Source organism: Schistocerca serialis, chromosome 1 (assembly GCF_023864345.2).
Source record: "Schistocerca serialis cubense isolate TAMUIC-IGC-003099 chromosome 1, iqSchSeri2.2, whole genome shotgun sequence".
In the NCBI taxonomy this organism is placed as follows: Eukaryota; Metazoa; Arthropoda; class Insecta; order Orthoptera; family Acrididae; genus Schistocerca; species Schistocerca serialis.
Window position 1 is genome coordinate 309294047 of NC_064638.1, and position 72089 is coordinate 309366135.

The window sequence follows — 72089 nt, forward strand, 5'->3', positions numbered from 1 at the left end:
TTTTCAAACCAAATTTGCAGCCACAAACTGAGCATTTCACACGCGCTCTGTTTATCATACAGCACAAAAACATGACGCTTCAAATCAAATCTAATATCGATATACGACAAACGATGCTTTTGTACCTACAAGAAGTTTCGTAAATCCATTTAATTTATGCGATGCATGTATTTGAAAATTTGCGAAACTGTCCAACACCTCGCTAAATCCATTTCGAACATTACCGCTACAAAGGAACACATTACCTTCACAGTCTACACTGCAGTATAATGAGCAAATTGGGAAGTTTTCGGAAGCAGCTGTCGGCTCGTACTAAGCCATCTAGCTGCATTGTTTATGACATTTGCAAACTGATGAAAATTTAGACTGGAAAGCCTACATTCTCTACCTCATTAACAAGTTAAGCTTTACTTGCTTTTCATTGCGCATAATTAGCATTGTGTGTAGTAGAGAGTGTAGCAGAACTGTCTACACTCCTTATCGATTCTGATATCACCTATGGTTTAACCCTCTGGGGTCATATAAAGGCAAACATGAAAATTATCTTCATCTTATGAAAGCGAGCTGTTAGAATAATTTCAAACAGCACATGGCTGACACCTTCCAAACAGTTATTTCAGGGCATAAATATTCTGTCCTTACCATGTCTCTACATAAAAAAGTGTTGTTAATATAAAAATGCACATTGATAATTATAAAACCAACTCAGATCTTCATTCCTACAATACAAGAATGTGCAATGGCATCCACATAAAAAGAGTAAACAAGGCTTTAACGCAAAAACAAACCAACATTCATGGTACTATTTTGTTCAACAAACTTCCAATTCAGCTAAAATAAATAAAAACATTGTCTACATTCAAGGAAGCAATATTTAAATTCTTAATGAGCGACTGCTATTACAGTATAAATGAATATCTGCAGTAACCTTGTAGCAAGTAACTACATTAATTTGCTATATGTTAACAGTAGCGTAAATCAAATGCTTGCCACAGCCTAAATGTTAATTTTTCTGAACAAAAGTGTTAAATCAACTATTTACTTGCAACGTATTTCATGTAAAAGGCCCCGAACAAAAGTGTTAAATAAATTACTTACTTGTTATTATTTCATGCATAATATCCTTCTCATACTTTGTGTTATTACAGTAATCAAAGTTGTATTACCCAAAAATTTTGTGATGGGTACAATGAACCATTGCATTATGCAGGAAACAGTACACCCTTATCTTAATTTTGTTATACTATGTTCTTTGACGAAATCCATACAATATACATTGTCACTGGATGAATAAACTGCTACTACAACTACATGAAGAACCAGAGGATCCGACACCCTGTCGTCTGCGAGCGGTGGGTGTGTTTATGGTCTGTGACTGCTTCTGCAATCGTCTATGGGCAAACGTTGTACAGTTGGACACCAATGTGCGAGAGTATATACTTGTTGTTATTTATAGATAGAGAAACAACTTTTGTGTTGTTTTACTGTTGTGATGTTTAAGCCAGTGTCTTGCGTGCAATAAGACAAGAACTTGAAAGTCTTCGTTTCCATGACCTAACTGTAGCGCCCGATATACTTTCCCAGTCAACATTTCATGAAAGTAATGAGCTCGAGAAAGTTTGACGCGGGTGGATGAGAAACCTAGCTGTCAATGCGAGTAACCACGAGAAAACGCCGGAAGAATACATGTTACGACTTCGCAAATCAATATTCCAGATGTCAAAACCAATACTAGTTGCTTTTGATTTCGATCACACTATAGCTGATCAAAACACCGATATAGTAGTGCGAGATTTGCTTCCAAGAGAGAAAATAACAGATGATGTTACAAAGCTCTATAGATCAGATGGTTGGACAGCTTACATGCAAAAAATCTTCTTTTTGTTGCATGAGAACGGAATTAAACCGGAAACTATTGAAGAAGCGGTTAAAAAGATACCCGTAACGGCCGGTGTTGATAAACTCCTAAAGTTTTTGCACCAAACTAATAACGAAGTTGTTATAATTTCCGACTCAAATTCTGTTTTCATTCGAAAATGGTTAGAAGCGACATGCTTGAACTATACAGTGCAGAAGGTGTTCACGAATCCAGCACACTACGATGATAATGGGTGTTTGAGGATACAAATGTACCATATTCAAGTAAGTGAGTGTTTTACGGAGTTAGTATTTCCTTTTGTTAATACTCAGAATTAGAAATACCGTACGAGAAAATAGTTTCTGCCATCCTTAAGGTGTGGTAATGAGACACATCTCTTCAGTCCACTAGAATGAAATGTCTGTAACTTGCATTTAAATGTGGAAATTCCACGATTTGTCGCCAAAACTGCACTTACGACATCGTAGCCTCGTTCTGTGCAGTATTTTTTTTAGATATATTTTCTGTGTCCGCTAGTTCCTAATGACTATGTCCATTTGACAAGCAGGTGCAGTGGGCGTTTTGTGAACTCACCATATCCAACTTCTGAGGCTTGAATCCAAGTCCATTTACAAATTTAGAGGGAATTTTATTCCTGTAAAAAAATATACTTTATTCGTAAGAAAATCACAACTTCAAAATAATAAATAATTGTATTCATCTAACGTGGAAGAACTGCCAATGCAAGTTTTGTGTTATGTTTCTGCAGATTTTATGAAAAATGTACCTGAACACTTGCAAAAAGCTAAATGTAAACTTAAAATTACGTTAGCACTACTGAGTAATGCAGTTTAGGTCCAATTCATGATCTGATCAGTGTCACAAATCTAAAATTCTGCCCTGTGGAAATACTATAGCAACCAGCTTTTAGCAGAAGCCAGGGACAGTGTGATTCTGAGGAGTTTTCTCAGCTTAACTACATAGATTACTAATTGTGTTAAGATTCCTGGGACACCCAGGGATCTGCATGAGTGACTGTTTTGTTCTTTAGGGTTTTGTGTGACCTTGATTGAACATACAAATAAATATAAAGTTTGAAACTCCTGTTTTGTTGCCAAGCATGCCTACAGTTAATAGTTCTTAAAATATATTTTCTTGGTAGTGTCAGCTACGGGACACTAAGTAGCCAAGCTTCTTAATAGCAATATTCTGAGAGTGTACCCAGTTGCAGTTGCATGATATAATTCTTGCAACTTCAGCAGTAAAAGAACAGCAGTTTTCATTTTAAAACATTATTCACAAGATCCTGAAGAGCACATTAACACAGGATGTAACCACTAGAAGGTGCACCATTACATTTCTAACCCTGTGGAGTGCTATAACTGTCAGCAATAAGGTCATGCCAGTTTGGAATGGAAGGGTCAAGCTGCATGTTGATGATTCAGCAAGGGTTCTTGCAAACCAGGAACATCGTTAGTCTCCTCCATGCTACATCAGTCGCACCACATGGATTAGACTGTCCACCGTACCGTGAAGTGAATAAGATACGAAAAATAATTAAGTGAATGCAAAGTAGCAAAGAAAGGTTTAAGACCTTAGAACCCCAGCATAAGTGTAGTAGTTGCCATTAGTAAATTGGGACTCATAATATGTTTTCAAAAAGAGTGGTAATGCTCAATAGTGCAGTTGTCGAGCTACTCGACATAATATGTAAATAGGTCTATACAAGTCAAGTCATTTGTCACTGGTTTTCACTTTGTGAAGGCCTTCTCTCACAAATTTACATTTTGAATGTTCTTAATCATTTATTTGCTTCGTGCATAGTCAATTGTGCCCATGTCCAACCATCAGTGCATAGATACCTTTACATTGCGAGTGCCTATTCAGCTACATGTGGTTGTGTGTAAAAGTTTTAGTTGTATTTGTAATTTAGTACCCTAGTAGTTCACTTTGTGTCCTTTTCTTTCTTTGTAAATTGATAACCTGATGACAACTTGATAGTATGTTGAAAAAGGTAATTCTACAACTTGTGTGATCTACAGGTTATTATCGTTCCTTAAAATTTGCCATATTTCTGTGCAAAGAATTCAGATGTGTGGTTAATACCAAAAGCAAGGCAAGGAAGTAGTATTCAAACTTCACAGCTTTTGAGACGTGACAATGATGAGATCACTACGGAAGTCAGAATTAATCTTAGGGAGTCGAGCAGTCCAACATCATCTCCATGAATTATTGTGGGATCTGTTCCTCCCTGGTAGAAACAAATGATATGGAATAAAGAAAAGCCAGCTAAATGACACTGTTTTCAACCAACAGTGGAACGTTAATATCTTCATAGCTTTCTTCAAGAAATTAAACCTTGTGTGATAGTTTACATTTGGTATACAGAGTGCTTAAATGACATCCACTTCGAAATTTCTGACATGTATAACAAGGACTACAACTTTCATAAGAAGAATAATCTTGCTACTAGAGAAACATCTATTGGTTGCAGGTCTGTTGGTACACCTCATATACATTTATATGCAGATTAACACAGCTAAATGACAAGTAACAACTATTTAAGGGACAAAATAAATTTTTGCTTTATTCGCACAACATGTATTAATACATTTTGCTATGCAAATATATTACATTGCCCATCAACAAACGTGGAACATGTATATTCCACAGAGTCTAATGCACTCTGCACATCATATCTTGTTGGAAAATGTTCGTTCACATATCCCCAACAAACCAGTACAATATTTCATACTGAAGTCAGTGACAGTTTGTGGCCAAACATTTGCAGTTTATCACAAATGACTCATTTGCTTACCCCCATGTATACTGGAATGCTTTCGCTTCTCTTATTCGGTACATTCATAAGTATCACTTTTCAGTAATAAAATTTGGGATCCATGCAGTATAAATAATAATAATAATAATAATTTCTAAATATAATGCTTATTAAGAAATATATAGTAAATCTTGTGTGACTCATAGCTTGGCGCAAATGTTTTCATCTGCTGCCATTTCTTGAAGGGTGTGTCAGTTTAAATTGGTAATGCCACCTGTAATTGTAACCAGTTGCGCAATACGAAAAGTGTCTATGATGCCTTTCAGCTACTGCGGGGGATAATTTTATGAAAAGGATATAAAATAGAGGAGGCCCTGAGACACATATGGGCTTGATGAAAAGACTTCTAAACCTTTAAGCCTTTGGACAGAAAAGAGTCCTCCTTAGGAAATAGAAAACACACACATTCATGGAAGCACAACTCTCATACACAAGACTGCTGTGGCTTAACTGATGCTAAGAGGGGGATACGTTAGTAAAATGACTAAAAGCACAAGAAAGCAGTTATTGTACGAGAGACAGATGGAGATGGGAGACATTATTTGCTTGAGTGGAAAGTGTTCTTGAACTGGCGCTGGTGCAGGCCGCTGAAATAAGTAAAAAAAAAAGGGGTGATGAATTGTATAAATCAGCATTGGCAAGAGCCAGTAACAGGTTGTTTGTGCTTTGTTTATTGTAATATTACCCATAACTGTTATGTCAGTTACTATAACTGTTATGTCAGTTACTATACAGGTATTACAAGTTTTTGTACTTTACAAAGGATAATGAAGAGCTGCTTCCTAGCATATTGAACTTTACAATTATCAGAGGAGTGCCCATGATTCAGGCCCATGTGGCTGGAATGTTTCATTTATTAATCCATTTTTCACCCAGTTTGTTCCAATTTTTCTTTCGCAAAGTATATGAGTGTGTAGTGTACAAATCGCCATAATATTCCCCCTACTATTGTCTATACTAACTTCTTCTCAATGATGAAAACGAGGTTTAAATTCCAAAAATGTACTACAATAAAATGCTGCACTGTATAACACACTTTAAATGAGACACAGTTGCTGTTATTGAAATCCATCACCTTTGGCCTGTAGAACATAGGTCGCAGCCTTTGTTCTGTGGATAAATCACAGAAATGTGCTGATTTTCAGCACACATCTAGGGACTCTGCCTTTACGCAACTCTGGGAGACAAGGTCCATTGGTGGAGCCTACATATTTGCCTGAGATGGGCCAGCATTTCTGGCCTGTTGCTGATGTCTGCTTCTGTGTAACCAGCTATTGCGAATACAAGCGTGTTAACGGCTACACAAGCATATAAATGAGGAAATGGTGTTTCTTTTAGTTTTAACATTGCTTTTTTTTCCCCTGTGGTTTGCTGCTGTGGATTCTCAAACAATGTCAGATTTTTTGTTGGCAGCGGGCACTGTCGGTTTGGGGGTGGGCAATTGTTCCTGCTTGGAATGTTCTCCGCAAGTAGTCTGTCTGTAAGCCCATCCACATGGGTGACCAGCTGAAAACTGTCCTGTGTTACATGTAGCTTGTAATTTCCTAGAATTCATTGCCTTTTCTGAGAGTTTTAGTTTTCAAATTACTTTATTTTCCAAAAGTTGATAGAAAAATTTGGAGACTGTTATATGTAAAAATATAATTTTTTTTATGCCCCACACCTGTATGTAGTTGGTTTATCTCCAAGACCATACACCATGTTCCTTAAAACAGTTATCTAATTCCTCTAGGCCAAAAAGCAGTGGGAGATGATTTTTAGGAGTACAGCGTAGAAACTGGTAGAAGCCAGTTGAAGGTCCCACCTACCTGTGGCAATACTGAATAGCATGGCAGCTTCCTTTAAAAAACACTGAAGCTTGCAAGAGACTGTATGGAAGTTAATATAAACAGTTTGGGACTTATTGGACAGTACAATACAATAAAATTTATATTCTGGTCTGTGTGTATTTTGCTGCAGTGTTTTCATTCTAAGTTAATTGACTGTGATTGTTACTCTAAGTTATATTAATAAAAGCATTTTGGAACTGTGCATTTCATTAACACAATCATAATTCACATCTGATTTCTGATTACCAACCAACATAAAAGACTCCTAGTTACAATCAGGACATCATAAGCTTCTCTGTCCATTTCAGCCGGCACAGGATCGTACTTCTACTTCCACCACCAGTTGGATTATTGGCTCAGCAATCTGCAAATTCTGTTACAGACCATTTGTCTTTAACCCAGTGCAAGTTACAGAATTTTGAGGTTTGTAGTGCAATGACCATATAACGGAGTGGACTCATTTGAAAGAAATTGGTCAGGTGTGAGTAGTACTCAAGCACTGAGGGTTCCATACAAATTCAATTATGTACACAGGGTGCTGAAATTCCCATTCCAAACTTCTAGGACTTGTAAGGGGGAGTGAGTTCATATTATTTTGAATAGGAACCCATGTTGGGAAATGTACAATTTCTGTTCTATGATGGTTTCAATTAAGATGTTTTAACTCATCCACTTCTGGTTGGTTGGGTAACAATTCAAAAGAAAATATAACGAAACATCCATTTATCACTTAGCCACTTTTTTTGTATTTACACCTAAACGTTATGTATTTACATTATTCCAAAACAAACAAAAACCCAGCATACAGCACGTACAGAAAAGTACTAATGCATCACAACAGTGGCTTGATGTGGCAACCACCAACATTGTTACAGATGTTGTACCTACGAAGCATGTTCTGGTGCACAGTCTCCATACCATCTGTTGTCTGTTCATTTTCTAGCGCAGAACTTGTGTGAGCAGATCTTCCCCTGCCTCTCCAGGGGTCTCGCAGCAAGGCAGACATTGACAGCAGGTGATCGTCTGACATAGTACATGTCATCCTGTCTACCCTACTGCATACCGAAACAAGCACTTCTGAGACTTTTCTCTTTCCCTCAGCGGATGTGGACATATTACACATTTGAAATGAAACCATTGTAGAACAGAAATGGTAAATTTCCAAACATGTGTTCCTGTTCATAATAGTGAGAAGCACAGTAGGTTGCGTTTGCAGTCAAGCTGAGAAATGGTGTCCTAAAACTCTAGCAATGGCCATCCGTAGAACCAGGGAAGCTGGAAAGTTAAAACTACTTCATCAACAAGAAGGGAAAGTACCAAGAGCTGAGGGATGGAATCCATCTAGTCTGGCTTGAAAGACGGTTCCAAGACCAGGCAAAATTGACTGTTGCTCAATGATTCCTTATTATTTTAATAAATTCAGGTCTGTATGCCTCACACTAATGATTGCTCATATTGCAATCCACCAAGGACTGTGCCAGTCTGTCATAATGTTGCTCTCACAGATACAAGGGTAGGTTTCCCCAAGAGGTACGTAGCATAAAAAGCAAGATATTGAGTTAACATACCGCGTGCTCTCTCTCTCTCTCTCTCTCTCTCTCTCTCACTCACTCACTCACTCACTCACTCACTCACTCACTCACACACACACACACACACACACACACACACACACACACACACACACACTTTACATAGTTTTTTTTAAAACAGGTAACAAAAGAAAATATATCCAATATCCCAGTTCTCACCAATCTCCTTCCCTCCTCTCTTTGCTCAGTGCCACCATCCCTGGTTCTGGAGTTCCAGCTGAAAAATCGTAATTGTGCAGTGGACCAAGATTTAAAGCAGCATCCTCTGCCCAATTGGATAGAGAATGGAAAAAAATAATAGACCTTGAGAAGTACTCCTGAAAGCATGTTGAACTTATATTGGTAGGGCAGAGAGATATATGTAGCAATTATTGTTGAGCCACACCAAAAATAGTCTGGGCAGCAACACACGCAGGCATAGATCCATATGTTAAGAACATTGAGGCAATTCTAAAACACGGAATTCATATTCATTGTTTTTTAGTTTAGTGTGTGTCTTAGTAATTTGCCTTTTGTCCCCAGTGATGTACAGCAATGCCATCATGGCTGCAGCAGCTGTTCTCTCTTCCTGTTGACTTCTTTGCCCAAGAGCTGAATTTTAAAATGCAAGTCCTCATAAAATTGGGAGAAGGAAATTAGAATGTAGCTCGGCAGTAGAATGAAAACTTGCAACTTCCACATATTGGAACTTTTACTTTACAAAGTACTGAGACAACTTAATTACATGCATCTTCTTTGCATCAGCTCAGAAGACCAACAGACATCGGGATCAGTGAAAAAACATAAATGAGGCACCTAAAATAATTGTTATTTTTGTTCTTCAATTTTCTGTCAGCGTAGATATAATCATACATCTGTACGATCTCTCTGCTGTACAGAGGAGACAGCACGAATATTTATTTATATGTGTAAGCCATTTAAAGAACATACACAAGCATAAATGAGCCACCTAAAATAATTGTTATTTTTGTTCTTCAATTTTCTGTCCGTGTAGATTTAATCATACATCCATACGATATCTCTGCTGTACAGAGGAGACAGCGCGAATATTTATTTATATGTGTAAGCCATTTAAAGAACATACACAAACTGCCCTCTCATATAAGTTTTCAAATCTCAGAATTTAAGAGTTGCTTCCAGTGGTAGTTAACAGTTTTACTACATCTTTGATAAGCTAGATCTAGCTAAAGGAGACTGTGCATGTGTAGGCCTATTTTCTGTGAGAAAATAATTAATTTAATAGTCACAATTTGACCTACAACAACATACAACTACTGTACTTGAATATACAGCATCATCCACAAACTTAACACATGAAGCTAACAAATATTTCCATTAATTTATATTGAGGAATATAACCTCTGTTTTTGTCCCAACATTGGATATGATGCTTAATTTATGAAAATGCTGTCCCCAAAGTCAGTGTCACAAACTTCAGGATACTCAGACAAATTATTGCCGTTGTTGGATAATTTTGCTCTTTCTGCTTTTCATATTGTCTTCAGCAGCATATTGGTATAGTTGATCATAAAAGATTGGAACGATGGTAAAAATAGACTGATTTTTTATTACTGTCTGAGGAAAGTTATGTGTCGATTTTAATTGTTCAGCACCAAACAGCATACATATACCAGCAGAAAATTGCTCCTATCGGAGCACAAAAAATGTGAATATGTTTCTGTTTGTTTAAAAGACTGAGGGAAAAGTTGGGTACCAGATACCTCATTCTATCTTCCTTAGGACCTTTAAAAATTTTCCTAAAAATTTTGGTATTCGAACATATTCACATTTTTTGTTAAAATGCAGCTCATCTCAAACTCCCACAAACTCCCCTAACTGTAACTCCCTCACACCCACTAGTCCACTGCTGTAAGCCATTCATGCCCATCCACTCGCAGTCACCCTTTCTCACCTACTCATTCAGCCTAACTCATTGTCATAATCACTCTGTTAGTGTCTTCTGTGTCACTGCCACAGTCCCGTTCAATTTTCTATAATACAAGGGTCTCCTCCCACTGTTAGTGTTTCCTTCTTGCTCTCTTTTACTGCTAATTATCTCATACCTTCCTACTACTGCTGCCGCTTCTCACTGTCGCTACCTCTCTCTTCTTCATTGTGATATACTCTGACTCTCATTACCACTGGCCCTCAACCACGTCCACTTTCTCTTTTTATTTATTCCTCGTGCTCTGGTAATGTCTCCTTCACTCTTTTTCCCAGCACAGTTCCGTTACTGTCAACTATGTTCAAATATCACAGTGTCCTTCTCTTTCTCTCACACTGCCACTGGCTCCTTCACTCTTTCTATAACACGACAACTGTCTACTATCTTCCAATATTTATTAAATTTTTTCTCTGTGCTACTCTCTCTGCCTTCTTTTCTCTTAGCATAAAAAAAAGTGAATGTTTGCAAGCAAAAATTTTTGAGAAAAATTTTAAAGATGTTGAGGAAAGTAGAATGAGACAGGCGGTACTCCACATTTCAGTCAACAGTCTTTTAAATAAACAGGTATATTTTCGCCGTTTTTGTGCTCCTGTAGAAGCATTTTTCTGCTGGTTACCTTCTTTCCCCTGCTGCAGCAGGGCACGTAACTCATATGAAAAGGAATATATTCATCGGTAAAATTTAGACACTTTACTTACGGGAAACTGAAATAACACAAAACTAATTTTGCACCGCAGACCGGATTTTATGTGCAAAAATATTTTGCATATGCTTAAGAATTACAACATAAGGTTCCCAGGTGATAATGAAGACACTTTACAGCATGTGTGTCTGTGCTGCGTCACTTTATAAACTATGTTTTTGCCTCACACCGTATTTTACAGATACAAGTACAGTAACTTTGAACTTCTGTGCTATGGCATGCCTACTATGGAGTGCCATCAGCCAGATATCTGGTAGCTGCATTATTCAAATGCCCATGGCTCCACTCATACCGCAGCAGGGTAAGGGAGGCCAGCAGAGGGTGACTCCAGCAGTCACGCTGACACCGCAGCAGGGTGGGGGAAGCCAACAGAGGGCGACTCTAGCAGTCACACTGAACCGCGGTTGTCACACGCAGCTGGAGTCAGTGTGCGCTGTTCGGCACTGTGTTCTGCTTCTGTGGCTCCACTCTGCAACCAATCGAAACAAAGTAATCCTCCATGAAGCAAGGATTTTTTCTCTCGCTGAAGTATCAAAAAGAGTGATGTCGCCTGCCTGGATCTAATCATCATCATCATCAGGTCCGCTGCCACTGGACCATAGGCGGGTCTGGACTAGGACATTATTTCGGGGATTGTAGTGTGGAAATTTCACTTGACATCACTTGTATTCATAAAGGAACTTAGCATTCAAGAGGAGTGGATTAGTAGCATTTCAGAGCTTAACTTTTGTTTCCATTATACAGTTTAGCAGGTGACATTATTCTAGGCAATAGCAAGAATAGCCTTTTATGCCATCTAAGAATTATGGAAGATGTGTTTGTTTGTTTGGTGTTTAATCTGGAAGACCTTTCAAATACGCTTAAGTTGTTTGTTCAAATAATCAGAACTTTGCGAATAGACAATTAGTCAATTCAGGTGAGCTTGTGTGTCTTGTGTTGGACATAAAACAGTATATCGGAAATTGGGTAAAGGTATGAAGAAAATTTTCAACGTTGTTTGAGATCAGCGTCTTAGGAGTACATCATAAAAATTACAGCCATTTACTGCGTGTAGCCACCTCGGAATCCGTGGCTGGGTTTTGGTACCCAAAACAGATTTTTTTGGGGTATTTCTTGATAATGGATAAAGATTTTTGAAAATGTGGAGATATCTCTTCTAGATAAATGCGAGATTAAACATACTGTCAAAATGTGAACAATTTGCTGTGGTTATTTATTATTTTGCTTTCACCTCATACATGATTTTACATGTAGAAGTGGGATAAACCGGAACCTCTGTATCTTGGAAACGGATAAAGATATCAAGAAAATTTTCAAGGTTGTTTGAGATCGGGATCTTAGGAATGTACTATAAAAGTTTCAGCCATTTGCTGTGCTGCATAGCTGTCTTCGAATCCTCAGCTGAGTTTTGGTCTGCTAGTGCCGGGGAAAAAAATGCACTTTTTGCACTTTTTCAAGGAACCACCCATCAGGCCCACTGTAGACAATATCAAATGCAAAAAGAACCAATCAGTTTGCTGAATTTGCATAAGCAGGAGGAAATATGTAATATTCATATTTTGACCCTGTATTGTAGGATAGTGACAGCAAGATAATTCTTCTTTGGGTATACAAATGGTCCCCAGCCTGAGGGCTATCCAAGACACTTGACCCTACCTTTTTATCACCAATGGAACCTGAGGTATGAGCACCAGAAAATCCCATTTTTATGTATGGTTTTTTGGAACATATTAGGTATGCAAGCCCTCATGTGCATATTGATAAAATTGAAGGACCTCATCAGATGTATGTGGGGAAGTGATGAATCTTGTACACTGCATTTTTGTAAAGCATTCACAACGTAATGAAACTCAACATTGTCGCAATGGAGGGTGGCATAAGGCCAAGAATTTTTGAAAATGTCCAAAATGAAGTATGGCATTGTTATTTATGGCTCAAGTAGTGACACTTATTTCAATATTCTAGACACAATCTGCCAAGAGGATACAATTCTCCAGTAGATTCCTTTCGGATATCAATTTTGAGTCGGCAGCTTTATGATATCAGTATATGCATTGAAATAATGACTGGTATTCAATGTTGTTACACATTAAAACTTAAAGAAGTTGTACAGTGGCAATGGAGTGAATGAGAACTTATCACAGCAGAAAAGCCCTGTCTATTCTGACTTGTCCAATGCCCTGCAAGTATAGTACCACAACTGATCAAAAAAGCTTAAAATGTGAAACAGCATGTATAAATTAGCTGAATGAGAGATCATCTGGCTGGGTGTGTGGCACATCAGCAATAGAGAATTGAAGCTTGTTCTGCAGGCACGGTGATTGTTTGTGTCATCCTCTGGCATCTTATCACCTTGCTGTTGATGTTTTTGACTTCAATAGCTAATTCAGAACCATCACAGCTGCATTCCACCCCAGAAAGCTCCATCTTTCCTGAATTACATAGCAGAAAATGAACCCTGCAACTCATTCCTCAATACCCCAATTCCAAGGGCCTCAATTTTTGCTGCCTCATGTCCCGCACTCCCTGTTCCTAATTTTACCCCACTCAATGACTTCCATCACTAAATTTGATTCATCTATATATTAAATTACGATCACTGTTGTACCACTGATCTCCCCCTTACTTCTTCCTATCCTGTTCCCTCCTTTCTTTATTTTTGAATCTTGCACTACTGTAATTGCTTCAAAGCAGATAAATTGTATTGTTGTACAAAGTCAATAAGTGTTGCTTTGCGATAATGTTATTACTGTGGACTAAAACGTATATATTGCCACATCTTAATCACACTCAAGTTCTAATCCAAAAGCAGTCATCAGTGTAGTACAATTCTTAAGCACAGAAAGCACATTTATTACAAACACCAATATACAGCCAGAAGAGATCTGAACTCTGGGACAGAGTGTGCTGCTACTTATAAAGATATCAGATATTCCAGAATACACAAACACTACTTAAGGGGAGCTGGAGGTGCCTATGCTGCCCATGTTAAAATCACTAAGTTTGAGGAACATTTGTGAATAAACTACCAAATAGAAAAATTTGAATTTTTTTTTTACATATAGAGTGGTTTAGTATTGCAGTTATGACAGAGGGATTTTGGAGTATCTTTTCTAGTTTGCTTCCAATTATGTTTTTTATTAATGACCCAGTTTTTTTTACAAATAATTGCTTTATAATTAAACTGAAATGAAACTACTGAACATATTGCCAAATGGCTGTGTTACAATGTAAGTGTGACCACTAGGAGTGCTGTATAAAAATTTCATCTTTCTAACTTGAGTGGATTTTGAGAAAATGTTCCTTATATTCGAAAAATTCTAATTTACGGGAAATGGCTATCAAAGTTTCTCAATACATTCCTGCACTATAGGATGGATTATCAGGGTCTTCTTCTTCATCCTCCAAAAGCTGCCTCTTCTGTCTTCTTTTCTGGTCTGTTGTTCCATTATACTTCATATGCCTTTCTCTTCTTTCTGCTCCTCTTATCCTTCCTCTGTCAATATTTCCTAGTGGTCGTACAGTGTTCACCCCAGCTGTAAATCCTAATGCCTTCAGAACTTCACACTGTTCTCTTGGTTGTAGGTTGCTATTGCATCATAAATGCCAAAGTGCAGTGTTTTTATGCTTACAAACACCCTTTTAGGAATCACTTTCCAAATCAAATTGTTTATGCTCTCATTAGGATTCTGCGTCTTTCCGTGTAGACATTTGTGTAACAATTCTGGCTGTGCTAAGTCATGAAAAATTGGTTTTATTGCATTTATCACAGCTGCTGGGAAACCATGTTTGTGATCATAGTCATTTTTTGCATTATATTTGCACCAGGAATCTTTTGGGCACAGGCTGTGTTGAGGGTATTCATTGGAAGAGGCAGTATGAAGGAACAATGCCCACTCTGCTTTTCGCATGTCACTAACATTACTAGTATTTTGCCTTATAGCATACCCATAGAGTCTCTGTAGACGTTCAATCACCTCATCAGTAAGCCTGCGTCTCCCTCCTATTGTCTTTCCATCACTGAGCTTACTTGAACTCAAAGTTTGTTTGAGCCTTCGAAGCCATGCACCCATACGCTTTTGCACATGCCCAACGCATTCCAACTTTTCAACTACAAATTCATTTCCATATGGTTTCAGTTCCTCTATAGTCTTGAAACCTTTGGAGTCACCATCCCCAAGGTAGTATTTGCTAGAAGATGTCACAGGGCTATGGCCGGCCATGTGTTGCTTAGCAGAAGAATGCACTGTTTCAGTAATTGTAGTATCGCTACTTGGTGTTAGTGTTAGTTTTCTTTTCCCTGTGTTCTTCCTCTTCTTATATACACGGTTACTAAAACGTGGCACCGTAACCAGAACAACGCTTTACACAAGAAGTATAATACTACCAACAACAGGCGCAACACTGAACTAATTGGAAACGGTAAACAGCAAAGAGACGATGTTCCGCGCTCTTAGTGCTTCATTTGTCACAGAAAACAATGTAGCCAACCCTGGCACGCTCGCTGTATGCGTAACATAAGGTGCTGTATGCGTAACAGGCCGAGAAAATCCCAAGCAGTTCGCCAGGAAGTCACGAGAGGGTGTTAGATGCATTCAGCGGCCGCCCATTTCCTCTGCAGGCTTGGGGGAAAATGGTAATAACTCCACTTCTAGGGCGAGTAGAACAATAATTCAAAGTTTACATTAAAGAGGAATGTTCCAATTAATTTTCAGTAGCAAAAAAAAAAAAAAATCGTAATTTTTTGGATTTGACCACCTCCAGCTCCCCTTAAATAGTAAATAACAAATAGTTGGTGGTATCGAATTTGAACTGATGACCCTCAGCATGCCAGCCAGTGTCACTAACCTCTGCATGCATAACAGCTTGTGGCATTGCTCCCTCTCCTGGAGAAACAAAGACTCCTTGTTTCAGAAGTTATCACTGGAGTCTACTACAGCACCCTGGATATAGATCTTGTCAATGGTCTGCATGGCAACACTGGTGGATCCTCGCATTCTGTTCATTATGTCGTATTCTCTTCACTATGATGAGCATTGGATGTAGCCCGTCCATTGAAGATTTGCCATCATCAAATGGGCTTTCTCTTTCCTTGAACAAGAACTGCCATCATCAATCACCTCATGACTGTCGTAGGTAATCATATGGAGGATATGGACAGCATCTCTGCATTTTGTCATCTTGAGAGGAAGGGTCATAATACTTGACTTCATATGTGATGTCTGGTGAGTAAAAAAGGATATAATACTGCCCAGAGTATCCATTTAGTGACTTTTCTGATAGTCCCATTTTCTGCACAGGTGTAAAAGTCCACACTAAGTCAACCAGGCTGTATGTCGCTGGTCAATGCTTGGCATTACAGTGCTCTTGGACCTTCTCCTGGGCATACAGGGACTGTATTCAAGCCAACTATCAAACTTCTTTGGTCCTAGGATGAAGTGTTACATGTAGTTGTCCTGAGTATCATCCAGTTGAAACAGAACAGTAACAGTGTATCCTTTGTCGTTTCAACCTTGTGTCCGTGGAACAGAAAGGGCGGCGTGAAGCCTGTAGTGTCTTGCTTTGCTGAAACAATTTTGTGGGGGCATTTGTCTGTGGGTAGTAGGCAGTTTTTGTTCTGCAGGTGATGCTGCAACGTGAAATTATATCTGATTGTAGTGCTGACTAAAAAAAATTCTCTACAGTCAGAGAGTACTACATAGGGTGCTCAATGCTTGTCCTTAGCAATTTCTGGAGGTTCAGCAGTCAGCACAGCTTTGGCGAGAGTGTCAACTGAGGTAGTCATTACAGACTATAACCCATCAATTACAGTTTGACAACTTCAGCAACCTCCACAGTAGGTCAATTCTATATCAGTGGAATGGAACTGCAGCAGGCGGAATGGTACCAGATGCCCCGGAGGTAAATCGTGCTTCTGTTGCTGGTTTTCCTTACAGTGGATCACGTAGTGTCTGACAGATATGGAGAGACCTGTCCAGTAATAACTGGATCTGATTCTGTCTAGAGTCTTCACGAATCCCAGATGTAAGAGCATTGTGGAAATACTTCTGGATAGCTTGTTATAGATGAGCTGGGATGATGAGTAACAGTTTTGCCCCATTGAATTGTAGTATCTCTTATGCAATGTTCTGTGTGTTAACTGGAATTCTCCTTCTGTCACTTCCTAATTCTTCCAGGTTTCTACTGTTTTCAGCAATGCTGAAACTTTTCTCTGTTCAACAGCAATGTCCTTTAATGCAACAAAGACTGAGATTTTATTCATGCTGCTGTATTCCGCCACAGATTTTCTTGACAGACAGTCAGCGTCCTTGTGTTTGTCTCCAATTTTGTGCACCACTGTGATGTATTCCTGAAGGTTCAGGGCCTTTCTCTCCAGTTGACCTGACAGAACCTTCAGGTTAGGCAGTCAGCATAGAGAATGGTGGTCCATCAGTGACGAATGGCTTGCCAAACAAAAATGGCTGGAACTTGTTTGTGATCCAAACAACTGCAAGGCACACTTTTTCAGTTGTAGAGCAATTCTTCTCAGACTTGAAGAGCACTCTGGAAGCACACGCTTTCACCTTCATAGCACCTTTCTGGATTTGAACTAGACCAGCAGCTATCCTGTTTCTGCTGGTGTCAGAGTGAAGTTCTGACACAGCTTCCTCATCATACAATGCTAGGACTGAACATGATGAAGTACCTCCATAAGGCCAAGGAAAGATCTTTCCCACACCGCATTTCAGGAAAATTTGGTGCCTTCCTGCAGTAGTTCTGGCAAGGGACGAGCTTTGGTACAGAAGTCCTTTGTGAATAATCAGTAGTATAAGCACATTCCAAGAAAATTTCTGACATAGAAAATTCATTGAGGAGTCAGAAAATCAGTGACTGCTCTTATTTCCTGTGGATCAGAATGAACTCTAGGCATTCGCTAGATACCCAAAGGGGTGTCGCTTTTTTGGGCAGCGACCAATTATATCTTCTCCAGATGTCTTTGGAAAAGCATCATCATCCATTTACAATGTCAAAGCAGTTTGTGAATCATACTTTCAAAGGTGGCTGGAACATTAAACAGTCCAAACAGCATAACATTGTACTTATAGAGGCTGTTAGGTGTTATGAAGGCACTCATTTCCCTGTGAGCCGCATCAACCTTTATTTGTCTGCACATCCACAGTTGAGAAACACTGTACTCCTTTCAAGCAGTATAGGATACCATTAACATGCAGCACTGTTTGTTCAGTTTTCAGTAATTGCTGCAGAAATACGATTTAGCATCATTTCTCATCACAAAGACCACAGGAGTGGATGGAAGCACACTGAAGGTTCAGTGATGTCATCTTCCAACATCCTCCCCACTTTCTGCTGGATTATCCATCATTCAGCAGCTGACACACTATACATGGTCTGTTCAAAAAATTCCAGAACTTTGTCCACAAAATTTTTCTGCACTTACCTTTTACTTAATGTGCATTGTCTCCTTCAAAATACTCTCCTCCCAAATTGATACACTGCTTCCAATGCCGTTTCCACTTTTGGAAGCAGTCATGGTACAGTACTCTGCTTGCTGTATCGTGCAAAAAGCCATCTGGCGAATTTTTTTATCTTGTCTATCATTGCAAATCTTTGTCCTTTCAATGGTGTTTTCAACTCTGAAAATAAAAAAAAAGCCAGCAGGGGCCAGGTCTGGAGAGTATGGGGGATGAGAAGAGAAAGCATACTGATTTCGCTTTCTGTGCAATAGTCACACACCATCAGGGATGAATGTGGTAGGTGCATTATTATGACCCAAGAGCCATGAATTTTCTCACCACATTTTTGGCCATTTCCGTCTCACATTTTCTTGCAGGCATTGCAACATATCCCGATTGTCCCTTTGGCCTGAATTCATGATGAACTAGTCCTTCAAAGTCAAAGAAAACTATCAGCATGGCTTTGACATTTGACCTGATCTGATGAGCTTTTTTTGGTCCTGGATAACCTTGACCAACCAATTGTGAAGATTGAACCTTGGTCTCAATATCATAACTGTAGACTCTTGTCTCATCACCAGTTATGATTCTCTTAAGGAACATCTTGTTCTCATTTGCACGATCCAAAAGCTCTTCACAGATTGTGAGGTGCAGGTCTTTCTGGTCTTGACTCATGAGCCGTGGGATGAAATTGAGCATTCCGAGATGCTGTGTCAGGCTTTCATGAAATGATCCAACTGAAATGTTATATTCTTGTGCAATCTCTCAATCACTCTTCAATTGGCATGTACAATTTCATCATTGATGTTTCTGACATGAGTGTCGTTGGTAGACGCCAAAGGTCGTCCTGAACAAGAGTCATTTTCACTTCTGTCTGGCCATTTTTAAACCATGTGAACCATTTGTAACATTGAGTGCAGCTTAAGTAATCACCGTAGGCTTTCTGCATTATTTCATGTGTGTCTGTAAAGGTTTTCTTGAGTTTCACGCAAAATTTAATGCAGATGCGTTGCTCCTCTTAACTCTGCCATCTCAAAATTCGCAAACTGTGCAATACGTTCTATACAATACAGCACTGAACAATAACTGACATACAACAACAGACATACAACAAGGAAACTTCTGGCAGTTATACATTAAACACAGGCATGTGCAGGAATGCACAACGTTGGCATGAAATTACAAATGTTCCGGAATTTTTTGAGCAGACCTCGTACAAGTGCTCGTTAATTGGTGGATGATCCTGTGTTGATATGGTGTTCTACGAGTACCATGAGTCACTTGGTCTGTCTTTTCTCTACTTCAGATTTGAAAGCATCCAAAAATTAAGGCAGAGTGGCTAACATTCACCAATGGTGTTCCTCGGTCTGGCCGGATCATATTTACTGTTCGATAATATCTTTCTCCATGGTGTTGTCTGTAGCGTGGCCATGTTTCTACATTGGTGGCGTTAAGCTGCGTTTCATGAACAGGTTTGAATGTCCCTACACATAAAATTTTAAAGGTGATTTGTGACAATTAGTGATCCAATCCTTCTTAATCACTGGGCTACCTATAAGGCTTATTTAACAAAGAAATTTGCCAAAAATCTGTGCAAATTGAGAAGTTATTTTATTTTTGCTACCAGTTTTGGCAATTCAATATGCCTTCTTCAGGTCCCTTCATCATCTCTCAAAAATTATCAATATTGGCATACTGGAGCAATCTGTTTCTGGATGTCATGAATTCTCAAGTGCTTCTTTCAAAGACTGCAATCAAGTCTTCAAAGGAAGCACTTGAGAATTCATAACAACAGATAGCTCCAGTATGTCAATATCGATAATTTTTGAGAGGTTCTTATGGGGCCTGAAGATGGCATACTGAATGGTTAGTTAGGTTTGAGTAGTTCTAAGTCTAGGGGACTGATGACCTCAAATATTAAGTCCCATAGTGCTTAGAGCCATTTGAATCATTTGAACACAAACACACAGTCATTGAGTGAAGAAAATCCCTGACCCGGACAAGAATCAACCCTGGGTCGCCACAATCTACAGGCAGTGATTCTAACCACTAGACAATGAGCTGCAGACACTAGCATGAATTGAACTGTTGTGATGGTTGACATGGGGTGGCCTAGCAGTTATCGAAAACTCACCTTCTTTCTCTGTTCTGAGATAAAACATGTCAAAGACTTCCTCAGTAGAAACATACGGGTGTGAGGTCCTCTGTCCTCCAAATGTTTGTTCTTCTGCAAGACATTATACAGAATTTGTTTGTACCTGCATTGGTCAGGTGCTGGGTTGTCGTATAAAAGCATAAGTCTGAGTTAACCAAGTCCATTCTTTCTGGCTCAACTGGTTGCAAAGCCAGGTGCAAAAATCGACACATCTTTTCTTCTACATTCTCCATTACCTCATGACATAAGGGGTCAATATTCCTGGTTGGTATCTTTTGCTTACCTGGTTGAAAACTTCTGGTTGCAATGCTGTATCTCTTTTCATGCTACTTGGCAGTGGGAGAGTTGAGGTTGTGATGGTCTTCCACAGCTGTCATAGGGATCACATTCAGGAGTCAGTGATACTTCTTTCATGCGACTCTTTTATGCTGTATTTCCTCGACATGCTGGCAGTGCTTGATGACTTTTTCAGTTGGTGTGACATTTTTTACAAGAAGAGCTTGGTAACTGTTTTCTGTCATTCCTTTCATCATGTACGAGTTTTTGACTGCTTGTGTCATTTTGGATTCATAATGTAGCATAGTACCGAAATGTTCTGTGTTTAAGACTGCATTGTTTCCCCGTGATATTGGGTCCTGTTCTCCAATTGTTATACTGTTAAGTGGACTTGGCTGACTATCACCAAACATTTTCTTCAATTGGGCCTGAAATATTCCGCAGCTAATGCTCTTCTTGAACAATAGAATGCTGTGCTGTTTAAGTAAAATTACATGTTTTCCAAAGACATCATATCATCCCACGTATTGTATCTACAACTCAGTCAAATCCTTTCAGCCATTTCAGTTGGTCCTGGCCACTGTTTCAAAAAAAAAAAAAAAAAAAAAAAAGACACTGATGGATGCCTGATGTTCAGCTGACTTACTGTTGTTTTGGAATCCATCCGTCTCCTGAATATGATATCTTAGAAACAATGTATTGGTTCCCTTCCATTCAGGTGATGGGTTTTATGTTGCCTATTTGGAGCTACAATTATGTAAATGTTTTGAAGTACTCTGTCTCTCCACCAAACAATGTCACATCATAACAACATCAAGTACAAATCCAAAAGCAATGTTGTCAACGAAGTACAACTCACAGAACTGAGAGCACATTTATTACGAACACCAATGTAAAGTCAGAACAGAACTGAACTCCTGGATGAAGAATGCTGCTTTTTATACAGACATAGAATATTCCTGAGAACACAAACATTATAAACATAAGAAATCTCTAGAACCTTCAAGAAATCATAAATACTAAATAACAAATAATTGGTGATGATCGGGTTTGAAGTGCTGATGTACAACACTCCAGCCAGTGACGCAAATCACTACACCACACTACATGCATCACAGTTCATGGCAGTATAAATTATAATGCAGTATCCTCTGCTGAAGAAACCACATACTAATTATTAGCCAATTGTAGTCATGACTCCATATGGAGCAGAAAGACATGAATACTAACAAAGTACTTTCTGAAAATGTATTGCCAAATACATGTGACATTATGCACAAAATACCAACACTGTGTCTGTAGCCTTGGGCCAGCGAGTTACAAACTCTTTGGATTTACCAATGTGTATTGAGAAAGACTGAATCTTCATTTGCTCCTTGGCAAGTTAAACAACTTTTCTGCTGGCAGTTTATCCCATGAGGGCAGCCAGTGATCGGGCTGTCAAGGTATATCAATGCTTTTGAGGGGGTCAGTATAAGAATGGTTGTGTGAATGCTTTTGGCCCCTACATCTCCCCTCACACCCACCTCTCCAGAAAGGAGGAGCTAAGAACGGTGACCCTAATGACCACTTAGGTGTCGTGGATGTACTGTCCTAGATGTGGCATCAGGTGGTATTTCGAAACAGTTAGTACCAATGAGTGAGCTTTCAGAATAATATACAGTATAGACATGAAACAAATTAAGGACGTATTAAAACACAAAACTGATAATGAAATGTGGAGTAATGTTACTGGGTGACATTTAACTCATTACTGGTAGCTGTTAAATTTTTTCTTCATATTCATAACCAATTCCTTATCCTCAGGGAAACTAGACAGAGAAAGGGTTGCATATTTTAGTATGTGTAATTCATTGTGATAGATTCGTTAATATTCATGTTAATGAAAAATTTCCTGCAGCATGAAAATTAATTGAAAGTGCAAAAAGGGTATCAAAAAAGATCACATCAAAAATCAGAGTGGCTAGCATTTGAAATTAATCTACAACCACTTAGTACAGATGAGGACAGTAGTTTAGGCATCTAAATGTCACATAGCAGATTGATTAGGAAGAGTAAATTGCACAACCAGACAATTGTTTAAAACCTTACAAAGGTTCATTAAAACTGTAGAGCAATTGTCTTTCGTAGGTTATACATGACCAATTCTTTTTCATGGAATACCTCAGTTCCCGCTCATGCAAGGAAACAAAATATCTTTGATCTACAATGATCAGTAAATAATCCTTTGGTTAACATGTGACCAAAAAACTGGGTAAGTATGAATCTCACACATTTTCATATTATGCTTTGTTCATACTATGGGTGTTGAAACAATAACAGTAAATTCATCTTCAATCAGTAGAGTGATTAGTGGTTGACTTACAGCAATAGTGTAAATTACAAGATTGACAGAGTAAATCATAATATATGTTGCTTCTACGTTATCTTCAAGTAATAGGAGGATCTGCTAGAACTGTTTTGCTTGTAATAGCACACTGTGCTTAATCAGTTATTTAAACCATTTTCTAGAGCAATTCTTAAATCAAGAGCATAAGTTCTAGAATTTAACAGACTATCAGTAATCCTCAACAGTAGAGCCTGTAAATGTTTGTGAACTCTCAGAACATGCAATCCCTGGAACAACACTCCATTCATCTCACAACAAATTATGTCGAAATGTGATTTGGGTTGCTTTACAATCTGTTGAATAAAAACTGTGTAATTATTCTTTGCACGTTTCTTAAGATAGGTATTTCATTAGAAAGGTTAATTGAATTCATACCAAACTGTTGTCCAAGATTTAATATTTTATCCTCGACATTTGGCACCAAATACTGTTCAGAGGATACTATCTGAAAAATCAGTCTGGGCATGTTTGTGCTGAGGTTTTGCATGGAAAAAGGTTGAAGTACCAATTAACCTTTTAGACCAATTAGCAAATTTAGACTCTAGCTGCATTTTGACAGTGATCCCGTTGTTATGACAAGATGTTCCTATTCCCAAAACTGTGAGATTATCCTTAAAAGAAATAGATCAGGTTTCTCTCTAACAGAAATTATTTGCGGTTAAATTCTGCTTGAATTGTACCTGAGCATAAGTTTAGCTTTATAAAACTACCATGCCTGCTCTCGGTTCAAACAACACACACACACCTGTTTTCTTTTGTACAATTTCTACAGCTTTACAGAAATGGTGCCTGCTGTAGCAACAATTAGTGTACAGTGAATGTGGGTAATTAGTTGTAAGCAATAAGGTTAAACAAAATGCATCTCTTGTGGTAACCTGTAGAAATAAAACTTATTTACATTTGCGTGCTTGCTGTGTAATGGCTGCAGTCTTAAGTTATATATTTGCACAACAGTCACCCAGGCACATAGCTGAAAATAAACACTCTCCTTGCACTAACACTACACAAATCTGCGAAGATCGTAGGGGTGTCTTGAGCTGGTTCGCTTGATGGTTGGTGACATCTTGGCCTTCAAGTCTGGACTGTGACTTCATAATGTTGACTTGTGGGAACTACAATTGAAAGAAAAGGCAGCTGAAGCTTCACAGTTAATGGTGACAAACCTTTTACGATGGGATGTGGCCCTTTCCAGATCTTCTTTGACTCCATAACTTGACACTTCTTTAACATTACATAGCTCATGTAGTCCAGGTCTGCAATCTGATGCTGCTGGGATATCATTTTATTTTCATGCTGAAGGAAGGACTGACAATTTAGCTGTTGTATTCTCCTCCACAACTCATTAACTTTATGTGTTGATTTATTTAAGCATTGATTCTTCGACCATAGATACTAGTAGACTGGCCTTGCTGTGCAGAAGCTATAGGACTGGTGTGGCTCCAACATAAACCACGTGACTGTTGGCAAAACGTGGCGGGATTTCAAATCAGCAGTCTGCCATCCTATGTTTGTATCGTATTTTCCCCACATTTCTCAATTGACTGCCAAACGCTTCCAACAAAAATTACTTTTTTATTTGCGAAAAATTATGCCAGAACTGCATTTGACCTGGATTTGTTCACAGTACCATTTATAAAATCTAACAAATACATCGAACGCCCCTCTGGTGGGCGGCGGGACGAAGTTGCTATAAACTATCAATTAATGTAAAATGTCGTTAAAATTCTTTTAAACAGTAAGAGTGGGCTCGTGTCAAAACTTTAAACAATGGATTCGCCGCGTTTTGAGCTCTAGTCACTTATAAAAGAAAATGGGATATGGGAATTATGTCAACTATAGGTACCAAAATTGTCAAGTTTAGGAGCAGGTCCATTTTAGAGTATGAATTTTAGGTGCACTTCAAAGGTTCAGTTCCCACTATTTTTACAAAAGTTTAAACTATCAGTTTAAAAAAAAACGTAACGAGCTACAGTTCTATTCTAATACAATATTTTACTAACTCGCAGTTATCGCACAAATTCTAACAACATTCAGACTTACAGGCATTGGAAGCACAGATTTCGGAAGATGAGGCATCATCTAATGAACGCCTTCTAGTGTGTGATTTACGGAGCTTAGGCCTCTTCGATTTCATATGCTCCGGAAAATCAAAAAGTGTCGGGATAGGATCACTACTTAGCCAATTCCCTCCAGTCTTAGCCCTATAAAAACATCAGGATTAAAATTGACCGACACTGTAAACATAAATTATAAATATACATTGTAAATAATAACTAACCTATCAAAACACTTCTCCTCGAAGTACTTCGATGTGCAGATGGCTTAAAGTTGTTCCGTTTCAGGGCCTGTATCCAAAACTGCCTTCGGTTTTCATCCTTAGGGAAACTATGAGTAGGAACGAGAAACAGTTATACTTACTTCTGTAACCAAATTATCACAGATACTTTCCAAAATGTTATATGAGTCTGACTTTACAGGCATCACTTTCAGCACTTTAATTTACGTGATACTCTATTTCAAGTGTAAAAAAACATATAAAAGTCACTTCAGCAGATGTCAATAAACCCATCTGCACTATGGTAGAAACACACATGAAATGTAATGCCATTTCCCCCGACAAAACGCTGAGTATGGCCATAAGCGCAACACGAAACAACCATGTTTTGCCAACATTCATGTGACTTCAGCCCAGAGATGTTGGAGCCACGAAAATGATGTCAGGGCCAGTCTATTATATTTATGGTCGAAGCATTCATTGCAGATTCCAATGGTCAATCAGACAAGTCCCAGGTTGTGAATGAATCCTCTTTCAGTGCATGATTTTGTTTGGATTCAGGCCAACAAATGCATACATTTTTGTTTTGGCACTTACAACATACGGCAAACAAATATCACTGTTATGCTTGCTGTTTACAGTGTCTAATGATCATGACTGTTCTTTGGACTCCTATCTGCTTAAATTATCTGTATTAGTGGACAACAAATCAAATCCAAGTACATGGTATTAATGTGTTCCCTTATTTGAGACTACTTGCACCCTGGTTCCATAGCTAACCATCAATTGCCCCTTCATGTCAATAAGCAGTCTGAATTTTCTTTTGTGATGTATAGCGAATACCACATATTCTTTACTGTCATTTCTTGTTAACAATATTAGCTTATTCCCAAGAATAAGCAGCTTTCACTCGGTTAATACTCGGCAGGAATCAAACCTGCATTTGGATCAGACTTCCTTAACTCTTGTGCAGAAGGGTATGCAGTATACTGCTGCATCCATTGTCAATAAGCTACCACTTGAATTCAAAAATCTTTGATTCTTATTGTATTGTTGAGGTGTGCGTACTGTAAGACCTTCGGTACACACACGATCAGATTATTTGACTTGTCGCTCTAACGAAGTAGGTGAGTGTCAGCAATATGTCTTGTGGTCTTATCGTGGCGTGTTTATCTTCTGCCGTTAGGTCAGACGATAGAAATGCCACTTGCACGCCTAGAGCAGCAGATTGACGGTGACCAACTTTAAACAGAACTTGATTAATTTTCACACACATTTATTAAAATAATAACATAAAATTACTTAAGTTGATTCAGGATGCTATTTACTATTGACAATCTGAAGTTCCTTTGGTCTTGGTACGTTAATCTTATTCTCACATATCTCTGATATTTGACAAAGTGTCTATACATTAATCTTCATGGCTATGTACAGGAATATGATAATCTTATTAGGCGCAGACTGAAACTTGACTACACTATGGCAGACTGACTAGTCGGAGGTCTGTACACTCGTTATAATACCTCGCGCGTTCATGTATCACTGCGCGAGTGTGATCCGCGAGGAGAAAAGGTTCCACGTTAGCAGTGATCTCATTGGCTGCGTTACATATTAATATGCAGATAGGCGGAAGCAGAATTTGGTCCGTCTCTAAGACAGCGCCATCTCGTAGTGCGGAGACGGACGAGCGCTGTGCCGGCACTGTTGTGCTTAGCAGGGCTCGCTCTAGTGGGAAAGTTGTGTACCCGCTGACTACGCGGAACTATGTACACAACAATTGTTGATTGTGTTCACTTAAACTTATGGACTGACTTTTTTCGGGTTCATGAACATTTATTTTTATCTGTTATTACTTTTATGTTGTAATTTCATGTACTGACATGTTCCATGACCTTGGAGATCTGATACTCAGTTTGGTCCTACAGAACTTGACGTTTAAATAAATAAGTTTTCAGTGGAGCTAACAGGAATCATTGACTCAGGCAAAGGGCAAACACTGTGGTGCTCCATACGCACCTATACTTGTTTAACAATTTGTGAAATTGTTTATTAGTAACATCGGTCTTTCACTTTCTCTCGATACCTGCTCCTGTATCCTGCAACTGTTGAAGATCTATTTTTCTTTACAGACCTCCCATATGACAATAGCTGCCTTCAGTGCTTTCTGTAAGGTCTTACACTTTCCCAGTCAGACTGCCTTACTTCTCTCTACAAACCATCTTGCTGATCAGTCAAACAGTGGAAGATTCTCAGATTCATCTTCACACAGTTCATAAATCTGAACAGTAACACTTCACTTCTGTCTGCGCACTGCTCAATTGATTCAGTCCACTGAATATGCAGACTTTATAAAGTTGCTCTCTGTAGAATCTAGGTGAATTCTTATGCTTCAATCTTTTGGCAGCTGCACCTTTGAGTTCATAAGTGTTAAGTGGATTAAGAGTTTAAGGAAGTCCTGTGCAGAGCCCTATACTCTCAATTTCACAATTGCTAACCTATCAGAATCAGCTCGTTATCCCATCAGGGAACACCATCTTCAAGGTTTTGAAAGAATGCTTTCACATCCTCACTGGGGTTTCCACTTAACACTGGTACAGATAGCAACAATTAATAAATTTTTGTTATATAATGCTACACAACCTGTAATTAAGAAGTAATGGTCACTTTTATCTTCTTTTAACCGCAGAATATCTCTGTACAATTCATTAACAACATTTTGACTGCAATATGCTGAGTTCTTTCATTCTGACTAGCCTGGGAAGATTAGTCACTAAAGTAAAAAAAAGAAAAGCCTATAAATCCATCATTGTTTTTTGTATTATAAGCCAAATTTGAGCACACTAACCTGAATTACAGCATTGTTGGATGAAACTTCCTGGCAGATTAAAACTGTGTGCCCGACCAAGACTCAAACTCCCGAGTTCGAGTCTTGGTCGGGCACACAGTTTTAATCTGCCAGGAAGTTTCATATCAGCGCACACTCCACTGCAGAGTGAAAATCTCATTCTGGAAGCATTGTTGGATGTTCATGCTGCTGCTGTTGTGGTGCGTAGCAATCTGCTACTTTGTACTCTCTCCAGTGGGTACTCTGGCATTTTTGACAGTTCACACTTTGTTGCACCTGTTCAGGACTAGGATTTCCCAAATTTACCCCATGCTGACACCATGTGTTATGAGGTATTCTTTGCTGACGACACCATATGTTAGCTACTAGCCAGACATAGGCATTGGTTGTATATAGAGCAGAAATACACAAACAGTGAGGAGGAATTTTATACAAGTTTCTTTCCAAATACACATTACATTAGCATGCATGTTACACCAACCCATCATTTCTGACCTTGGTCTGAATAGTTGTGGCCTTTTTGAGACTCATCAGTGCAAGTTGAAGAAGACTTGACCTTTCGTTCGATCCTCAGCTAATTAAACAGCAATTCTGCTGACTGTTTGTCACATGTAGGCAACCAGCAACCCAACTATTGAGGAGGCATTCCATGGCATACATCCGTCTTTACTCTCATGAGCAGTGTGTGAGCATGTACAAAATGATGTCAGCTACAGGCTACCTTTATTCTTTATGAAATACTAATGTCTCTCTTTTTGCAAAGTTGCTTTGCAGGATTTTAAGAAATAATAAGTTACTGCCCCTCAACAAATTAAAATATTGAGAACACATAGAGCAAATCTGTTGTGTGTTCTAGTATTTCAACTTATCATATCTTCAATGAAACTTGAAGGGTTGACAGGAAGAGCATATAGCATTGTTAAGTTCCTTTCTTACATAAATTTTCAACATACAGGAAACATATGATAACAATTTGCTGTTTTGTGCTTTCTGCTCTACATCTACATCCATACTCCGCAAGCCACCTGACGGTGTGTGGCAGAGGGCTCTTTGCTTTCCTGATAAGCTGATCATGAATCTTTTTTGTGTTCTGTCCCTGGTTTTGCATGAAGTACTGTTGGTAGCTATTTCAGGAGACTTAGAAATAGTCTGGTTGAGATGTGAGAAATTTGTAGCTTGCCTGATAAAAGTGACATATTTCAGTTAATGTTATTCCTTATGTTGATTTTCTTACTTAAGACAATATACGTTAGTACCTGTGAATTATCGATCTGTTATTTAAAGGAATTGGTATTCATTCAAGATTTAATTCAATTTTTTTTGTTGCTGCAAGCAAGTTGTAAGTGATTTTTGTAACAGCAATTGTACCACAAGAAGGCAAACACAAATTATTATAAAACTATGACAGTTCCAATTTTGCCATATGGTTATGAAATGTGGACAACTGACAAAACTGAGGGAAACAGAATAAAAGTGAAGCAGCTCTTAGATCACATTCCAAATAACAATGTAAGGGAAGACTGAAATAAAAAAAATCTCAGCAAATAAGCCACATTGGCCACAACCTGTCCGTAGTAAACAGCTAGTTCATTGTCAGCAAGTTGATAAATTGATAGATCACGTCAAAGTGTTGTGGAGGAAGTCACTCAGATTCATTGGTGATATTGCATTAAACTGTGACTGCAATGCTTGTGCAGTATTCCTGTACAATTCTAAAACCACAGTACACCACACAACACAATTATCTACCAATTCTACTTAAATCGGTAGACAGAAGTTGTCATTAAAAATTAAATTATTTACAGACACAGTTGCATGACATATGATGCCTCTTCTGTTATTCTCATAAGAGAACTCTATCCCAAGAATTCAGCAAGAGACTCCCTAAAATTTATGTCAAAGTTTAATGTCCTTTTCTACAGCATTGTTCATCTGGGTTCAAGGAATCTTCTGTCTGGTGTATTCCTTGGAACTGCAGTTGGTGATGAGGTGTGCTGTGACCCAGCACTGCACATAGACAAACATATACCTCAGACAGAATGTACACAAATCGATCAAAGGAAAATATCTGGAATACATAATGAAACCCGAGTTCACAGAATAACATAATCTAACACTAATGAATACCAGAATAACAGTACAACTCTACATGTCTACTCCTTCAAACAATGCAAAATTCAGGATGGAATGTAACAATACTATAAAAAGGATAGTTGCTACTCGCCATGTAGCGGAGATGCTGAGTCACAGAAAGGCACAACAAAAAGATTTTCAGAAAATGAGCTTTCGGCCAATGATGCCTTTGTCGAAAATAGACAATATACAAACACACACTTACGCAAATGCAACTCAAATACGTATGACGACAGTCTCTGGCTGCTGAAGCCAAACTGCAAGCAACAGCACATGATGGGAGAGGCAACCGGGTGGTGGGGGCAAGGAGGAGGCTGGGGCAGGGAGAGTGAGGGGAAGGGGAGGGTAGGGATGGGGGATGGTAAAGTGCTGCCTGTGGGAGCATACAGCAATGAGGTGGAGAGAAGATAGGGCAGCTAGGTGCAGCCAGGAGATTAGACAGGGGGTAGGGGGGTTAGCAGAAAAGAAGTAAAATGATTGAGAGTATGTTGGTGGAATAGAGGGCTTTGTAGTACTGGAATGGGAAGGGGCTAGATGGCTATGGACAATGACTAATGAAGAAGGTTGAGGTCAGGAGGATTACAGGAACGTAGGATATATTGATGGAGAGTCCCCACCTGTGCAATTCAGAAAAACTGGTGTTCATGGGAAGAATCCAGATGGCATAGGTCATGAAGCAGTCATTGAAATAAAGAACATCATGTTGGGTGGTGTGCTCAGCAATGGAGTGGATCACCTGTTTTTGGCTACACTTTATCAGTGCCCATTCACACAGACAGACAGCTTGTCACTTGTCATGTGCACATACAATGAAACACAGTGGTTGCAGAATAGCTTGTAAATCACATTACTAGTTTCATGCCCTTCAAAATATCCTGTTCCTGTAACCCTCCTGGCCTCAAACTTCATTAGTCATTGTCCTTATCCATCTAGCCCGTTCCCATTCCAGCACAACACAGCCTTCTATTCCACGCTCAGTCTTTTTACTTCTCTCCTTTTCCACTATTGCTCCCCCCTACCTGCAACTTCTAGACTGCTCCCATCTACCCACCCTCTCTCCTCCTCATTGCTGTATGCTCTCACAAGCAGCACTTTACCATCCTTCACCCCCTACTCTGCTATCCCTCCCCCTCACCACACCAGCCTCCTCCTAGCCCCCCCCCCCCACCTCCTCCCCCCCTCGGCCCAACCAGTTGCCTCTCCCACCATGCGCTGCTGCTCGAAGTCTGGCTTCAGCAGCCAGAGACTGTGGTTACGCAATGCGAGCGCGCGCGCGCGTGTGTGTGTGTGTGTGTGTGTGTGTGTGTGTGTGTGTGTGTGTGTGTGTGTGTGTGTGTGTGTTTTTTTTTAAAGGCCTTGTTGGCCAAAAGCTCACTTTCTGACAGTCTTTTTGTTGTGCCTATCTGCGACTCAGCATCTCCACCGTATAGTGAGTAGAAACTACCCTTTCCATAATATTGTTTACCCATTCACAGACATCATCAAGGGAGCAGAAATTTTAACATGATAAATTTGCATGTGTTTCAGGACTTTAACCCTGGTAGGGTACACCCCTGAAACTGTCACATGAAGTGTACAACAGGGTCACAGTGAGCTTCAATTATTTGCTGAAGAAATTGTCTGAATATAGAATTTTGTAAATTGGACTCTCATGTACTAAATTCATTTTATTTCACCACTCCCTTGAACTTTTTCAATTGCTAGTAGTATTAATTCATCCAAAATTAGAGACTAAGTAAAAATTGTCATGGAAGCATTTCAGTGGGGAAACTTGGAAGTCACCTGGATCTAAGGACTTTTGTTTGTTGTTTAATTAGATGAAGACAGTATTCATTGAATGAAATGCACATATTACATGAATATTTTTAAATGTTCTCAGTTATTCATAAATAATTTCATTCATTATTTCCACCCTCTTGGAATATGGACTTGATTGTTATCAGCAACTGAGAGGCCCGTTCTATTAGGGACAGATGTGTTCCAACAATTACTGTTCTTCATTGGTGTCTGATGATTCATCAGACTAATCAGTTTCATTATTGTCCAAAACTGCTGCCGCAGCATAAGCTTCAGAATCAGTTTCATCACAAAAGTCTCTTTTGTCACTTTCATGGTTGTGATCTTCTGAATATGCATTTTGTACAGCATATTCCGTAAGTAAAACATTTTCACATACATGAACTTCACACACAGTGACAGAACAGATACACAATGTGTACTCCAGGGACATAGTGACCCTTCAAAAAATATTTCTGTCAAATTAATTAAACAACAATGACTCACAACTTCGAACATCCATCCTCTTCTAAGTATCACTCAGTGCTGAATTTACATTGGTGGCACTGGTGTGTGCACAGTAACAAACAAAACACTTTGGGGTCAGCGTCACCCTGGTGTACATTTCTAGGGTTAAGTCTCAAAATTTCTGCATCCTTTCAGCATAAGGACATGGTTCAGTCTTGAAGAACAGTTGTGTACTAATATGTCATGATAAAAGGTTCTTTAGTAATGTGAACACTGTATTTCTTTTGTATAGAGGTAACAAGCCAAAGAAGAATTTATAGGAAACTGTGTTGTTATTTTTATGTGCAAAATGGTAACATTCAGTTTTTCACTAATCAGAATCAATTTTCCTTAAGCTATCATTTGGTGTAGTTACTGAGCTTTACATGAATAAAATCAATTTATAAAACTATGCTTAAACTTTTTCCCGGAGTCAATCCCAGATACTTGGCTACCATGAGTAGTGTGCTCCCAATTATGCTACTGGAACACACCTTTTAGATCGACTTAAAGCTTCATCCTGTCACAGGGTCATTCCAGTCCCTGTCTAGTGCACAACTTTGTCTCCCAAATCAATATAGTGTACGAAACTTCGTGGCAGATTAAAACTGTGTGCCCGACCGAGACTCGAACTCAGGACCTTTGCCTTTCGCGGGCAAGTGCTCTACCATCTGAGCTACCGCAGCACGACTCACGCCCGGTACTCACAGCTTTACTTCTGCCAGTATCTCGTCTCCTACCTTCCAAACTTTACAGAAGCTCTCCTGCGAACCTTGCAGAACTAGCACTCTGTAAAGTTTGGAAGGTAGGAGACGAGATACTGGCAGAAGTAAAGCTGTGAGTACCGGGCTTGAGTCGTGCTTCGGTAGCTCAGCTGGTAGAGCACTTGCCCACGAAAGGCAAAGGTCCCGAGTTCGAGTCTCGGTTGGGCACACAGTTTTAATCTACCAGGAAGTTTCATATCAGCGCACACTCCGCTGCAGAGTGAAAATCTCATTCTGCAATATAGTGTACAATTATAAAATTTTGGGAAAATTCCATTCCTTGGTAACTTTAAGTATTTCTTCAGCTATTGAACACGAACTATCTGAATGGCTGAAGAATTCGCATCTGTGTACAAGTCTAGTAATTATTTCTCTAAGCTATTGTATAACTTGGTTACTGACATTAGCGAAGCTCTGTATCAAACCAGCTGCTCAAGAAATATTCAAATCACATCTGGGGTTAACCAAGGGTGTGTGCTTCCTCTTCAACAATTTGGAATTAGATACCAGTTCAATGGAGAACTTTTTAATCAAGCCATACATGACTTATAAATGATCAACTCAGTTAACCTGGGTCGCAGACATGTTACTTTCAGATGACAATGTTTCAACAGTTTGTACATCTAAAGTTTGCAACAGTCCATCAACTTCTTCAAGAATGCATATGAGTGATTTGATTTGAGTATGAATGCTCAGAAAATGAAGTACTCACACAACCTACTCCTGCAAGCACTCTCCCAATCTGTGATGATGTCAGCTTTTATACTTATTTCAGAGAGACAGATCTTTCTTCTAATATGACATTCTCTCGCCATGACATAAAAGCTGGAGCAATTGCATCAGCAGAAACTGAGGTCATCTATAAAAATAAAACAGTAGGATTATTTAATGAGTATTGCCATTTGTCTGAGGGTGCTGGGAAGCCATACAGAAGTCACCATCATTAGTCACAGGGTAGTTAGTTAGTTGTTGCGTGTTCCATTGATGAATCTCACGATATAGTAGCCGTTATGATGTGGAATGTGTCAAGTGCACAAGAAATGCATATATGAAACAAGATTTTTTTATGTATGTATTATTTACTCCATTCCCTTAAATGGCACAAAATGCATATACTATATTTATAGATTTATTTATTCCTATTCAAGAATTCATCTGTGGTATTGGAGTTGTCAAGGAGATATGATTTCAATTTATTTTTGAAGCTATTACTGCTGTCTGTCAGACACCTTATTTCATCTGGTAATTTGCTGAAAATTTTTATAGCAGCATATTTTACCCCTTTCTGTATCAAAGTCTTATAATCATGAATGTCACTTTTGTTTTTAAACTGGTCCATGTAGTTGAGAACAAATTTCATTAGTGAGTAAATGTACTGTGAGGCTGTTGTAAGAATTCCCTATCTTTTAAAAATATGCCTACAAGACCTACAAGATGTGCAACTATGAACCCCACACATTATTCTAACCACTTTCTTTTGAGCAGTGAATACTTTTTGTCTAAATGTTGAGTTACCCCCAAAATATTATTCCGTATGACATCAGAGAGTGAAAGTATGCAAAGTATGTTAGCTTACTAATTTCTATATCCTCAAAATTGGCAATTATTCTGATTGCAAAAGTTGCTGAACCTAGTCGCTTTAGAAGATCCAAAATATGAATTTTCCAATTAAGATGCTCATCTATATGTACACCCAAAAACTTAGTATGCAGTACCCTGTCTACTGACTTCTGTTGATGTGTTATATTTATTGAAGGAAATGTACTTTTTGCAGCAGAAAATCGGATGTACTGTGTTTTTTCAAAGTTTAGAGCAAGCCCATTTGCAGAAAACCAATTAATGACTTTTCCAAAGACCTTATTTGTATCATTTTCAATTGGACTTTCTTTCACTGGATTAATAATGATGCTTGTATCATCAGCAAACAGTGTCGGTTCAGCTTCCTGTTTCAGATAGGAAGGGAGGTCGTTCACATATATCAAGAACAGAAGGGGACCCATAATTGAACCCTGTGGGACACCTAATGTTATTTCACCCCAGGTAGATGAAATGGCAAACTTATTTAAATCACTTGACCCATATAAGGAAACTTTTTGCTTCCTGTTCTGTAGATATGATTTAAACCACTCATATGCTATTCCCTTTATACCATAGAATTATAATTTCTGTAACATGATGTCGTTGTTCACACAATCAAATGCTTTGGACAAGTCACAGAAAATTCCTATTGGTGACATTTTACTATTTAAAGACTCTATTATGTGGACAGTGAAATTGTATATTGCCGTCTCAGTGGAACAGCATTTTTGAAATCCGAACTGTGATTTACTAACAAGGAAACCTCCCCATCACACCCCCCTCAGATTTAGTTATATGTTGGCACAGTGGATAGGCCTTGAAAAACTGAACACAGATCAATCGAGAAAACAGGAAGAAGTTGTGTGGAACTATGAAAAAAATAAGTAAAATATACAAACTGAGTGTCCGTGTGGAAGATATGCAACATCAAAGAGATTGTGAGCTCTGGAGCGCCGAGTGGTCACGTGGTTAGCGTGAGCGTCTGTGGAATGAGAGGTCATTGGTTCAAGTCTTCCCTCGGGTGAAAAGTTTAATTTTTTATTTTCAGACAATTATCAAAGTTCAGGCACTCACAAATAATCAACTTCACTCTCCAAAATTCCAGGACATGTTCAGATTTGCTTGGACATATGCAGGATTTGACGGTCTACACATGGAAAAATTTGAAAACGTTAAAAACATGTTTTGACAGAGCACAGGGAAAACTGTGCGACTGTGAAACTGTTGCATCCATTTGTTGCAGTTTATGTGACAAACTCCCCTGTTTTCATCACTTTTTTGGGAGTGATTATCACATCCACAAGAAAACCTAAATCGGGCAAGGTAGAAGAATCTTTTTACCCATTCGCCAAGTGTACAAGTTAGGTGGGTCGACAACATATTCCTGTCGTGTGACGCACATGCCGTCACCAGTGTCATATAGAATATATCTGACGTGTTTTCCTGTGGAGGAATCGGTTGACCTATGACTTTGTGATCAAATGTTTTTGGTTCCCATTGGAGAACCACGTCCTTTCATCTACTAATTGCACGGTTTTGCGGTGCGGTCGCAAAACACAGACACTAAACTTATTACAATGAACAGAGATGTCAATGAACGAACGGACAGATCATAACTTTGCGAAAATAAAGAAAGTAAACTTTTTGCTCGAGGGAAGACTTGAACCAAGGACATCTCGCTCCGCAGCTGCTCACACTAACCATGGGACCACGGTGCTCCTGAGCTCCGCTATCCTTGATGTTGCTTATCTTGCGCATGGACTACTCAGTTTGTATATTTTGCTTATTTTTTTCATAGTTCCACACAACTTCTTCCTGTTTTCTCGATTGATCTGTGTTCAGTTTTTCAAGGACTATCCACTGTGCCAACTTATGACTAAATCTGAGGGGGGTGCGATGGGGAGGTTTCCTTGTAAGTATCCCATTACTGTTGAGGTGGGTAACCACTCTTGAGTACATTACTTTCTCGAAGATTTTTGAAAATGCTGTAAGCAAGGATACTGGCCAATAATTATTGACATCTGTCGTTTTCCCATTTTTGTAGAGAGGCCTGAAAGTGGCATATTTTAACCTGGCTGGGAAAATACCTTGAGTTAGTGATGCATTACATATGTGACTCAGAACATCAGCTGTAATTGTAATCAGGTTCACACGGATTGTCAACAACCAGAGTGAGTATAATGACACACTTCTGAACCAATTCAAAAATTCCTGTAGGAGCACAAACATAGGTGCATGAGAAGCTCTAGTAGACGATTCCATTCTACAGGACTTAGTCAGTTCAGCTGGAGTTGATCTGTACAGATGAGACTGCAGAAGATAGGAAACAAATTTGAGAAATAGTCACTTTGGCAAACCCAATCACATTCTCTGGCTATAATTATATGCAGCATATGTGCATATAGGTTTTAGGTGTGGACTGGTCTCCTAAACCATGAGCAGTATCAATTGCAAGAGAGAGTTGGAGATTTGGAAATGAGTGCAAGCTGGCACTGACAGTGCTGCCACACCTCCGTTTCCACTCATTGATTTTATTTAATTTATTTATTCAGCCAGGGATCATTTCACAACGACATACCTACAGATTTGCGATCACAATACAATGAAAATAAATAGCTCAAATTATATAATACATAGAATAAATAAGTATATGTTTATGAGGATGGGACAGGTGGTTGGCCATGGCATTTATGAAGGAATCATCCTGGCACTTGCCTGAAATGATTTAGGAAAACCACAGAAAACCCAAATCAAAGTGATTGCACAGAGCGAACTTCATTTACCCAAATTTGAGGTCAGTGTCTTAACAACTGCACTGCCTCATTTGGTTGGTAGATTAGAAAGACATCTGTATCTGTTGACATACTACACAGGCAGTGGAACCACATTCATGAAAGAACTGCAGTGTCGTGTGACCTACAATGCGTTTTCCAACCTCCTCAATAAATGATAAAATGGTTTGTTTTAGCTATTGTATTTATAAATATCAATCTTGACATTGTGTGAAAAATTGCAACTAATTCATAGAATGTCCATATGGGATACAGGAATAGTAACATATTGTGGTCTTTGACAGACTGTGCTTCAGTACGACTTCACTGCAGGAATGCCAAAAATTGCAGACACTGGGTGTTGCAATTCGTTGAGTATGAAAGTGTCAATTTTTCTGGCTGGGGAAAACTGTGGCTCCATTGAACTACTACATTTCTTGCTAGTGCAGAGCTATTTTAACAAGCTTCTGCAGGCTCATTTCTGTGTGGTACTTCCACAATAATAATAAATAATAATAATAATCATCATCATCATCATCATTATTGTGTCTGATACTGTAAGTTTTATGTATATCATTGCAGGCAAGATGCTCTCTGAAGTGAAGCTACCATTCACTCACATACAAGGTGTCCTAGCTTGGTAAAAATTTTGAATGTTCTATGACTTTGGAAGCTTTAGCAAGATATCACTGTTAATTACTATAGCCCATAAGATTTTATCTTGTTTATTGCTAAATCGCTTGAAACCATATGCAGAAAGTATAATTGGGGATTATGAAACTGGCTTTCGTAGAAATAGATCCACTACTGACAATGTACTTGCAATCAGAATAATAAATGAAAAAGTATGGGAACCAAAAAAAATTTCTTGTTTATCAATTTTTATGAAAGCTATAGACAGGCAAAACCTACGCACTGTAGTGATGGACTTGTGATTTCCAATTAAACTTATAAATCTTTGTAAAATGCACAAGGATGATAATGTAGGCAGGGTTTTGCTAAATGGAATAAAATTGACGATTCCAAATATAAAAATGGGCTAAGAATGGAAGATGTTCTGTCCCTTCTTCTCATTAATGTACTTGGGATGAAACTCAAACTAGTACCTACTCAGGTCCTCAAAAGAAATAAAGTTAGGTTTTAACATATGCAGATGATATAGCACTCATTAGAAAAAGTGAAACGGAAGTTCGACTGATATATGTGGAGCTTTTAGAAGAAATGTCCTGTGGTATTGTCCACAGATCATGGTGCCATATCAAAGTCGGCAATGCGAATCGATAACAGAGACATTAGCGAGGGCTCGCTGCAACTCTAGAAAACATGCCCCTCCTTCAGCATAGCAGTGCCCTTATGCTGAGGTCAATATAGTGCCACGCATCCAAGAGATCATCTGAGTTTGAGACCTCAGCTACAGCAGTCAACATCATCATGTAGCACAGTGATCAATGTTAAAGTTTCAGATGAACTTGTACTGTTGTAAATTTCGAACATTGTATCTCAACAAAACAGTTTGTTACTTAGTGCATCAAGTGATGCTTTCGTAGTCAATGGCAGTGGTAAATTGTCAACACTGGGGCAACGAACTGTGTCAGAGTTAAGTAAATCTTTTATTCGTTTATATAATAAAATAAACTAATATTTCATGTGTTCCAGTCTGATGATACTTCTCCCAGAGCAATCAAAGAATCCACAGTTATGGCCAGATAAAAGTAGTTTAGTCTGGTCACAGCTCATCCAAACATGCCCTAACCAACTTAATGATCAGAAAATGAAATACATGTTATTTCAGAAATGTAGAGATGAACAAGCAACCAATTTTGTATCTAATAATAGGCAAACGTAAATCTGAATTCAGTGAACAGTTCAAAGATAAAGAATTACAATCAGAGACAACTATTAAGTGAAAATGTGACTGCAAATTGCTAGTGAAACTACTGATCCATACAAAAACTTCTAAGCTACTGACAAGGAAAACTAAAATTAGTCTACCTAACAAAATCATCAGATCAGTCCTAAACTATGGAGCAGAAACATGTAGTTTAACTAGAATGGAAGAACACCGATTATAAGTATTTGAAAACAAGGTTATTGGAAAAATCTTTAGTCCATCCTATGATGAAGAATCACAAAGCTGAAAGAGAAGACACAACACACAAATCCAAGCAAGAAGCAACAAAAATAAGCATAATAAATTCCAGAAAACTTAATGTGCATTTCATCTCATAAGAATGAAAGAGGATCAAGTGATGTGAAGAATATTCATGGAGAAGTCATTTGGTAAGACACCCAGGGTACATGGGCAAATGAAATTAAAACAATATGCAATAGAATGGGTGTAAATAATTGGTAAGAAGCAGCACAAGGTAGAAGCATTTGGAGGCAACATGTGAGGTCAGCACAGGGGCTTCTAGACCTTTAGAAGCCAAGAAGAAAAAGAAGAAGAATGTCTACTTCATTGCCACATACAATGGACATTAAAACATGTGGTTGCAGGAATACAGTGCAACATTTATCAGGGCACCACTTCAAATGGGTATGGGGGATTACTTTCTTTCCTGTTTTGCCATGAGAGGAGACTCTACCCTCAGAACGTTTTCTCCCCCCCTCTGTTAGTGTAGTGTGTTGTATATCCTCGATTTGCTTGATGGCATGTGGCTCATTGTAAATTTTGTGAGTTCTGCATCCATCAGCATATACAGCTCACCAAATGTGACTGTGACTGTGACACTAACATCAGATTAAAAATTGTACCAGTGGTGGCTTGTGCAAAATTTTATCAATGTGCTACAATGTGGCCTTTTGACTTACAAGGGTAGTAACCATAACTAAATTGAAAATATTAACTTTATGTATATAAACTGAACTTTTTAAATTATATAATCAATCATTTAATATTGTGAGGCATAAAATAAAATTTAAAAAAAAGAGGGCTTTGTTGGAATCAAACCGAGCCAGCAAATTGCCAGTCAATGCACATGACCACTCAGCCATGGCACAGTTATGTCGGGTGTTCCTAAAGAATGTCTCATACTCTACATATGCGCAACAAATTACACACCCTTTCAAAGAAATACTGACTTGGCGCTGAGGTTAACATAGCATTCATAGTGCCGGAAGTGATGACATCACGTCATAGCATGCACAGTCGAAAACAGACAGCTGTGTCCCTTCTGAGTTGTCAGTAGCACAGCTGACAACAATTCAGCACTCGACACTGGTTTCTAGTTATTATGGGGAGAGCAATAAAAAAACAAGGTGTCATCCATTTTATATGCATACCAGCCCCGCATTTGAAGAGAGATAACATAATTTTAGTGCAATTTCCAGCTCGCATCCAAAGAGAAATGGCATAATTTTAGTGCAATATTTACAGTATGGTGTAGCACATTAGCACATGATAACTAGCTGCCAATGAATTTAAGAATCTATCGCAATCAAGTGACAACAGTTTTACTTTTTATTGATTATTTCTTGAGGAATTCATATAATATTGAAAGACAAGTGATTGATTAGTTCACCTCATGCTTGCATCCTGCATATTATCTCATTGGGGGACTAGAGCACAGTCTGTGTGTTTATTTTCCAGTACTTTCTTCATATTGTGCTTAGTTATTTATCATTTTCTCACTCTGTCAATATAGTTACTTAATTTTAGAGGTTAACAAAACAAAAAAACTCAGTATTGATTTAATTTTTCAGGATTGGTGTGAACTGAGCACAAAAAATCTTTGTAAGGGCCATATTTTGGAAGAATACCTGAAGGAAAGAGAAAAATCAGGGGTTAAATTTCATCGAGTAGTTTATGTTGGTGATGGTAAGAATGATTTGTGTCCATGTCTCAGACTTGGTCACTCGGACATCGCTTTCCCTCGATGTGGGTATGCTCTTGCAGAAGTCTTGTGTGGTGGTGGCCAAGAAATAAATGCATCAGTCCATACCTGGAAAAATGGAGAAGAAATTATGAAGCACTTGTCAAATTATCTCAATTCTGATTATAGTAGTTGAGATAGGTATTATGTCACTTCTATTTGGATAATTTATTTCCTGTGAAAACAAAAGCATGCCATAGCTTTGTTTTAAAGGTGTATGCCTCTGAATGCAGCTTGCACTGTTTAAAACTTAATTTTAAATGCTGCTTCATGTGAGATATTGTAAACAATGTCATATTATGTTTGAACATGTAAATGTATTCAGTATTCTGATACCCTTGTTATCAATTAAAACTTTGAAAGCTGTACAATAAAAATATAACAGACTGCATTTTATTTATAATATGGAACTATATGACTTACACATATACTTTGTCCAAATTGGTATGTAATCAATGTGCAATAAGACTGAACAGAACTTATAGTGAAAAACATTTAGGAGGCTATGTGAAACAACCCTACCTTGGACATTTGGTGCAATCTAGCAGATAACTGGCACTGACAACAACGCAGAAGTTTTACAATCTGATATTCCAAGAGAATTAGGATGCACAGTTCTGATAGAGACCTCTTGTAGAAGAAATATTTTATTGTCAGAAGATGATCAAATAAATACTGAAGTCAAGCATTTTAAATTCTTAAGAATGAAGATAGATGGTAACCTCTTTTTGGAAGTACCACATTCAGTATCTTGTTCAGAAACTAAATGTTGCCATATTTATTGTAAGAACTCTTTAAACTGTATCTGTCAGTGAAACTCAAAATCTTGTTTAATTGGATAGATAAAAAAAAATCTACTCACCAAACAGCGGCAGAACACACACGTAAAAGACTGTTGTGATCGGCAAGCTTTTGGAGCCAGTGTCTCCTCCTTCAGGCAGAAGGGTTGAAGGGTGAAGGAAAAGGACTTGGATAGGTCTAGGAAAAGGGGTAGATTTTGGGTAAGTTACCCAGAACTCACCATATGGGATTAGAAGGAAAGTATTCCAGACAAACCGCTGATGGAATGGGAACTGATAACTGTCTGGAAAATAGAAACATTTGACTCACTTTCATATGTCATAATTGATGTTTTTGGCAACCCTGCAGCTGTCATTTATTATTTAAATAATGAAACACTGCACAAATTATATATTTTTCCATGCTTAGCTCGACGTTTTTCGAGAATTTTTTTTTTCTCGTTGTCAAGTACAAATATTTACGTAAGTATTTTGTGTGGCATCTGCATCTGTGTTGTTATGTGTCTCTTGCACTGTCAACTTTTATAGGTTATCAGGTAGTGTGCCTCCTCAGTTATGTAGATAAATCTCCCATACACAAGCAAATTATCACTTACATTGTTTGTTTGTGTAACATCACAAAAAATACAAACGTAAATACAGCACCTGACTGAGAATAAATTCTCAAAACACGTTTTGCCCTGCATCAAAAAATACATATTTGGCATTGTGTTTAAAGCAAAAACATTTGAGCAACATAGAGTGAGTGAAGGTTTGAACTAGCGCTACAAGTGGCCAAACAACGAAACACGCTAAATATGAATCGATAAAGCTGTGATGGTGGTCACAACAATCACGAAATTGCACAAGTGCAGTAGAGACAAAGCAGAATACCATGTGAGATCTTTTTAAAGTGTTGTCATAACACTGATAAAGCAATTCCAGAACATCATTTTCTTCAGTATTCACTTAAAGGCTTTCATAACAACAACAACAACAACAATAATAATAATAATAATAATAATTATTATTATTATTATTGATGCAGTTCCTAAACATAGTAATGAAAAATTGGAAAACCACACTTAATATCCAAACAAATTCAAATATCACATCACAGCCAATACAGATTAAGCGTGGAATATACCAAGGAGACTCATTAAGTCCTTTCTGGTTCTGCCTTGCTCTGAACCCACTATCCAATATGCTAAATAATACAAATTATGGATACAATATTACTGGAACATACCCACACAAAATCACACATTTGCTGTACATGGATGATCTAAAACTACTGGCAGCAACAAATCAACAACTCAACCAATTACTAAAGATAACAGAAGTATTCAGCAATGATATAAATATGGCTTTTGGAACAGACAAATGTAAGAAAAATAGCATAGTCAAGGAAAAACACACTAAACAAGAAGATTACATATTGGATAACCACAGCAACTGCATATAAGCGATGGAAAAAACAGATTCCTATAAATATCGAGGATATAGACAAAAAATAGGAATAGATAATACAAATATTAAAGAAGAACTAAAAGAAAAATATAGACAAAGACTAACAAAAATACTGAAAACAGAATTGACAGCAAGAAACAAGACAAAAGCTATAAATACTTATGCTATACCAATATTGACCTACTCATTTGGAGTAGTGAAATGGAGTAACACAGACCTAGAAGCACTCAATACATTTACACAATCACAATGCCACAAATATAGAATACATCACATACGTTCAACAACAGAAAGATTCACATTAAGCAGAAAGGAAGGAGGAAGGGGATTATCGACATAAAAAAACCTACATTATGGACATAATAGAGGGAAACATTCCACATGGGAAAAATATATCTAAAAACAAAGATGATGTGACTTACCAAACGAAAGCACTGGCAGGTCGATAGACACACAAACACACACACAAAATTCAAGTTTTCGCAACCAACGGTTGCTTCATCAGGAAAGAGGGAAAGACGAAAGGATGTGGGTTTTAAGGGAGAGGGTAAGGAGTCATTCCAATCCCGGGAGCGGAAAGACTTACCTTAGGGGGAAAAAAGGACAGGTATACACTCGCACACACACCCATATCCAACTGCACATACACAGACACAAGCAGACATTTGTCTGCTTGTGTCTGTGTATGTGCGGTTGATATGGATGACCTCAAAAGTTAAGTCCCATAGTGCTCAGAGCCATTTGAACTGTGAAAAAGGGCATGAACCGGTTAATCTACTAAAACATACATATGGACATGTGTGTAGAAGATAACACCAGATATGGCAGCAAAAGTGAAAGTACACTCCTGGAAATGGAAAAAAGAACACATTGACACCGGTGTGTCAGACCCACCATACTTGCTCCGGACACTGCGAGAGGGCTGTACAAGCAATGATCACACGCACGGCACAGCGGACACACCTGGAACTGCGGTGTTGGCCGTCGAATGGCGCTAGCTGCGCAGCATTTGTGCACCGCCGCCGTCAGTGTCAGCCAGTTTGCCGTGGCATACGGAGCTCCATCGCAGTCTTTAACACTGGTAGCATGCCGCGACAGCGTGGACGTGAACCGTATGCGTAGTTGACGGACTTTGAGCGAGGGCGTATAGTGGGCATGCGGGAGGCCGGGTGGACGTACCGCCGAATTGCTCAACACGTGGGGCGTGAGGTCTCCACAGTACATCAATGTTGTCGCCAGTGGTCGGCGGAAGGTGCACGTGCCCGTCAACCTGGGACCGGACCGCAGCGACGCACGGATGCACGCCAAGACCGTAGGATCCTACGCAGTGCCGTAGGGGACCGCACCGCCACTTCCCAGCAAATTAGGGACACTGTTGCTCCTGGGGTATCGGCGAGGACCATTCGCAACCGTCTCCATGAAGCTGGGCTACGGTCCCGCACACTGTTAGGCCGTCTTCCGCTCACGCCCCAACATCGTGCAGCCCGCCTCCAGTGGTGTCGCGACAGGCGTGAATGGAGGGACGAATGGAGACGTGTCGTCTTCAGCGATGAGAGTCGCTTCTGCCTTGGTGCCAATGATGGTCGTATGCGTATTTGGCGCCGTGCAGGTGAGCGCCACAATCAGGACTGCATACGACCGAGGCACACAGGGCCAACACCCGGCATCATGGTGTGGGGAGCGATCTCCTACACTGGCCGTACACCACTGGTGATCGTCGAGGGAACACTGAATAGTGCACGGTACATCCAAACCGTCATCGAACCCATCGTTCTACCATTCCTAGACTGGCAAGGGAACTTGCTGTTCCAACAGGACAATGCACGTCCGCATGTATCCCGTGCCACCCAACGTGCTCTAGAAGGTGTAAGTCAACTACCCTGGCCAGCAAGATCTCCGGATCTGTCCCCCATTGAGCATGTTTGGGACTGGATGAAGCGTCGTCTCACGCGGTCTGCACGTCCAGCACGAACGCTGGTCCAACTGAGGCGCCAGGTGGAAATGGCATGGCAAGCCGTTCCACAGGACTACATCCAGCATCTCTACGATCTTCTCCATGGGAGAATAGCAGCCTGCATTGCTGCGAAAGGTGGATATACACTGTACTAGTGCCGACATTGTGCATGCTCTGTTGCCTGTGTCTATGTGCCTGTGGTTCTGTCAGTGTGATCATGTGATGTATCTGACCCCAGGAATGTGTCAATAAAGTTTCCCCTTCCTGGGACAATGAATTCACGGTGTTCTTATTTCAATTTCCAGGAGTGTACTATCGACCAAATATTCATTGACAAATAAAAATATGGCTTTAACTCTGGGGTATTGGCTACAGGTTTCTCTGATCATCAAGCAATTAAATTGACTTTAGAGAAATCTCATAAGAAAAGTGACAACAGGGGATATATTGAGAGAAGATTAATTAATGATGACAGCATAAGGGTCTTTAATCTCATGTTAAAAAATGTAAACTGGGACATGGAAAGCAATAGTTCTGTAGATATAAAATTCAACAAGTTCTTGTCAAATTATAAATACTGCTGTGATATTTCATTCCCTCTGAAGAGAATGAAAATAAACAAAAAATTAAATTCATGGATAACAAGTGAAATCGAAGAGTCATCAGAAAGTCTTAGAACGCTATATAAGTGTGCAAAGCAAAATACTACCTTGAAACCTTAGCTATAGTTGCTGCAAAGAAGCAGCACAATGATTCATATATCAGAAAGGGTAGCAACAATCTATGAATTCTATGTGGAAAGTTATTAATAATCACACAGTCAAACATGAAAATGCAAGTAATAAAATCACCATAAAACACATAAATGAAACTGTTGATGATCCACTCCTAATAGCTAATATATTTAATGATCATTATATTAATGTAGCCCAAAACCTAATCACAACTAAATATAACCCAATGACAAAGGTAATAACTCCAATAACTGAGAGGACAAAGTACCTATATCCCATAACACCCAAAGAAGTACAGTACAAACAGCTATCAACAAACTAAAGAGTAAAGTGACCTGTAGATTTGATGGTGTCCCTGACAAAAAGTCTGGTCCCTTCAATCCCACAAACCAACCTGACAAAATTATTAAATATATTACCGACAATGTTGTCTCTCAACTTGTGGACATAATCAATGTTTTTCCAAGTAAACTTAAGCAGTCAACAGTTTTATAAAAGTGGTGAAAAGTTTGACATTAAAAATTTCAGATCACTATCATTATTATTTGTATTTTTGAAAATAACTGAAAGAATAATGTGTGACAGATTGCTAGACTTCCTAAACAAAAATAAAATTCTTGTGAATGCACAGAATGGTTTCAGAAAAGGCAAACCTACACGAACACTCTCTTCAATTTCCTAAACGTTTTTACAAAGCTACTGAGGAAAACAAACTGATCCCTGGGTTGTTTGTGGACCTTTCAAAGCATTTGATATTTTAAATCATAATCTGCTACTGTTAAAACCATATAATTATGGCATCCGTGGTGTTTTCTATGAGTGGTTCAAATCATATTTAACTGATAGGAAACAAAGAGTGCAAATTTCTCAGGATGGAAATGTGTACCATTCTGAATATAAAAGAGTTAATTATGTGGTTCCCCAGAGCTCGGTATTTGGACCGTTGTTATACTTGATTTTTATTAATGACCTACCACAACAGGTTTCAACAGCTAATACTATATTATTTACTGACAATACCAGCTTCATTATAAAAGGAAAGAATGATTATGAGATGCAGCAAAAAATCAACAAAACAGCAGAAATGGCAGAAAAATGGTTTAAAAATAACTGTCTAGCTCACAATGACAAGTAAACTGTATGGATGAACTTCAACAAGGAACAAAAATAGGACCAATGTAAAATTTACATTATCGAATAGCCAAATTCAGCAAAAGGATTACATAAAATTTTTAGGATTATGGGTGGATGAGCATCTAAGATGGGAAATCATGTATAAATGCTTAACAAAAAATTAAGCAAGTACTGTTACATATTAAGAATGCTTAAAGATTGGTGCAATATCGAAACAGTGTTGAGTGCTTATTACGCATACATTCATAGTCTGCTGAAGTATGGTATAGTATTCTGGGTAAATACCTCTTTCGCAAAGCAGTCTTTTAAGCTTCAAAAGAAAGCTGTAAGATTAATAAGTGATGTTGCTTACAGAGCATCATGTAGAACTATCTTTAAGGAATTAAAAATCATGATCTTACCATTTATATTTGAAAGTATCTGCTTCATTAAGAACCATCAAGTTTCAGCTTTGAATAGTGAGACCCATGATTATCAAACAAGGAACAGGGATGACTATTATAGGGATGTGCACAAAAAGTCAACATATCAGGACAATGCTGTTTACAAACCAAAAATTCTTTACAGTGCATTGCCAGATAGCATAAAAAAATAACCAAACATCAATACATTAAAACGTTAAAAAACTAAAAAATCTACTAGTAAACAACAGCTTCTACTGCATTAATGAATACCTGGAATTTTGCTCAAATCTATAGGTCTGCTTCATAACAAAAATTTGTCAAACCATTCCCAGATATAACTAAACTTCTTTTATCCATGTATGTATCTAATTATGCGCCTAACTTTTGTGCCACATGTTGCTATGACTATTTAACTAAAGTACTGGCATTTAATAGTTTGAGCAAAAACCTACCAAGGTGTTTTGCTAGCTTTTATTTTATCTGTATGTACATATATAATTTTATAATCTAATTAAGCAGAATAATGTTTTTTGTTATCAAGATGTGTTGATATGAATGATAAGATTTTGTACATGATGTAAATATGTAATATTTTATATTGCTTTGTACTTCGACTAGCCCAATATCATGAATGTGACAATAGGGGCACTAAATAAATAAATAAATGGTATGTTTGCAGATACCATAAACAAAGTTCAGTCTTCAAAGATACATGTAGAGATAAGGTATTTGTTCAGAGTAACCACATTATCTGTATTGCAGCTATTATGTTTTTCTCAATATGTAATCGATTTCTTACATGCTGTCATCATACTGTGGACAAATGTCAGTACACAGCTACCTATCTTTTTATGGATAAAACTGTTTATGCCACTAAATAGAGTATGTTTAGTTATTACAACATTTTGTCCTCTACCATAATCAGATACCTGCAGTTAAGATGACAGAAACAGAAAAGACTGATGCATTTGTTGTTGTAACATCAGACTCAAAAACTTTCACAAAGCTATAAAATATTTTAAAAGGTTCACTTGCCAAACACTTTGAACTTTCGAAACAAGGTTTAGTGTGTATTAAAATCTGTACCTAATCAGGGAGTCAACTAGCAATTTGTTTAAAAGTTATACAAAGATATAAACTCTAGCCAACAAGTGATGCCAGTGTGGGTGATGTTGCCTTTGAGTTTTACCTTAATAATATTCGTATCCTATTTTCCACCTTCCACAGATAATTACAATAAGACATACATAATTTAAATTAATAATATACACAGTAAAATTATAAAACACTATTAAGATGATTATAACTGCATACTAATGGGATTAACTTTTCAGATATGGAGTTTAGATAAACTTGACAACAAATATTCATTGAATCTGTTAATAATGTCTATACAAGAGCCACATGAAATTTCAGTCTTAAATACCTTTCACATCAATAGAAAGTGTATAAAGATAGCCTTTGCTGTTGTAATTGCACTTGTATAATATGAAAAAATCTGTGCATTATGAACTTCACCAAAGACTACACTAAAATGTGTAGACTTGTAAAATATATTATAAAAAGTAAAACAATTTGATCATTACATTCAAATATTTTGGAAGGCTGCTCCACCTTGTGGAAGAAACAGCAACTTGCTTCCCAAGGCAGGCTGTATGCTGCGCAACTGTTGGCAGTTCTTCCGGACCAACAGACGTGAGGTGTGGGCCGATCAACAGTGGTAGAGCATGCCACAGTCAGTTTACATCACAGTAGCAGTTCTTTAAAAATGCCAAATACCCAGTGATGGCTAAGTACATACTGATCATTTAAGATTGTTTGCAGAGCTCTGTTTTATGCATAAAAATTTGTAGGTCCTCCAGTATGTTTAAGGAATGTCCCTTCTGACTCCTATGCAACACTGCCATGCTTTCACATACATGACCAAACTTATGCTTCTCTATTTTAAGTGTGTCATGAATGCACTACCACTCATGCTTCTTAAACCTTGTCATAAATTTCCTTTTTGTTTGTCCTACACAGGCGGACCCAGGAGGAATGATCAATTTTCATGGGTATGACAGGAATGATCAATTGAAGCAAAAAAGTTTAGTAAACATGGGCTCTAAAATGTATACCTTAAGAGCTATGAACACTTCTTCAAATTTGATACTGTGAAACAAATCTCTTCCACTGCATGCTCTTTGCTTTGCATATTTCGTAAAGATGTAGTATGGACTAAAACAACAAAACTTTTTACAGTAAACATTGATCCAAAAATGCATACTTTAAAAGCTATGGGAACTTGTTCAGTAGAAGAAATGTGTTTATCAGTAGCAAAGATGAACAGGTGCTCATAGCTCTTAAGTTAAGGCATGCACTTTAGAGACCATGTTTACTGAAGATTTTTTATTATTTTGGTCTGTACTACCACCTCTCAAAATATGGAAAGCGAAGAACTTGCAGGGAAGAGATTTGTTCCACAGTATTGAAGGAGAAGAAGAAGAAGTAGTAGTGCACATAGATACCTCTGAGGCATGCATTTTAGAGCTGATGTTTACCATATTTTTTCGCTCCAAATGAGCATTCCACTCATACCACTGAATATTGACCATTCCTCTGGGGACACCCTGTATAAAACTTGTCACAACCACAGCAGTTTATTTTGTACCCTCTAGGGTCACAGTATTCATCAGATTTATTCCCGTTTCTGTGGTGTAACCTGTTTCCTAGGCTACCTGTAGTTGAAAGCCTATGGTGACATTAGTTTTCTTGTTGCTCTTAGTATTTCTTTCAGAATGCAAGCCAATAAATGTTAACATTGCATATCTTTTGTTATTCTGGTGCATCGTTGATCAAGTACTTTTGCTATGTTTAATCTTCTTGTACATCTGATGACATCACCATTTCTGTATCTATTTGCATGATGCAGTTGCACCACTGCTTGAAGCTCTTTCTCAATTTTGTCATAATCCAAAGGTTTCAAGATTCTGTGTATCATAGCCCTGAAGAAGGTATACTTATGCCCTCAGAGATGACATGATTGCCGGCCGGGGTGGCCGAGCAGTTCTAGGCGTTACAGTCAGGAACCGTGCGATCGCTACGGTCGCAGGTTCAAATCCTGCCTCAGGCATGGATGTGTGTGATGTCCTTAGATTGGTTAGGCTTAAGTAGTTCTAAGTTCTAGGGGACTGATGACCTCAGCAGTTAAGTCCCATAGTGCTCAGAGCCATTTGAACCATTTGATGACATGATTTTTTCATTTATGATTAGATCCATATTTGTTTGTTTCCTATGTATACCTGCTTTATGCTTTCCACCATTGTTAGTAATTTGAAGGTCCAGAAAAGTTTTGCTTTTCTCTTTTTCTAGCTCAACTGTGAAGTTAATTTTAGAGTGCTTGGTGCTCATCTTCTTAGCAACTTCTTGTATTTCATCAGCACATTACCTCTGTACATAAAAATAATGTCATTGACATATCTCCTATAATATATGATCTTCTTGTCTTTGTCCTCATTCACTTGAAAGAATCTGTTCTCTACATCATTTACAAAAATCTCTGTTACTGTCCCAGGTAAACTGTTGCCCATTACTAACCTGTCTGTATGCTGATACATATGGCCATTAAACTTAAAACAATTAAAAGAAAACATTGATTCCAGAAGTTCTATTAGTTCCACAAGTTACCCTCTGCAACTCATCTGATACTTCAATAAATTTTCTCTAGAATCATCATCAGGTATATTTGTATAAAGGTTTATGATATGAAACAATGCTGGCATTGCTCCGTCTGGGATTTCAGTTTAGTTTACAAATGTCACAAAGTCATAGCTGTTTGTCAGGAAAGCTGTGACTCAGGAGTGTACAAAATAAACCACAATGCTTGTGACAAGTTTTATATAGGACGAACAGGAAGGAAATTTGTGGCAACATTTAGGGAGCACTCCTATGATGGGAGTGGTAGTGCACTGACAATGCACATAAAAACAGAGAGGCATAAATTAGGTCCGATAAGTGAAAGCATTGAAGTTTTGCATAGGGGCACAAGGGAATGCTCCTTAAATATACTGGAGGACCCCAAAATGTTTACAATCTCAGATGAACAGAGTGAAAGTAGCCATCACTGGTTTTTTGACGTTTTTTGAGAATTGCTAGTGTGACATATGCTGACTGTGGTGTGCTCTCTCAGTGTTGAGTTGGCTACACTTTACCTCCTGTCTGTTGGGCTGATGGAGCTGCCTCTGCTTTCTTGGCAAACGGCCTGTCTTGGGAAGCAAGTTGCTGGTTCTTCTGCAAAATGAAGGAGCCTTCCAAGATATTTGAATTTAATAATCAAATTGTTTTATTTTGTGCAATAAATGGCATTTAACACTAAAATTTCATGTGGCTCTTGGATAGATATTATTAACATATTCCATGAATACTTGTTGTCAAGTTTAAGTAAACACCACATGGACTAAATGTCTCCATTTGAAAAGTTAATGCCATTAGTATGCCATTATACTCATTTTAATTATGTTTTATAATATGTCTGTGTATATTAGTAATTTAACATATGCCTGTCTTTTTAGAATTATAAGTGAAAGGGGAGGAATGGAATAATAATAATAAAAGTAAAATTCACAGGCAGCTTCCCCCAAACTAGTACCACCTGATGACTAGGATTTATATCTTCGTACAACTTTAAACATTTTATAAGTTGACACCTCAATTAAGTATAGATAATAAAACTGACACTGGATCTAGCTTTAAAAGTTCAAAGCATTTGGTAAGTGAATCTTTTTAAATATTTTATACTTTTTTAAATTTTTAGAGCTCGAAATTGTGTAATAAATGTGCCACTCTTTTCTGTTCCTTTCATCTAAATTGCAGGCACCTGACGATAGCAGATTCTGAAATTTTGTACTAAATAAATACATTTTATTTAGCAATGTTGACAGTTTTATTCACAAAATATTCTTGATGATCATGGACTCATACTGTAAATTAATTTCCTTTATTAACATGCACCGTACTTTGTTGCTGCCCCTAACCCTCTTGTCTCTCATGAACACTGGCCCATCATTTGTAGTGTAGTCATGAGTGCTCACTTTACATATCTTGTGCAAATAAAAAGCAGGTCTACAAGGAAGTTCCAATTTGGGGTTTGCTGAAGGCCGATAGAAAGTTTTTGCATGTTTTTGTTAGCTTCCACACTCAGTCCTTAAAGTATTGTCCTCAAGACTACAGCACTTTTGAAGTGCAGTTTTTCATCTGGAAGGCCCTCTATCTTTCATCATCAGTACTCATTAGATTAAAAGAATGAAACACAGCCTGTCATAAGTCCTGCAAGCATCTGACTCTGGTAATTGAAATCCGTTATTATACAACTGACAAAACATCCCATGTTTGTCTTCACTGGCAGACTGAATGTTTCCTTTCATGCAGTACTTTCAAAGTAATCATGATATGAAGCAGTTATATTGAAATCATTATTAAAATATACTTTACATGCATTTTGCCTTTAGATATAATGTCTCTGGTATGTCAGTATGCTTCCAATATGTTAATGGAAAGCCAGGACTCTTTCTTTAGGAATATGATTCTGACAATTTTCATACTTCTAATTTAATTACTTTTGGGTGCACATTGTGACTTGACTAGTTTTTATGTGTTGTTTAAATGCCCTCTGTTGTGGTGAAGATAAGTCACCAGAAAAGATATTCATCTCACACACATACTGCCTGTCTATTTTTATTTTATTTTTCAGTCATTAGTTTTCTCACTAGTTTATGCCATGCCCAAATTCCCCTCCTGTGCTAACCTCTCCATCTCAGAGTAGCACTTGCAACATATACTCTCAATTATTTGTTGGATCTATTCCATTATCTGTCTGCCCCTACAGTTTTTATTATCTCTGCTACTACAAAAGCTATTCCCTGATGTCTTGACCCAAGGCCTATCCTTCTATCCCTTCTTCTTGTCAGTGTTTTCCATATGTACCTCTCTCTTCACCAGTTCTGTGGAGAAACTCCTCATTCCTTACCTTTGCTGACTCATATCTTTGGATGTTCTGTTTGGAATGTTTCTCTAGTCAGTTGGTGGTTGATGGTTAGAGACAAAATATCCATGTTACAGATAGTCTGAGAAAACCATTTAGTAGATGTTGGCCACTGATGTATCATGTATACAATTAGAGTTAACTCCCTCAATGTCAGTTAAGGCCTGAAGATGGTGTACTGAGGCACCAAAACTGGTAGCCATGTAGTAAATTAACATCATCAGGACGGCTGTTGGTGTTCCATTTTATTACATAAGTGAACGACCAAATTTCCACCAATTTCTGATCAGAAGGCTTGGAAAACCAAAAACCTTATCTTATCAGTTCACCTAATTTTAACCTCCTCCTGTAGCACTATATCCCAGATGCTCTGATTCTCTTCTTTTCTAATTTTCCCCATAGTGCACGATTAACTATCATACAGTGCTGTGCTCCAAGTGCCCATTCACAAAAATTTCTTCCTCAAATTGAAGTTTGATCTAAGTAGATTTTGTTTGGCTAGATATGCCCTGTTTATCTATCCTAGTCTGTTTTTTATGCTCTTTTTTCCTTCCAGTGTTGCAGTATTTATCAACTTCGTCTACTTCCTGGGCCCTAATTTTACATCTGTCACTATTCTCATTTCTGCTGCTCCTCATTACTTAAGTCTTTCTTTCAAAATGTAAAAACAGTTTCAGAAACAAGGCTAAGGGAATGTGGAATGACTAGGCAAGATTCAGGGAAAAAACATCTTACACCCTTTAGTTTACACACTTTATTTGAACAACATCCTAATTTTTTGTAATAAGAAAAATCCCCAGTGTTTTAAGAAATATAATACAAAAACTTACAGAAATTAAACAGAAAACATGTAGCATAAACTACACACCTACACACGTGTTTGAGGAAGACTTACAATTGCCAATTCTTAAAAGGAGTGTCAACCATTTAAGAAAAAAAAGCAATTTGAGAGACAACTCGAAATGTGCTTTCCATCTCAATTTTGAAAATGCGTATCAAATTCTTTAAGATATCGAAATGCACAATGTGTACAAAATCTTACATTTTTCCCTCAGTTAAACAACTAACAGGAATTTTTATTATTATTTTTATTAACCCTCACTCACTGAAATTGAGCTACTACTGTAAGATCAGCACCTCCACCAGAACAAGAACATCTCAGAAGTGAACAAACAAAGGACAGGGAGACCCAGGGGATTCGAAGGAAGCTGAGACCCATGGCTCAACATCCCCTACCAGACCCACAGGAACCCCCTCCCCTTTGTGATGTGTTGAATGTTTTGGGAGTATGCTAGTTCTCCTTAACCTGGAAGACATGAACCCTGGGTAGCTTATCCGATTCAAGATTGCGCCCAAGCAAGTTGACTGGATCCAATACTTGGATGATCTCAAAGGGACTCTAAGGCTGGGGTACTAAGTTAAAAGAATAGCCCTTCTCCTCTTTCTGATTAACACTGTGATTGCACACAAACGACCGATCACCTACCTTACCCCCAAATTCTCTACGCTCCTGATTATAATGATCGGCCATCCTCTGATGAGCCCACTTAATATCTTGATGCACCTTTCTCCAATTCTCCTCCAGAGCCTTGGTGTCAGTATGCTCTGGGTGCAAATTGTTCACTGACCACAAGTTGCCCAAAGGTGAATTAACTTGATAGTCCAACATGAGGGAAGCAGGGGCCACTTTCAATAACTCATGTTGGGCCGTAGTGAAGGCCAAATTAAGCCACCCCATAGAGTGGTCTCTCTTACTCTGCAAATTATTATGGAAGGCAATAAAAGTCCCATTCAGATTTTGTTTAACATGTTCCGCAACAGACAAATCTGGATAACAGGGTAGTCGTCACATGACAGATAGTCTGCTCAAAACAAAATCTCATAAAGCCCTTGGCTTTAAAAACCGGGGGATTATTGCTGACCAAATACCTCAGTGGGCCACAGATGGAAATTAACCCCAACAGATATCTAAAAGTAAAAAGCCGTAACCCCTTGACTAGGTATTAACCAAGAGAAGTGTGTGAAGGCATACATCACCACGAGTATGTACTCATTACCATCACGAGTGCATGGTAAATGACCAATACAATTGATGAACCTCTTATCCATGGGATAAGGTTCTCTAATGGATTGCATGAGACCTGCACCATGGCTAGAATTTGGTTAGGCCCATTTGCCAAACTCCACACTCACTCACCATCCATCACACCCACGTGTATAAGGAAGACCAAGACACATGGCACTTAATTTTAGCAACAGTTTTGTGGGTACCTAGATGCCCTCCTACAACCATATGATGGAAGCACAGGTACACAGACTGGATGAGCTGACAGAGCAAACAGATCCAGAAACCACATGAGCGCATACCATGACAACAAACCAGGCCTTTATGCATGAGATGACCAGCAACATGTTCCCCATTCAGTAGTTTACTGTCAATGGCTTTAATCCAGAGATCACTTTCCCGTCTTTGCCTGAGGTCCCAGAAAAGTTATGGGACATCAGATAGTATTCCACTTACACAATCCTCCGGATCAGAATACTTCTCTGACTGCTGATCAAACATCTGACTCAAGGCATCACCCACCTGTTTGTTGGTGCCATGGATATGCTTAACCTTGAATTGAAAAGCCAAAATTCAAACAGCGCAGCGAGCTGAACGTCCCATTTTATGTGGACACGCAAACACCCAACTGAGGGCTTGATTATCAACTTAAAGTAAAAATTTGGATTGCTCAAGTTAAAACCCAAGCTTTTCTAAAGCAGAAAGCACCACAAGTACCTCTCATTTGTAGACAGACAGAATACTTAAGCTTTGCCAAGAACAACCTTCTCAGCACATAAGTTACTGGTCTATGTTTTTGTTTCTGCTCTTAGAGCAGGACTGCTGCTACCCCACAAGTAGAGGCATCAGTTTGGGCCGCAAAGGGCAACTTGAAGTTTGGGATAGCCAGGACAGGTGGGTTACTAAGAGCTTGCTTAATAGCTTTGATGGATGCCTGGTGAGTTTGATCTCAATAGAAATTAACACCTTTCCTGTATAATTCATTATGTGGGGTGACCAATTGTGCGAAATTAGCCATAAAGCCTGCCTAACACTGCTTCCAAATTCCACAAGTGTTTCTCAGAGTTGGGGCTATAGATAATAACGTTGTCCAAATCATTGTATACACACTTAAATTTTAAGCCGCTGGGCACCCAAACCAGTAACCTAGACGAAACAGGCACCCTTGTGACAGACCAAACAGAACTCTGTTATATTTCAATACATTCCAATCAGTACAGAAGGCAGTAATGTGCTTGGAATCCTCTGACAGTGGAATTTGGTAATAGACTTGGTTCAAATCCAAAATGGTAAAATAATTTGCTCCAGAGAACCATGTGAAACCATGATGAATATCATGTAAAGGCACAGATCCCAAGATAAACTTTTCGTTCACGAACCTGTAGTCAGCTACTGACCAGAATTCCCCCTTACTACCCCTAGAACCCAAGAACATTGCTGATGCATAGGGGGAGGGGGGAGGTAGAAGATCTTCTAACCCCTTCAAGAAACAGTGTTTATCAGAGTATGCGGGTTCTTCATCTTGGGGGGAGGGGGGGGGGGGGGGGAGATAACCCGTAGGCAACTGATGAACTGTACCATTGTCAGCCAAGCGGATCTTGTATTGGATCTTGTTAGTCATGCCAAACGTACATGTGAGAACTTCAGGAAACTTATTGAGCACCCACAACAATTGATCCCTTTGTCACGGCTCCAAATGACTTTGTTCATAACACCCAGTAACAGGTAAAACAGAACACACTGGACATGAAATATTACACAAACATAAACTAATTGGCCCCTCAGGACAAAATTTAAAATAAATTGTGCACTGTTGAACATTCAACATTAATTCCATGTGGGATATAAAATCATATCCTAGGATCAAACTAACAGACAAATTCCTAAACACTAACAAATTAACGGGCCATGAAAACTTCCAAATACTCAAACTAACCACAAGCTCACTGACTAAAAGCAGCTGATGGCCACTAACAGATCAACACTTCCAAAAAGAAGTTTGTTAGGGAGTAACCTAACATTAACGTAAGGATTGATACTCCAGGTATCAATGATACTCCAGCAATGATACTGAGCTCCCAGAATCAACAAGCATGCAAGTGGCTCATGATTCAACTGAGCTCAAACAAAGGGCTCATCCGCTACGCCCCCAATTTGATGAATCTAGGAAAGGAAGGCATGAACTCCTTTCTTAACTTCCAACTCTGTCAAATGTCTACCTCCTCTTTTTACTGAACCTGACATTCAAGAACAAAATGTCCCACATGCCAGCAATGAAAATGGACTTTAGATCAATGCTGCAGGACACTATTGAATTTAGGTTGCTCCAAACAGCCACTAATTCCCAGACAACCAAAAGATGATTGAACCTGCTGATTATCAGTGTAACTAAGTCCCTCAGTGCTGAAAATCAAATCAGTTAACTAATCACAGGTAGACGTTTTACTAGCAAAGGTGATGCAAGATTGATCTTCAGGTCTCATTCCTTCCAATATGTTATCAACAATTTGGTCCTCGGGAATTTACACTTCTAAAGCCAAAACACTGGTTTGGATCCACTCATTACATTTACTCAGAGACTCATTATTTGATTAATGAAAATCCCACAAGATGAGGTAGGTTCCTGAAATTACTCACAGCAAAACACTCAGGTGAAGTAAAACCTGCCCGGGATTGGTCAAACCAATTTTGGTGTCAGAAACCTGGTCCCCATTCGAACTTGCTACATCCTCTACAGCAAGCTGATTTACAACACTTTCTAAAAGAACACTGACCCTGCAGTTGTTGAATAAATTGCACTTGGTCACTATCGGGCTTATGATGGCCAAGGTCACTAACCTTATTTTCCCAGTGGAATACTTGTGCCTAAAGATGAAAAGATGTTTACGAGTGCGAGGAGCGCCGTCAAGAAAATCAATGTTCTGCCCTAAACTGGCCAATGCAGCAGTATAATGTGGCAGTGCATGACCTACATCACCAACACTTTCCACGATGATGACGAGGGGTCTATCCAACACCACCCTAACCTGTGCAGTGAGAAAGGCTACGCTTCCGTTGCCAATTTGAGAGTGAATCTTAGCTTCATCTGTGATCTGCTCTTTCTTTAACACATTGGACCACAGGCAACGCCATGCCTTCATAGTGAACCGTGGCTTGCAAATCATAAATTTGTGATGATGAGGTCCCATTCTCCGAGGAATGTAGGGGGACAATGCGCGAGACCCACACCACCGACTAGGCAAGGTCCAATAATTTATATGTAACAATAATTTACCTTAAATATTGTACGACTAAGTAAACAACCAAGGTGAAAGGTGCTTAGAAGTTGCCACCCAGTGATAATAATCAAACCCTGAGTAAGCATCTGACATGGCCAATCACAATGTAAAAACAGTTTTAGAAACAAGCCAAGAAACGGCTCGATAGGGTTCAGGGAAAACATCTTTCACCCCTTTAGGTTACACACTTTAATGCAGAACAACTAAATTTTTTTAATAAGAAAACATCTCCAGTACACGCCTACTCAAGTGCTTGAGGAAGATTTACAGTTGCCCAATTCTTAAAAGGAGTGTTAACCATTTAAGAAAAGAAAGCAATTTAAGAGACAACCCGAAAAGGTGCTTTCATCTCTATTTTGAAAATGTATATCAAATTCTTTAAGATATTGAAATTCTCCCAAGAACCATAGACCTTGCCGTTGGTGGGGAGGCTTGCATGCCTCAGCGATACAGATAGCTGTACCATAGGTGCAACCTCAACGGAGGGGAATCTGTTGAGAGGTCAGACAAACGTGTGGTTCCTGAAGAGGGGCAGCAGCCTTTTCAGTAGTTGCAGGGGCAACAGTCTGGATGATTGACTGATCTGGCCTTGTAACACTAGCCAAAACGGCCTTGCTGTGCTGGTACTGTGAACAGCTGAAAGCAAGGGGAAACTACAGCTGTAATTTTTCCCGAGGGCATGCAGCTCTACTGTATGATTAAATGATGGTGGCATCCTCTTGGGTGAAATATTCAGGAGGTAAAATAGTCCCCCATTCGGATCTCCAGGCGGGGACTACTCAGGAGGATGTCGTTATCAGGAGAAAGAAAACTGGCGTTCTACGGATCGGAGCATGGAATGTCAGATCGCTTAATCAAGCAGGTAGTTAGAAAATTTAAAAAGGGAAATGGATAGATTAAAGTTAGATATAGTAGGAATTAGTGAAGTTCACTGGCAGGAGGAACAAGACTTTTGGTCAGGCGAATACAGGGTTATAAATACAAAATCAAATAGGGGTAATGCAAGAGTAGGTTTAATAATGAATAAAAAAAATAGGAGTGCAGGTAAGCTACTACAAACAGCATAGTGAACGCATTATTGTGGCCAAGATAGACACAAAGCCCATGCCTACTACAGTAGTACAAGTTTACATGCCAACCATCTCTGCAGATGACGAAGAAATTGAAGAAATGTATGATGAAATAAAAGAAATTATTCAGATAGTGAAGGGAGACGAAAATTTAATAGTCATGGGTGACTGGAATTCGGTAGTAGGAAAAGGGAGAGAAGGAAACATAGTAGGTGAATATGGATTGGGGCTAAGAAATGAAAGAGGAAGCCGCCTGGTAGAATTTTGCACAGAGCACAACTTAATCATAGCTAACACTTGGTTCAAGAATCATAAAAGAAGGTTGTATACATGGAAGAAGCCTGGAGATACTGACAGGTTTCAGATAGATTATATAATGGTAAGACAGAGATTTAGGAACCAGGTTTTAAACTGTACGACATTTCCAGGGGCAGATGTGGACTCTGACCACAATCTATTGGTTATGAACTGTAGATTAAAACTGAAGAAACTGCAAAAAAGGTGGGAATTTAAGGAGATGGGACCTGGATAAACTGACTAAACCAAAAGTTGTACATTGTTTCAGGGAGAGCATAAGGGAACAATTGACAGGAATGGGGAAAGAAATACTGTAGAAGAAGAATGGGTAGCTTTGAGAGATGAAGTAGTGAATGCAGCAGAGGATCAAGTAGGTAAAAAGACGAGGGGTAGTAGAAATCCTTGGGTAACAGAAGAAATACTGAATTTAATTGATGAAAGGAGAAAATATAAAAATTCAGTAAATGAAGCAGGCAAAAAGGAATACAAACGTCTCAAAAATGAGATCGACAGAAAGTGCAAAATGGCTAAGCAGGGATGGCTAGAGGACAAATGTGAGGATGTAGAGGGTTATCTCACTAGGGGTAAGATAGATACTGCCTACAGGAAAATTAAAGAGACCTTTGGAGAAAAGAGAACCACTTGTATGAATATCAAGAGCTCAGATGGAAACCCAGTTCTAAGCAAAGAAGGGAAAGCAGGAAGGTGGAAGGAGTATATAGAGGGTCTATACAAGGGTGATGTACTTGAGGACAATATTATGGAAATGGAAGAGGATGTAGATGAAGATGAAATGGGAGATATGATACTGCGTGAAGAGTTTGACAGAGCACTGAAAGACCTGAGTCGAAACAAGGCCTCAGGAGTAGACAACATTCCATTAGAACTACTGACAGCCTTGGGAGAGCCAGTCCTGACAAAACTCTGCCATCTGGTGAGCAAGATGTATGAAACAAGCGAAATACCCTCTGCTGACAGATGTGAAAATTACCGAACAATCAGTTTAATGAGTCATGGATGCAAAATATTTACGCGAATTCTTTACAGACGAATGGAAAAACTCAAGTAGAAGCCGACCTCGGGGAAGATCAGTTTGGTTTCCGTAGAAATATAGGAACACGTGAGGCAATACTGACCCTACGACTTATTTTAGAAGCTAGATTAAGGAAAGGCAAACCTATGTTTCTAGCATTTGTAGACTTAGAGAAAGCTTTTGAGAATGTTGACTGGAATACTCTCTTTCAAATTATGAAGATGGCAGGGGTAAAATACAGGGAGCGAAAGGCTATTTACAATTGTACAGAAACCAGATGGCAGTTATAAGAGTTGAGGGACATGAAAGGGAAGCAGTTCTAGGGAAGGGAGTGAGACAGGTTTGTAGCCCCTCCCCGATGTTATTCAATCTGTATATTGAGCAAGCAGTGAAGGAAACAAAAGAAAAATTCGGAGTAGGTATTAAAATCCATGGAGAAGAACTTTGAGGTTCGCCGATGACATTGTAATTCTGTCAGAGACAGCAAAGGACTTAGAAGAGCAGTTGAACGTAATGGATAGTGTCTTGAAAGGAGGATATAAGATAAACATCAACAAAAGCAAAACGAGGATAATGGAATGTAGTTGAATTAAGTCAGGTGATGCTGAGAGAATCAGATTAGGAAATGAGACACTTAAAGTAGTAAACGAGTTTTGCTATTTGGGGAGCAAAATAACTGATGATGGTTGAAGTAGAGAGGATATAAAATGTAGACTGGCAATGGCAATGAAAGCATTTCTGAAGAAGAGAAATTTGTTAACATTGAGTATAGATTTAAGTGTCAGGGAGTTGTTTCTGAAAGTATTTGTATGGAGTGTAGCCATGTGTGGAAGTGAAACATGGACGATAACTAGTTTGGACAAAAAGAGAATAGAAGCTTTCGAAATGTGGTGCTACAGAAGAATGCTGAAGATTAGATGGGTAGACCATAAAACTAATGAGGAGGTATTGAATAGGATTGGGGAGAAGAGAAGTTTGTGGCACAACTTGACCAGAAGAAGGGATCGGTTGGTAGGACATGTTCTGAGGCATCAAGGGATCACCAATTTAGTATTGGAGGGTAGCGTGGAGGGTAAAAATTGTAGAGGGAGACCAAGAGATCAATACACTAAGCAGATTCAGAAGGATGTAGGTTGCAGTAGGTACTGGGAGATGAAAAAGCTTGCACAGGATAGAGTAGCATGGAGAGCTGCATCAAACCAGTCTCAGAACTGAAGACCACAACAACAACAACATTGAAATTCTTGAAAATATTCATTAAGATATTGACCTGCCAATGAGTGCACAATGTTTAGCACAATCTTACATTTTTCTCTCAGTTAAACAAGCAACAGGAATTTAAAAAAATATATATGTATTAACCATTTAAAAAGACAAAGATTTAAGAGAGACTCCCAGAACATGCTTACAACCCACCTTTTCAAGTATGTGTAATTTGCTTTTAAAATATAAAAGTCTTGGTGGGTCCACCATACTTAATAAAATCTTATGATTTCTTTCAGTTAAACAAACAACTTGAAAATTCTTAAACTATTAACCATTTAAGGGAAAAAAAGTACATGAGAGCTTTATGTAACACTTGATTCAGTGAGCCATTTGTAAAACCACCATACCTCAATTTCCGCATGTCCATGTGTCCTTCCTGTCAGATCATCTTCTACAAGGTCTGGCCCTCATGCCAGTAAAACTAGAACACACTAAAGCATGTGTTAACTGTCAGTTCCATACCACTTGTCCATAAGTAGTTTTAATAAATATGAAGGTGGTTCGAAAAGTTCTCAGAACGGAATAGAAGAAAAATACTTACATCAGTGAAACATTTTTTATTTTTCAATATACAGGGTGTTACAAAAAGGTATGGCCAAACTTTCAGGAAACATTCCTCACACACAAAGAAAGAAAATTTGTTGTGTGGACATGTGTCCAGAAACGCTTACTTTCCATGTTAGAGCTCATTTTATTACTTCCTTTCAAATCACATTAATCATGGAATGGAAACACACTGCAACAGAATGTACCAGTGTGACTTCAAACACTTTGTTACAGGAAATGTTCAAAATGTCCTCCGTTAGCGAGGATACATGCATCCACCCTCCGTCGCATGGAATCCCTGATGCACTGATGCAGCCCTGGAGAATGGCATATTGTATCACAGCCGTCCACAATACGAGCACGAAGACTCTCTACATTTGGTACCGGGCTTGCGTAGACAAGAGCTTTCAAATGCTCCCATAAATGAAAGTCAAGAGGGTTGAGGTCCGGAGAGCATGGAGGCCATGGAATTGGTCCGTCTCTACCAATCCATCGGTCACCGAATCTGTTGTTGAGGAGCGTATGAACACTTCGACTGAAATGTGCAGGAGCTCCATCGTGCATGAACCACATGTTGTGTCGTACTTGTAAAGGCACATGTTCTAGCAGCCAGGTAGAGTATCCCGTATGAAATCATGATAACGTGCTCCACTGAGCGTGGGTGGAACAACATGGGGCCCAATCAAGACATCACCAACAATGCCTGCCCAAACTTTCACCGAAAATCTGTGTTGATGACGTGATTGCACAATTGCGTGCGGATTCTAGTCGGCCCACACATGTTGATTGTGAAAATTTACAATTTGATCATCTTGGAATGAAGCCTCATCTGTAAAGAGAACATTTGCACTTAAATGAGGATTGACACATTGTTGGATGAACCATTCGCAGAAGTGTACCCGTGGAGGCCAATCAGCTGCTGATAGTGCCTGCACACGCTGTACATGGTATGGAAACAACTGGTTCTCCCGTAGCACTCTCCATACAGTGACGTGGTCAACGTTACTTTGTACAGCAGCAACTTCTCTGATGCTGACATTAGGGTTATCGTCAACTGCACGAAGAATTGCCTCGTCCATTGCAGGTGTCCTCGTCGTTCTAGGTCTTCCCCAGTCATGAGTCATAGGCTGGAATGTTCTGTGCTCCCTAAGACGCCGATCAATTGCTTCGAACGTCTTCCTGTTGGGACACCTTCGTTCTGGAAATCTGTCTTGATACAAACGTACCGCGCCACAGCTATTGCCCCGTGCTAATCCATACATCAAATGGGCATCTGCCAACTCCACATTTGTAAACATTGCACTGACTGCAAAACCACGTTCGTGATGAACAGTAACCTGTTGATGCTACGTACTGATGTGCTTGATGCTAGTACTGTAGAGCAATGAGTCGCATGTCAACACAAGTACCAAAGTCAACATTACTTTCCTTCAATTGGGCCAACTGGCGGTGAATCGAGGAAGTACAGTACATACTGACGAAACTAAAATGAGCTCTAACATGGAAATTAAGCGTTTCTGGACACATGTCCACATAACATCTTTTCTTTATTTGTGTGTGAGGAATGTTTCCTGAAAGTTTGGCCGTACCTTTTTGTAACACCCTGTATATGTGGAAAATCTCAAGAACTCTTTTACAAAAAAGTACTTAAGGAGGCTTTTAAGTTCAGTTAATTTTTAGATTTAGGAATGACCAGTAGATAAACGAACACAGAAACAACTGTAGGAATGAAAGGATTACAATAACAGAACAAGACTTGCACATCAATCATTTATACACCACAAAACATTTTGGAACTTACATAGGGATAACCTGCAGAATGACTGATGTCAGATCACGGATTTTCATGAAGCTCCTTTTGTCTTTCTCAGGTGGTATACTGTTAACCTGTGGCTTTATGGGAAATGGAAGAAATACACTGAAGTGCCAGAGTGGAATGGATTCATGGAAGAAGCCACAAATCACTCACAGTCAGTTTGTTAAAAAATAATGTGCCTCCCATTCTTAAATTATCCTCCACCTTCGTATGATTTGATATATACATGTCTTCTAACAGCATTGAAAAGATGCATAAAACATGGTCAAAGGTGGGGTTTTGTCAGTTTCGATCATCCACTTTATCTGAAGGTGATGGATATTGTAAGAAGCGAAGGCATTGATTTATTACATGCCATTGTATAACTAGGTGGGTTTCACCTTTTAATGTCCTTCTTGGGGTGCATTGGTATAACAATGATGGGAAGTGGCTTGAGAGACTTGCTGAAAACAGTTTAATAAGGTTTTGAGTGGGCATGCATATGCTCAAGCAGTAAGAGCTCATACACTGGTTCACGTGGTATTTTCATATTATATCTTTCAAGAGACTGAGTTCAAAGAAGGTTAAATGAAAATAATTGAGGAATTGTGGCTTCCTCATAACAGATCATCAGTATTCAAATGCCATGAAAATGGAGATTACATATGTGAGATAGTCAAGTTAGAAAATGCGATTTGCAGCATTGAAGCAAAAGGAAAAACAGCTAAATTATGGGTGCAATATTATCACGTTACATTCACAAAACAGTTCATTGAGGCTGAGTGTACTGGAAACTGGAATCTGCATTTAAATACCATTAAGAAAATGCTACCATACTTTCATGTTGCTGGTCATTTCTTGTATGCTATAAGTGCTGATTGTTACTTACAAGAGATGCTCACTTCGGAGGACCAAACGAATGCTGCTGAATTCAACAAATTTACAACTGAAGGCTATTTCACCATTAGGTGAAGTGATAGATCTTGGTGTGGCATACAGTCTGATATGACAATATAGCAAACTTTAATGAAGTCAATGAAAGTGAAAGGCAGTGTAACTCATGGACGTAGGTTTTCAGATTGTATGCTCACAAAGTGTACTAGGTGGCACTCATTGTGATCCTACCATCAAGTGCAATCTTGATTAGGGTATAAAACTGATTCATGGCAGGGGGTTGGAAAAAAAAATTTATCTCACTTGTTTCCCATGACATGACAAAAGTTGTGGCACCACACACAACTGAAGATGATTTTATGCGTTTGCAGAACGGGGTGCACAGTAGTATGTGGATGTCGCAAATCAGGACTGAACTGCTCCTTGACATGCAAACACCATTGTGTCATATCTTGTGACAACGCCCCAGAAATTAAACTATACGAGAATGAGGAAGAAATTGAAGATGTGTTCCAAGATGAGGAATTTGGTGAAGATGCCGCAATGGACTCTGTAGGTCAGATGCTGGACTGGGACCTGCTACCATCTCCCAAACGTCATTGATGGAATTGAAATTTGATAAATGTGAATCCCTGATATTTAAAATGTGTTTTTTAATATTGTCATGCACCTTTTATTTGTTCATTTGTACAAATTTTTGTATTACTCATACATAAATACATACTGGTCATTCCTAAATACTTGGTTTTTATTTTAGGAACCCGCTTTTAGCAGTTAAGGCATGGATAAAAATTAATAACAATAAACATGAAAGAAGAAAATTAAAAAGGTAAACACATGTTTCCATTAGAGAGCTGTCTACCCACTGGACATTTCATTTCATTGAATAGCTTTCAGTTTAAAGAAGGAAAAAAAATACACAAAATGGAATTACTTTAGTTTTCAGGGATATGATCGCCTAATAGTGCCTAAAAGAGAAAAACTAGATGCTATTATAACATGAAATTTCATGCTCTACCACAAAAAGTTTTTTCTGAGGGTTTTGGTGGTCGAAAACATGGATTTAACATACTCTCAACTCTATGCACAAGATAAAATGTGTGTATTAGGATTGCAGAGCAAACCGTTTCCTGCACCTCATATTAGGGCCTACCTGATATGTTTCTTTGTATGTATCAGGTGCAGTAACTCTCAGTAGAATTCAGTTATGGTTTGGATTCACTACAAAGTCAGTGCTTTGATGAGCTGTTGTACATTTGTAGTAATATTAAGTAGAAACTTTTTTTTTTGTATCTACAGTCGTTCACCTAGTTCCCAAGGATCGAAAATCATCCACTGACTAAGCTAACAACACAGTATTTGCTTTGTGTTTACAATGTATGCCTACAATTCTGCACATAATTTTAATGCACCGCGGTACATTAGCAGTTGCATTATTATATCTAAAAAGTGCTCAGGATTAAACATAATAATCTGCAAAAAAGGCTTTTGGTAAAAGATGGCACAAAGTTTACATGTTTAATTTTACTAGAAATTTCCTCAAACTGTTTTGAGTCAAAAGTGAATATCAAGTTGTGTATCATTTCTGACATTTTCTTGTCATAACTACTATCTGGTGATGAGCTCTTGCTAGTCATGTGAACAGTTTCTCTCCTAGTCTTAACTTGCATCTTATATAGTTAGCTTCATGGTTCTATGCTTGCTTCTGTACATTACGGGGATGACGAGAATCTAGCTATTAGGCTTGCAGAAATTTCTTTCCCTTTTTTGAGTTGGATGGTTTCGCACATCAGATGTGACACATACGCCTAATTTAATAGTGTCAAAGAATCCCCTGTTGGGTCATGTGTCTTCCAATAATACATAACGTACCGGTAACACTATTTCAGTGTCAATGTGAGTATACAGCAAAAAATTGAAAGCAGTGAAATAAAAGGCATCTTTTTTTTTAATTTACGGAAACGTTTAAAACGATTAATCCTCTGTAACGTCAACGGAAATTTGAAATGATGTAATAAATGTTATCGTGATTTAAGTTAACAGCAATCGACACACTTCTTGCGTTACATTTATTCGTCATTCTAATCAATGAAATGAATGCGTCAACAATCAGTATTCTATGTATTAGTTTCACTAGAGAATATACATACTAACATCAATTTGGTGTACGTCGAAAAAAGATATTTGTTTCAAAATGTCAGTAGCATTCTTTTGAACTTTTGAAGCAACCGCAAATAAATTTTTTAGGGTTTATGTATATCTGTGAATAAGTGCTGCAGTTGAATTACGAATAAGCATCTTTGTCAGCACTTCAGTGTTGACTGTTGAAAGAAGAAGAAGATTGTTTACAAACTGTGGTAGTAAAGTGGATTGCGTGGCGCTACCCAAACATCGTTGTTTAACCCACAGCACCATGAAAAGTGAGTGTGCAGCAACAATAGACCTTTATTATTATTATTATTATTATTATTTCAAGTTCGAATGTTTCTATTTCTGCTCAGTTTCTTAATACGATATGAAATAACATGTCATGTTTGCCCATTGTTGAAAGGGCAAGATGGGACTGCTTATTTGTAGTTTTATTTCATTACATTTGGTTGCCGGTAACGGTAGAAAGAATTCCTCTGTGATTTGGTAGGTCGCAGGTGTACTATGTATATTAAACGAATCTTACGAAAATACGCGTGTTTCATATAGTCGTCAGTATGTCGGGAGATTGATGTTTCAAATAAAATTATAACCGTAATAGTCAGTAGAATGAAAAATTCTAGAAGAGAATAGCGAAACCTTTCTGCTCACAGAGAGTTCAGTATTTGTTGCTCTTGTGGCTGCGCGGTGCAGCGGGTCAGTGTAGCAGAATTTTTCAGAGACAAGTGCAAATTTTAGTAAAATTTCGCAGAACAAATTCGCTATAGTCACAGCTAAAATAGGTCTATAGACTCTCATGTTTGAGTAAAAGTATTGCTCATAGTGGGATGCATGAGCGCGCATGGGTTAGTTAGCAATAAAAATCATGGACCCATTCAAGATTGTAATGTGCAAAATGCAGAAATTTACAGATGCTGTGTGAAAATTAGCAGTCAGGTACCGGTAATTTAGATGTTAAAATATTAACTTTTGCCGGTAGATAAAGTCTACATTTTGAGATAATTAAAATTTTGCGCCTTATCTGTATGGTGGCACAGAAGTATCACTGCGCGTGAAATAAACCAATAAAAATAAGTTTGAACCTTGATGATTTAGAATTTTGTAATTTTTGTCATCCTATTATATTCATCAAAGTAGGCCTAACATAAAATCCAAAATTAAAAACGTTTTGAATACTTCGTTTTTGAGTTTCTGATTTTTAAAGTTCACGAAATTGTGCGATTTTTGCCACGTTTGGAACCATAAAATGACCATATCTCAAAAAGTAGGCTTATTTGACGTACTGACCCCAAATTTATACTGTTTTGTTCAGTTTATGATAGGCTTTGGAAGTAAGTAGGCCTACTACTTGATTAAATTCGATAATATGCCAAATGTTCCCATACCAGAACTTTTTTTAAATGTTAAGAATTTCAAAATTGGTGTCCTTTTTACTTTGAAAAACCGTTAGTCGCACACGATTTGTTAATGTGTGTGCCGAATTTCAGGGAGCAAAAGATTTTATTTTACTGCTGTTCGTATGACTATATCTCAACTGCACTTGATTTGCAAGATGGTTCATTATACTATTGTTAAAATGAAATTATTGAGTATGAATTGAGCATCCAAAAACATTGTACTAAACTATCACACACACACACACACACACTCACTCACTCACTCACTCACTCACTCGCTGTCTGAGGGGGGGGGGGGGGGGGGGGGGACCGATTGGTTCTGTGCATGTATATGCTCATTAAGCACATGTGTTTAGGGGATAAAGTGGCAGAAAACTGCCGTGCCATGATTTAAATAGCTTAATCGCCCAAATAAGTGTTGGAAGCCACATGTTGTAGTACAACAAGTACTGACTTTGGTGCTGCTTGTGCCTATGACAATACATGGTGGGTGACTTTTGTGCTATGCAATCCAGAGATGAAAAAGGAGAAGTAAACCTTTTATTTATACACATACTAGAGCAGTTCTTTCTTTTCCATAACTGAGAAGGCCAGATAAATTGATTGTACTAAAAACAGCTTCATTATTTGTAAGTTAAATCCTTCGGCATCCACTGAAAGAACATACAGACGATCAGGCGAAGAGCTATTAGTAGCCTCAGATTGTATTGGAAAAGAACATGTTACATCAATTACGTCGTTATTGCTTGGGAGAACTAGGTTATTTCATTTACAAGAAATGTGCAATGCATAATCTCAGACTAGAGTAAGATTGATTGTGGATCACCATAACATCTTTCTTGTCGAAGATGAGTAAAAAAATTTCTCTTTCAAGGACCTCGGATAACACATTGTTAAATAATAAAAGCTGCATCATTGTTTAATTAATAATACTGATGAACATTAATGTATCGGTGAAAAGGAGGTATAATTAAGTAAATTATTTGTAGTCTTGTTGTGGTGTATGTTAAAATATCTCCAGGTTTAGTTCCATGATTAACGAAATGAAACTCGGTGATTGTTTTTCCACATTAAGGATAGAAAAGACCAAAAATCATGTTAAAAGACAAAAAAAATAGTATTGTGTTTTATGCATTTGTTAAAGTGACACGTTCCACATCCTTATGAAATGAAATGTCATATTCATTATCTATGGAACAAGGATTTATGTATGTACATTAGCAAAGGAACACAAGTTATGCAATTTAATAGTTTAAGTTCCATTCATACAATGAGACTAAGTCACAAAAATTATATTGTGAAGAGGAATAAATGGATAACAAAATAACGTAGAAGATAATTGCACGAAACTAATATTTTACTAACAAAATAAATAAATCTGTGGTGATGGAATGACACTTAATAGTAACGGAATGACACTTTCACTTGAAAATTACCAGTTTTATTCTGCACTGCTGACTGGGTAGAGAAAGTAGTATTTATTCCTCGGATCTATAGTAGGTGCTGCTAGTTTCTCTACAGTTTGACCTTTTTCTACCCAACATTTATCTTCCTTTGAGGGAAATGTAAATATCTTTCCATTTGCATAATTCTTTCTAAGAAATGAAATTTCGTAACCATCTTCAACATAAATCACCTGCCCCACAAAAAATCTTGATCTGTTTCTTACAGCATAGGAAACCAGAGCAAAATCCCCTTGATGCAAAGCTGTATGATTGATCAGTTCTTGTGAATTTTCTTTGGCTGAAGATCGCCTTTTGAAATTGTGCACAAACCTCTGGGGAGAGAGCGAGTTATGCTGGTAGTCAATAATATATGGAACAATAGGTGCAACAGAATGGATGGTTTTTGTCTACAGCATAGGAAACCAGAGCAAAATCCCCTTGATGCAACACTGTATGATTGATCAGTTCTTGTGAATTTTCTTTGGCTGAAGATCGCCTTTTGAAATTGTGCACAAACCTCTGGGGATAGAGCGAGTAATGCTGGTACTCAATAATATGTGGAGCAATAGGTGTAACAGCATGGGTGATTTTTGTCTGCTCTATTGCAACTATTCCCATCCACATTTGATCTAATTCCTCTGTATTCTCTGCTGTTTGCAAGGCATAGATATTAAAAATGTTTGTGCTACAACATCTTTCACGTGCAGCTTTTGCAAAGTCCTGAGCACCAGATAGTATGTATTTCCCGGCTTAGCAGATATTCCAGACTGTGCACTTTACAGTTCCACCAATCCTGTCCA

At 38.4% G+C, this 72089-nt stretch overlaps 1 protein-coding gene across 1 annotated transcript; it reads left to right on the forward strand.

The window, feature by feature from the left end:
* Positions 1–1380: 1380 nt before the first annotated feature.
* Positions 1381–41952, forward strand: LOC126469376 (pyridoxal phosphate phosphatase PHOSPHO2-like). Its single transcript, XM_050096628.1, has 2 exons — positions 1381–2142; positions 41392–41952. The coding sequence occupies exons 1-2, from the start codon at positions 1633–1635 to the stop codon at positions 41695–41697; spliced, it is 816 nt and encodes a 271-aa protein (XP_049952585.1). The 5' UTR covers positions 1381–1632; the 3' UTR covers positions 41698–41952.
* Positions 41953–72089: the final 30137 nt, after the last annotated feature.

Coding starts and splice junctions, on each gene's coding strand:
- LOC126469376 (XM_050096628.1), top strand. CDS start 1,633: ATGAGAAACCTAGCTGTCAATGCGAGTAACCACGAGAAAACGCCGGAA. Junction 2,143..41,391: donor TACAAATGTACCATATTCAA/GTAAGTGAGTGT, acceptor TTAATTTTTCAG/GATTGGTGTGAACTGAGCAC.